The sequence below is a fragment of the Urocitellus parryii genome, unplaced genomic scaffold (assembly GCF_045843805.1).
Source record: "Urocitellus parryii isolate mUroPar1 unplaced genomic scaffold, mUroPar1.hap1 Scaffold_406, whole genome shotgun sequence".
In the NCBI taxonomy this organism is placed as follows: Eukaryota; Metazoa; Chordata; class Mammalia; order Rodentia; family Sciuridae; genus Urocitellus; species Urocitellus parryii.
Genome location: NW_027553638.1, coordinates 105,146 through 166,468, shown reverse-complemented (window position 1 = coordinate 166,468; position 61,323 = coordinate 105,146). Strand labels below are relative to the sequence as shown.

General features: G+C 36.3%; 1 protein-coding gene across 1 annotated transcript; it reads right to left on the bottom strand.

Annotated features, from left to right (window-relative positions):
• Nucleotides 1–824: 824 nt before the first annotated feature.
• LOC144252366 (lysosomal cholesterol signaling protein-like) lies at nucleotides 825–49,111 on the bottom strand. Its single transcript, XM_077794743.1, has 16 exons — nucleotides 49,050–49,111; nucleotides 37,955–38,451; nucleotides 29,766–30,165; nucleotides 27,891–28,056; nucleotides 26,897–27,052; nucleotides 25,051–25,134; nucleotides 24,317–24,434; nucleotides 20,635–20,719; nucleotides 20,451–20,541; nucleotides 19,265–19,475; nucleotides 12,980–13,084; nucleotides 9,964–10,100; nucleotides 7,980–8,075; nucleotides 5,819–5,883; nucleotides 4,074–4,211; nucleotides 825–1,524 (listed from the first exon to the last, which is right to left on the bottom strand). The coding sequence occupies exons 2-16, from the start codon at nucleotides 38,418–38,420 to the stop codon at nucleotides 1,227–1,229; spliced, it is 2,616 nt and encodes an 871-aa protein (XP_077650869.1). The 5' UTR covers nucleotides 38,421–38,451; nucleotides 49,050–49,111; the 3' UTR covers nucleotides 825–1,226.
• Between the last annotated feature and the right edge of the window lie 12,212 nt (nucleotides 49,112–61,323).

Genomic DNA, 61,323 nt, shown 5'->3' with positions numbered 1-61,323 from the left:
ATGTTAAAATGTAATCCCCAGTGGGATAGTACTGGGAGGTGACTAGGTCGTGAGGGTAGAGCCCTCATGAATGGCATCAGTCCCTTTCTCAGGGCTGAAGAGACAAGAGTTTTTCCCTTCTACCATGTGAGGTCACAGCAAAAGGGCACCAGCTGTAAACCAGAAATCAGGCCTTCACCAGACACTGAGCCTGCCCATGTCTTAAATCTTAGACTACACAGCCTCCAGACTTATAAGAAATAAGTTTCTGTTGTTTATAAGCTATCCAGTTTGTGGTGTTTTGTTATAGCTGCCTTAATGGACTAAGATAGCAACATTTAGTAATTTAAAAATTTAAAAAACAGATTTTTTTTTAATACATAGAATTCATAGACTGAATTCTAAAGGTAGTCATAGGGTGCTATGTCTAGAAGTTTTAACTCTTGACTTGGCCTATATATATGGTCCTTTTTATTCACTGCAGGGAGAAAAGTAGTAGGGTTATTATTCTGTACTATGTTGCTTTGTGCAAATAATAAGTGATACATCACATGACAATAATTTTTTAATATTTAAATAAATATGCACAAATTACTATCTGTAGCACAAAAGTTAGAGATTGGATTTTGATGATAATATTTATGGAGGTTTTTATTCCTTTCCTAATGACATAGATTAGTACTTTGGTTATAAGAGCAAGAAGAGACAAGCCTATTTTTAAAAAAAAGGCAGTGATTCTAATTTGTTAATGAGTTTTTTCGAAGAAATGGACGGGGGCTGGGAGGAATAAGAACCTCTTATTAGATTCAGTAAAATTATTTTTTTTAGGAAGTGCCATTAATAAATGTAAAGTTACCATAATTTTATGTCCATTTCACCAGCAGAACATCTGTCAAATTTGGCAATTAAAAGGAATTGTCAACTGGATATTGATTTTGAAGTTATAGCAAACAGTTGCAGGAAGAAATCATTTTATAATGTTGCCACATTAGTATTATTTATAGTAATTATTATATTCACTATCAGAACTTTTCCTTTTGTTTCTTTCTTTTTCCTAGGTCACTTTCCTATGTGTTTTCCATACTAAAACCACAGTGTTAGCACGGGGCGGGGGGAATGCATCTTGTCAGATTTTACAGAAGTGGCAACTAAGGCTCAGAGAGGGTCTAACTTTCCCAAGATCACACAGATAAATACTGGATCTGGGACTAGAATATGATTCCATGGAGGATTCTCTCCTTTATCATTTAGGACTTAGGAGAAAGTGAAGATGGGGGTGAATGCTCAATTTCTTTATAGCTTTCCTGTTGGGGGCTGTCTGCATTAATAGCAGAAGTCTGTTCAGGACTCTTTTGAAGAAATCTGTAAAACAAGTACTCATCCCGAAATTCATATTCATTGGTAATATGTTGGATGACTCCCCCTTGCACCAGTCTGTCTCCATATATCACAGCTTCACCACGGTCAGAGGCAAGGCCAACTTCAATTAGCCAGTTCACCTGGTCACAGCCACAGAAGGTCCCAGCAGAAGTCTTTGCACCACACCTGTATGTCAAAGGAATGATTCACCCATATGTTCTGTAAACCTGGTATCAGCACTGCATGGTAGAGGACAAGCAAGGAAAAAATAGAAGGAAACAAGGGAAGACGGCACGATAGTTAAAAGCATGGCAGGAATGAAACTGTTCTGAATATAAAGGAATTGTTAACTTTCCTGACCCCAGAAAGACTCCTGGAGAAAAATAAAATATGCCAATAATGCTTGTGAAAACAGAAACGCTTCAACAACAAAAAATGGACATAGGTAATGTCTGAATATTAAATATATTATAATTTCTTATATTCTTATTTGTGCTAAGTAATTTTAATTGTCTCAGGAACATTACATATTTTTTGTAAGCTCTTAAGAAGTGACTATTTTTATTAAACTACTCAAATCAAACTTTATTATCGTGCCCACAAGTAGTGTTTCTTTCCATCAGCAACCAAGACAACCTCACTTTTGTGTTTGTCAGGATTTGCTTCATTAAAGAGCAAGGAAAGAATAAGTGAGATCTGTCTTGCTACAAATCTTAAGATTTTTTAAAATGTGCTTTATAAATCTACTTCTTGATCACTTAAATTTTGTCTTCTTAATGCAAATATGAGGTCCTTCAAATGTGTTCAAATAAACAAGGAAAAGAGAAATGAAAAAAAAAACCCAACCAAACCCAATTACATAAATTCTGTACAAATATGCAATAGACAACAAAAATCTGTCCACAAGCATCAGTCAAGCTGTAAAACCTAAAGTGCTTGACAATGAGAAATAGCGAATGAAGACTGAGATGAAATGAGAAACAGGTGACAAGAATTTAAAAACATTTTATCATAAATAAAATATATGTGTATCATATAAGAATTATAAAAAAGGTTAATAAACGAAAATGTTTCTCAAGTATGTAAAAATCACAGTATGTTTTGTTTTGAGGTGCTGGGGATGTCACCCAGGGCCTTCATGCTTGTTAGGCAAGCACTCCACCGCTGAACTACATCCCCAACCCCAGATTACAATATTTTAACTTAGTAATAAGAACTCTTAACTTAATTCTTTGCAACTGCAAACATCATTTTGACAGAAGCCTGAATGTTACAACCCCTGTCTGAGCCTTCTTCCTGTTTGTTGGCTTTTAATTTATAGTCCTAATGCCTTCTGTCCCAGACACCAATTGAATAGTTTCTTGAAGACTGTGATCAGGCAGCTGTAACAAAAGCCCATGGAGATGTACAGAGTGTCAGAGAATGTGATGCTGTACAGGCAGTAGAGCCTGGAAAGGGACAGGGAACAGGCCAGAACACTACCAGCTGGTGCCCATTCAACCATCTGGGACCAAGGCAGCCTGGCAGCCCTGCAAATGGTAAGAGCTACACTTCCCGACAGTTGGCAATCACAACAGGCCAGACAGAGATAACAACAGAGTTTTCTTTTTTAATTTTGAAAAGCAGTTGAAAAACAAGTTGTTGATGCGGATAATATCTTGAAATAATTGTGCTCAGCCCTTTAAGGGTAGAACATTAGCTTTTCTCCATAGTTTACCATTAGGCTAGGCATATCACAGACATTTTGTCACCTAATTCAAACAATATTGAGAGTCGGATTTTTAAAGAAAAGGAAAACTAAGGCTAGAGAATTGAACCTGCCTATTGTCACACAGCCAAGAAACTTCAATTCAGGAGTTGAATTCTAGTATTAACCTACACCCAAATGCTTCCCCTTTCCACCATCTAACCTAGGCTACCTTCTGATTATAATGGCATGTATATTAAATATAGTGGCATAATAGGTGCAAATAAACTCTCCTATATAATTTTCCGTTATACACATGTTACTTTCCTTATGTTTTATTTTTCTTGCATGACAACCAAAAATATTTTCACTACAAATTTGTTTATTCAAAGTTGGTCATTTCCTGCTGCAGTATATTCCATACCTTGAAGATATAATGTCATATACCAAAGGAAGATTAGGACTTGAGGTGAAATATAAGCAGCAGAATTAATTAAGAGGCAGAAATTTTATTATTATTATTATTTGTGGTACCAGAGATTGAATCTGGGGCACTTTACCCCAGAGCTACATCCTTTTTTAAAAAATTTTGAGACAGGGTCTCACTAAGTTAACATGGCTGGCCTTGAATTTGCGATCCTCCTGCCTCAGCCTCCCAAATTGCTGGGCTTACAGGAGTGTGCCACCACTCCTGCCTTCATTTTGTTTTCTTGGCAATATGAAACAATATAATAATATAACACTAGAAAATGGGAATATAAAACCATTTCTGAATCCAATGTATTTCAAAGCTTTGTGAGAGACACTAATGGCCAACATGAAGTGAATGTTAATATTCTACCACATTCGGGTTTGTTTTAAAGTTCTCACATTTTATGTAGAAATCAGAAGTTATATGATATTTTAAAATAGTAAAATCAAAGTAATATGTCTCTTTCATATGCTACTTCTTAAACTAAAAATTGACCCATAACTATTAGCCTATTAAAATCCAAAAATAGTTAATCTAAAATATAATTATTTGGATCTACAATGGCAATTTGCTTACCTTCTTTCCTTGACGATGTTACGGATACAGAGGTCACGGTGATAATGGATAAATTGTTGACAGGTCATTTTTATTTCCTCAGAAACAAGAGAATCTCTGTTTTCTGCTGTTTCTTTATTGTTCCATAGAAATTCAAGTCTGAAAACCAAATTTAAGGAGTTTATTTTTTCTTACTGGAGATTGAACCTGGAACTTTGTGAAAACCTAGGCAAATGCTCTACTGCTGAGTGACATCCTCAGTCCCCCCACCCCCCACCATTTTTTGTGGTCCTGGGGCTTGAACCCAGGGTCTTGTTACATGCAAGGCAAGCACTCTACCAAACTGAGCTATATCCCTAGCCCCTCAGCCCCTTTTTAAGAAATGTTTTTGTCTTGATACAGATTCTCACTAATATGCCCAGGCTGGCCTCAAACTTGAGGCCTCCCAGGAGCTGGGATTATAGATGTGTATTACCATGCCTGACTAAGGAGGCTATTTTTTTTTAAAAAAATATTCACTTTCTTAAAGTTTTTTTTCTAAAACTTTATTTTACTTTTATTTTTATGTAGTGCTGAGGATTGAACCCAGTGCTTCACATGTGCTAGACAAGTGTTCTACCACTGAGCTACAACCCCAGCCGAAGGAGGCTATTTTTAACGAAAGAAAAGCACGGAGAGAGAATCCCTTCTGCTCTATCAAAATGGCTGTTCCAAAGCCAGTCACCAAATTTCCCATCTCATCTACAACACAACTGATTCTGCATTTAGTTTCCTTTTCACAGAAGGCTGGGTGAGTGACCTAATTATTTTATAAATCCTCTAGACATTTTTGGCTCATTTCAGTTTTTACTAAGAAATATTCCTTATACTGTATTTTTGAAACATAAAGATAACTTAGATATCAAATAGTTTACTCAATCATTTTGAAATTTTGGTATCACAGAGGAAAATACTGGGCTCTGGAGTACAGACTGGTTTTGTTTTGGCCAGCTCACACAATTGAACTGTTGAGTAGTTCACATTATGAAGCTGATAACTAAGTTCAATAACTTTCTTACTACGCTTTTCCTTCATGAAATGATTATGACCCTAACAATGAAATCTTAGTGAATAAGATGATGCTGATGCTGATGCTGAAGGAGAAGAAAGAAAGAATAAAAGATACTGTTTTGGGGCACTATTCATAGAGCAGGTAGGATGAATTCTGTTAGCACTTCTAATTTCTACTAATTTTGACTTTAAAAGCAAATGAAGTACAAAGATTTGTCCCTCTGCCTTTTCCTCCCACCTACAAGTTGCAATACTTGTTACTTTTTAAAATTCTTGATCTTAATTCAAAGAAGCCCTTTACTAAGCCAATAAAATAATTTAGAAAGAAAAATTGAGTTTTCTATAAGTTAGTTTGATAGAAGAATCCTGTTGTCAAAGGTGAAAGACAATCAAATATATTCCTTTGGGGGCACCACTTAATACTACCCTTTCTAAAGATATGTTCAAGTTTTATTTAACTTTATGTAGCTAATGGCATAGATCAAAATCAGAGTCCATCAGTTTTTGTTAAAATGCAAATTATATTGCTCCATTTATAATAGTTCTTCCAACATTTTCTCTGCAGTTATTTACAACTATGTGAATCAACAGATAACCCTTGTATGGTGTTTAGTGGTGGTCTAACAGTTTAAAGGTATAAAAATATCAGTATCTTAATATAATGGCTTTGTCATCAAATTTAGGAATATAGAGATTTATTTCAAAACTAAATTTACCTTCTTTTGAAAGGCAGGATGATTAAATGTTTGTCCAATCCAAAGATTCCAAAGGAAATAAATCCCTAGGGAAGAAAACAAAATTATTTTTTCTGAATGCAGCAATAAAATTGTAAGAGCAGGAATTAAGGAAGTCACCAAATTTAGTGCTTGAGGAGGCAAACCTATAGTGTGATTAGAGCAACATTTCAAATGGAGCATACAAAGCAGGTACTCTAAAGTTCAGTACCTGGAACCAGACATGTTTGCTGCCTCTTCCCAATCATTCTGTTCTAATTATGATGGGTGATAAAAACTAGTGCTGAGCAACCATATTCCTATGACTTCTTACTAAAGAAAAATAAAAATATTTAAGAATTATATGTCTTTGTTTTCTTGTTTTGAAAAAAAAATCTCCCACTGTGCTTAGGTATTTATTGTTTTTTTGTTGAAACTTCATAAATTACATAATTAACAAGTGCTGCAATATCCAATAATAATAACTGAACAGAATTTATGTGAAGTGGTACTGGCTAGTGGTTAGGGAAAGGGCTTGAAGGAATTGGAGTAATAAGGCAAACTGGCACCAGATATAAGCCCCAGATCAGGAAATTTAGGACTGCCTGGGAGAAAGAGAGCTCAGCTGCCATTTGTGAAGCATACTGAGGTGCAGGTTGGTGGAAGGTGGGATGGAGAAGGCAATATAACATTATATGAAGGGCCCGATTTTCTTTACCCCAAACTATAAGCAGTCAGAAGGGAATATCTTTCTCCTCCTCTCCAAGAGGAAGACTGGATGAGAGTGAGGTTTGTGTGTCTCTCACTCCCTTGAACTACTTGTGTGGGAGCATTCCTGGCACTAATTCAGTTCATGACAAAGTGCAGTGCAATGAAGCTTTCTCAGCCCCAGGACTAGGAGGGCTAAGCTTGAATTGGCTTTCTGAATGCATAATGCCACAGAAGACTGAGATTTTTCAATCTAGTATTTTATAATTCTTGGATACAAAGTCAGATCTTAATATCACAATGTAAGATATAGTTATCAAGTAGATCTTGGGAAGTTCATATTTGTTGTAATAAGCTGACACAAATAACCGAGGTAATTTGTACCTTTAGATATAACCATTTTGTTCCCACAATAATGGCAAAACAAACTGGAAATACTTCAAGAAATTAATGTTAGGAAAAATCTTGCAGGAGCATTTATTGACAAGTCTTAACTAACTCTTGGCAAATTATTTTACATTTAGTAGGCAACATACTGATTTCAAATACAATATTTTTTCAAACTGATATTCAATCTCTGGATGAGGGATGAGTATTCTCTAATTAAAAAGTAAGGGGCTGAGCTGGGGATGTGGCTCAGTGATAGAGCACTTGACTAGCATATGCAATATCCTGGGTTTGATCCCCAGCACCACCACCCCGACACCCACAGTTAATGAAAAGATCAAATTTTGAAATTTGCACCTAAAAATATTTTCCAATATGTAAAACGTATTGTTAAATATGTATTTTAATAGTGTCATGAACATAGACAATAGTACCTTTTACATCACTTTTTCATGGAATTTTAGTTTTCTATGTTTTAAACTGGGGATGATAACATCTATGTTGCAAGTATTATTGTGATGTTTAAATGAGATAATGAATATAAAATGCTTAGCAATTTTTGGCACACAAATAACTATCAAGGAAAGAAAAGTATTACCCCTGACTAAAGTTTTATTTACACACCACATGATTTTAAAGTAAAGATTTAAGTATCTGTTGTTTAAAATGTAAATGAAATAATATTTGTCCATCTAAGGGGATAAATCCTTTAAAGGAAGGTGAATTATTTTTCTCAAAGTGAGTTTTTAAGATTACAAAAAGTTTAAAAAGAACTTAGGACATCTTGTCCCTGCTTAAATTATGATTCTTTATCTCAAAACCAAAGCAAAAAAATTATTTGGTATTGCTGGTTGAAACACTCAATGTACATTCTGATGACTTTAACCAATATAAGAATTCATCTCTACTAGAAGACAGGCAGCAGCTGTCAGCTGTCATGTATACCAGCAGCTGGCAAACAAACTAAACCCTATTGATTTAGAAGAAAACAACAACATCCGCATACCCTTCTCTGCATTCAACTCATCCAGGAAGACAAAAACCCCTCAAAGTTTCAGTAAATAAGTACCTGGCCAAAGTTAAACACAGCACAGAAAAACTGTAACTCAACGTATAGTCTTCCAGGCTCTTGGTTGAATAGCCACCATAAACAACTGGAAAGATTCTATAAAGAAAAAAAAAGAGTATTTTAAAATGAAGCCTGCTAATCATTTCTCTCCATCCAGAGCACAGTACAATAACTTTTCTACCTAATAATTAGGGGGGGGGGGAGAGACTAAAGGGAAAAACACTGAGAGAATACAGAGGCTTTGTCTTTCAAACAAGAGGTTTCAACTACTTCTTCTGACAGATGTCTTTCAAACAGCATCTATTCTGATCAGATTTGAAGCAAGAAGACATGAGTCATAATACAGAGACTTACATAATATACCAGGACTGCCGACTAGCCTAAGACAGGACTGATTTTAAAATTAGTTCTACAGAATGAAAATAATTATATCACTAAGCAGGAATTCTTGGAAGCATTTCTTTTTTTTTTAATTTTTGTCCTTAAACAGCAGATAAAGTGTAGCTGGCTGATATCATACTATGTAACAAGCATTCTGTGTGAAAAGGGCTCGTAGGTTATATGGCCTATCTCCCACCTCTAGGCAGGTTACACTTAAACTACCTTTAAAAAATTATAATAACTAGCTGGGCCCGGTGGTGCATGCCTATAATCCCAGTGGATCAGGAGGCTGAGACAGGAGATCACAAGTTCAAGACAAGCCTCAGCAACTAAGCTAGACCCTATCTCCAAATAAAATATAAAAGGGTGGAGATGTAGAAATCATATCTGGGTTAAATCCCTCCCCCCAAAATTACAATATTCAATATTGGTGAGAGCACTTTATAAATCTATACTATCGACCCTTTGAAAAACAATTTAGTAGAATACGTCTAAAATCACAGAAATATTTATTCTCTTTGATCCAGGTTTCTCAACTTTGGGAATATATCACTAGAAAATATAATGCATGGAGATGTTTTTTAGAGTATTTTGAAAAGTTAGAAACAATTCATAAAGAAGTGGTTGAGTAAATTATATAGCTCTCTATTGTTTACTAGGGAGCCATTTAAAGTATTAATTTTGGACACTTTGAAAATGCTTGACATAAGTGAAAAACCAGGTTATAAATATATGTATTATTAGAACCATGAAAAATGTGTTAAAAATTCAAAAGCAGGGGCCAGGGGTGGTGCTCAGTGATAGAGCCTGTGCTTAGCATGTGTGATAACCCTGGGTTCAATCTCCAGCACCCCCTTCCCCACAAAAATGTTAGATGTCAGTAATTTTTTTTAGAGAGAGAGAGAGAGAGAGAGAGAGAGAGAGAGAGAGAATTTATATATATACATATATAAATATATATATATATATATATATATATATATATATATATATATATATATATATATTTTTAGTTCCCGGTGGACACAACATCTTTGTTTGTATGTGGTGCTGAGGATTGAACCTGGGCCACACGCATGCCAGGCGAGCGCGCTACCGCTTGAGCCACATCCCCAGCCCCAGATGTCAGTAATTTGATGGGCATTTTTCCTCTTTTCCCTACTGCATGAAGTAGTTAGGTTGATTTCCATAATTAAATCTTATTCTTTCAAGTTAATTTATATGAGAAATATCTTGTGAGTGATAATGTAGGCATTTGTCCACTTCGGTCAGTCAAGCATGTTAGGGATAACTGGCCCTTGGACACATGATGGAGATATCTATCTGATTTTACCAAATTTACGTTCAGAGCACAGAATGAATAAGTAATTCTAATAGAATAGGCTACTGGAACACTTAGGCAACAGAGAAATATGAATGATTCTCCCCTCGCCACCAAAAAAACTAAAAAAACAAAAAACACTTAAACTAGATTAGAATTTAGATAGCCTAGCCACTCTACTCTTGAAAAGTAGCAACTAAGTTTCGGTCCCAGATGCCTAAATAAAACCTTTGCCAGACATTTAAAGAAACAGGTCCCAAACAAAACCAGAGAAACATTTACAGCAAATAGGCCAATAATGAGAAGTAAACACAGCAAGACATGTCGAGTCAGTTGCTGGTCTCCACTCTGCAGATACTGTTCTTCTTCCTGGGCTAATATGCAGCTCTGGGAGTTACAGCGACTCACACAGTGATCATCTATGAAACAGTAAGCACAACAATTTGTAATCAGAGCTTTTTATTTGAATGCATTTTAAATTTATAATGACTTCCTAAGAGAAACAACAAAAAAGCACATTCAGCTAAGAATCAGTATGTAATTTTCGATGAAATCGGGGGAAAGCTCCGTCATGTTGTTTTAGGAGTTTTAGTTGGAGAGTGTTTTTATCTGAAAAAAAACCACTAGTATGTAATATTTCCCTTTTATTCCATTCACCAATGTTTTCTATCTACATAATTTGTTATATAATTATATATTAATATATGTTTTATAATTATACATAAAATTTTAAAAGGCTAAATTAATAACTCATGTTTCACCTGCATTAAATCTTCATAGTAGTCATGAATACACTATTTTGACTAACTGTGAAATAAATTTACAATTAACTCCTGCCTTTTCTGAGTTTAAAATTTGCCTTACAAAAGGCCTTACAAGGTACCAACTAGGTCTATATGCTATGTTTTGTTCACATATGAGACCAAACTCAAATCACAAAACTGACTCTTTTCTGTCCTAAAACAGGGGTGAGGGATCTTTCAAAAGAAACTTGTTTTTCCACTTCAGCTCCACTTTGTATATGGTACTAAAGAAAAAGGAAAAATTTTTACATAATACATGCCTAGTCTAACATACAATCTTATATAAGTTAAAGATTAAAAAACAATTTTATAGCTCTTACCCTAAAAATAAAAATCTATTTCTTAAGGCCACTTTTTGGGAAAGGACACATACAACCACTAAATGTGGTCTAGCATAATAGTTAATGGTAGGGAGAAAGTTTACAGTCTTGCTAAGTAAAAAGAAAGTAGGTCACCAAACTATCTCTGTAGTATGATTCTATTTTAATAATAACTATTTGTATATATCTGCTCTAGTTTGACTCTTGAATGTCCACCAAAGACCCAGTATTAAAGGCTGTCCCTAGTCTGAGGCACTGTTGGGAGGTTGTGAAACATTTAGGAGGTAGGTAAGGCACAGTGGAAGAAAAAATATTGGGACTCCAGCCCCTCCTTTCTTTCTCTCTTTGCTTCATGGCTGCCATGAGATGAGCAGCTTCTTTGCCACATGCTCCCACCACGATGTACTGTGCTGCCTTAGGCCCAAAGCACCTGGGTCACTTGACCATGAATTGAAACCTCCTAAACTATGAGCCAAAATAAACCTTTTTTCCTTATTAAGCTGATTACCTCAGAAATTTTGTCACAGTAATAGAAAGCTAACATAATAACTTATGTGTAGAAAATTTGAGTTATATTTATATATGTGTGTATATATATTATGAAAAAACTGGTTTTAAAATATTATGTACACACATTATTAAAATGCATAAAATAAATCTTATTAGTTTTTCATTTGCCTTTTCCCACATTGTTGCCACATAGCAATCTAAATGTAATATTTATTTTGCCTTTGTGCAACAGCAGGGAATGGGGGACGAATTATATTGTAAAGCTCTAGAAATTCTCATTTGTCTATGGTTTAATTTCCTTTAGGCTTTTTTTAAAATTTCAGGCTTAGGAATGATACTAAATTACATGGTTAGATGATGTCCATATATGATGGCTTTCTTTTAATATGATTTTTACAAAACATGATCAGAAAATTTTGAAAGTCCCTATAGTATAAAAGTTTTCATGAATCAGTATTAGTAATGAAGAAAATGATAGTTAAAGAAAGACTAAGGATAATTTGAGAAGCAGAAAATGACTTTACTATGATATTGGGTAGAGAGAAAAAAATTAAGAAAGCAAACCTTGGGACATAAAGAAACACTACTTTACAAAAGAAGCACATAAATAAAAACTAAGACAATTTAACTGAATTCGAGATTGGATGTCCTATTAGAAAATTTAATGAAGGCTGATAATCTGATATTTCTTTCTATGGAAACCGAAGTTCTGCTACTATTTAAGATTCATTCCTAGCCAACAGATAGCAGACAAATATAAATGCCACCTGAATAACAACTGTTGCCAGTATTACATTTAATGAACATTTACCACGTATACCATACACAATGCTAAGTGATTTGCACCCATAATTTCTTATAATCCTCCCAACATTTATTATATAAAGACATATGCCATGGGCTGGGGTTGTAGCTCAGTGGTAGAGTGCTCGCCTTGCATGTGGAAGACACTGGGTTCGATCCTCAGCACCACATTAAAAATAAAAATAAAGGTACTGGGTCCATCTATAACTAAAAAACTTTTAAAAATGCCTTTTGCAACAATGTAATTGACAGATTCTCCATCACAAAGAGCAAAATCAACTGAAAGTGCACTGCAATTCCAATTCTATATAAATATGTTCAGTTTTAAATAATTTAAAATTCAGAAAAAAGTGACTTAGTCTCTTAGTTTACATGCCAAAAGTTTATTACTTTTAAAGTTGTTTTTCTTATTTTTAAAAGAAGTTATATTTAAAGCACAATATAATTAAGCACTAATTAATTAGTCCTGGTCATAAGGGTTAGTGATAGGGGAAAGTCTCAGCTTCTAAAATAAGAAAAAAAGCCAAAATAATAATAGCTTTTAGGGCAAATTTCTTGGGTTTATCTCTTGAGTTAAATTTATTGGAAAGTGTGTGTGCATGTGTGTGTGTGTGTGCGTGTATGCGTGCATGCATACACGCGTGTGATACTATAAGAACTTTATCTTTTTAAAATAAATGTTTTCTCTGCACGATTATTATTCTATTCACATCTTTTTCCTATTTTATTTGAGAATCTGTTCTCAAATAGTGTTCTGTAGTATTACAGCTGCTGAAGAAATACTATGTAGAGGTTTCATGACACAGAAGGACAAGGGCTCTTCTGTTCCTTATGCCCTTCCTCATATCCCAGGGCACTTACTTTTCTCAAATGAAGGAATCACAGGCCCACTGGTGCTTGTGTTTGCTGCTGGCTCTATTGATGGGTAGCATAATTCACCATTTCCCATGGAGCAAGAGCAGCAACCTATATATAGAAAAATAATGTGAGAGTAGAGCCCAACCACAACAGAAATGGACAAGTTCAAGAAATTCCAAACAAAACCAAACCACCCAAAACCTACTCATGCTGCCTCCATGGAAATATTTTCACATGACAATTATCAAAAGTATTCAAATGTGCTGTACAATATTAACATTTTAAAAAGTGTAGGATGAATGATCATCATCTTTATATATTGTCTTCTTATATGAGAGAAGAAAAAATTTATTCATTGCTGTTTTAATTCTACTGTATTTTGGGAACTAAAAATTCACTTTCCTAAAACACAGCTTTTATTTCATCACTTTTCAAAAATACATACTAGCGTTCTATTGGTAACTGTGGAAAATTCAAACTCAGTCTAAATGGATAGCTGCCTATGACTTGGCCTCTTTTCCTAGCCAGCTACCCATCCTAAGCAACAAAAAGCATTTCCTTCTTTCAGGAAAATTCTTCACACCCTCCACAAGTCCCATCAAGACCTAGGCTGACTCAAAAGACCTAAATATGGCATACTACAGGGACACAGCCACATCAATAATTATAGCAGCACAATTCACAATAGCTAGACTGTGGAGTCAACCTAGATGCCCTTCAATGGATGAATGATAGAAAAAATGTGGCATTTATACACGATGGAATATTACTCAGCACTAAAAAATAACAAGATCATGGCATTTGCAGGAAATAGATGGCAATTAGAGCAGATCATGCTAAGTGAAGTTAGTCAATCCCAAAAAACAAATGCTGAATGTCTTCTCTGATATAAGGGAGGTGACTCAAAATGGGGTAGGGAGGAAGAGCATGAGAAGAAAATTACCTCTAGTTAGGGAAGAGAGGTGGAAGGGAAAGGTAGGGAGAAAGGGAATTGCATATTCATTATACAGAATACAGGTATGATGATGTGAGGGAAAAAAAAAGAATTGTGTCACATTAGATTGGGTAGAGAGAAGGGAGGGGAGGGGAGGGGAAGGGGGGAATGGAAGGACAGCAGAATAAAATAGACATTATTATTGCTGTGGGTATATAAGTGACTGCATGACCAATGTAATTCTACAACCTGTACACTTAGAAAAATGAAATTATATCCCATCTGATTCAATTGTATATGTCAAGATCATTGTACTGTCATGTGTAACTAATTAAAACAAACAAACAAACAAACAATAAAAGACCTAGGCTGATCAAATCTTCTCCTGCTTTCTAAGTTAGGCTTGAAATCACTTCTTTCAAGAATCTGTCTCCTATTAGTTTAGATGATGCAGTAAAAACAATGATATATGTTTTTCTTTCAAATATATACTGCTGAAAATCTCTTGCAGGTTTATAGGCAGGTTGGCTTATAGAAGTCACACTGAGATATCTGTTATAGAGCTGTAATTTTTTCTTCCATATAGTCATAGAACTGTACACTGTGCTCTTTATTTTATTTATTTATTTATTTTTTTATTGGTTGTTCACAACATTACAAAGCTCTTGACATATCATATTTCATACATTATATTGAAGTGGGTTATGAACTCCCAATTTTACCCCAAATGCAGATTGCAGAATCACGTCGGTTACACATCCACAATTTTACATAATGCCCAATTAATAATTGTTGTATCCACTGTGCTCTTTAAAACCTTTCACACTTACATAGACATGGTGCTCCTTGACATGAATTATAATTGAATAATAACTTTAATAATAAACTATTAAAATTTAATATGCTAGAAAAATGAATAATTCCCAAGAATAACCTTTCATTGACAACATGCTTAATTTCTTCAATGATGTTCTTAAAAGTATTTAAAAGTAACAAAACTGCAGTCAAAAATGGCCTTGCTAAATTTAAGATATTGATGCTATCTCAAGGTTAAAATAGAACCAAAGGATAATAGAAAAGAAAATACATTATCTAGTCCATACTTCTTCAGAAACTTGAAGGTTTCAATCAGCTAATTTTCTTTTCAGTGTTAGGGATTGAACTACATCCACAAAACATTTTTTATTTTGAGACAGGGTTTTGGTAAGTTGCTGAGGCTGGCCTTGAACTTGCAATCCTCCTGCTACATCCTGAGTAGCTGGGATTGCACCACCACATCCAGCCAGTCTATCAGATAGACAAATCACTTATAGTCTAGTCTAGTGGGCTATATAAACAACTTAAAAAGCAATTATAAAATAGTGAAATAAGAGGGAAGTATAAACATCACAGAAGGTTTCTTAGATAAGGTATAGCTATCATCTTGCTCTCCATTTATTTATACTATAGGTTCACGTTATTTTCTTGCTGGAGATGATAATAATGGATTTAAAGAAAAGCTATTATACAGTTCATCTGCTATTTTTAAATAATAGGTAAAGATGTAGCAGCAAAAGTCTCTGGGCCTAAAACTCTTAGTTCAGCAATTCCCACAGATGTCTGGCCTTTGGTAGCCAGTTTTAAAACACTTGTGGAAAAGAAAGACACAGCCAGCTGTAGGTGGGATGGTCTTCAAGCTCTGTCAGAAAACAATCAATATATGGGTTTGTAGGATACCTGAAAGATTCTTCAAGAAAGTAAAGTAGGAAAGGAAGTTGTGCATGATCAGAACAGTACTCTAGGCCCATGGAAGTCAGCTTTTAAATATTCAATCCTTGAACTTCAGCTTTCAAAAGGAAAGTGGTCAAGAAACTTGAATGAAATTCTGATATAATCATGAATTACCTAAGAAAGAAATTAGTGAGCTTGGGTTTAAAGGCCATGAAGTATAAAAGAATAATAGAAAAGAATATAATAGAAAAGAGGTATAATATATATAAAATATATATTATATATTTAAAAGGAGGTATAATATAATATAATATAATAGAAAAGAGGTGTAATAAAATGAATGCCATTTTGGGGAAAAGCATGGAAAGCTCAGTAGTGGAGAGAGGGGAAAGCTGAAGAGGAGAGGGGGCAGAACTGGGCCAGAGCAGGGCATGTCTGGATTGTGGAAGATCTTGAGCACCATGTTCAGGAGTGTGAACCTTGTCCAACTGCAGGGTCCTCCTAGACCTGCATCAGGAGTCTATGTGACCAGAGCTCTGTGAGGAAGGTTTTGCCAATTCATATAAAACAGATTGGAGCAGGGAGTGATGGGAGACAGGCAGCCCAGTTTGGAAGGAATTACAAGAATCTAGCAGAGAGACTGGAGGCCACAGTGGGGAATAAAGGTCAGGTGTAGATGAAGGACCCTGCGGAGGGAGAACTGCCTGTTCTGAAAGGCTAAAATACCTGAGAAGGAAAGAGAAGATGTGCCTGGAAGGCCTGAAGGATGATCACACATTCACTAAAACCAAATTTCTGGAAGTTATACTCAGGTCCTCCATTAGCTCTCACCAGTCCAGTTGATTGCAAGTCCATCAGTACAGCTTCTGAGTCTGACCTATCCGGTCCATCCCACACCTACCACCCTCTGCCCTGTATCTGGCCTAGCCTATTGCAAAAACTACTAATAGGACCCTTTACATGTAGGACAAAACCTTCATATTTTCCGATGACACAGAATGCCCTCTGTATCTGCTTACTTTTCCAACTTTTTTTGATCTCTTCCCCATATGTACCCTGAGTTCAAGCTTTACTGAATTTCTTACAGTTATCTAAGAAGAAAAATTGTTATCTCATATTTCATTACCTTTGCAGAAGTTGTGGAACATTATGAATTGTGATAAATAAACCATAAAATAACTCTGGGGAGTAGAGCCAAGGGCAAGGGAGGGGAAGAGTTTAGCTTCTCTTTTAATTGTCTTTGAATTCCTTTTTAATTGTATTTGAATTATAATTGTAATTGTATTTGAATTCCTTACTGTATGAATGTCTTTTTTTTTTTTTTGTACTGGGGATTTAACTAGGGACAATTTATCACTGATCTATATCCTAGCCATTTTTATTTTGAGACAGGGTCTCACTAAGTTGTTTAGGGGCTCTCTAGTTTGCTGAGGCTAGTCTTGAACCTTGATGTCTTCCTTTTATAATGAAATGTTATAATAAGCGGGGTGCAATGGTGCATACCTGAAATCTCAGGGACTCTGAAGGTGAGGCAGGAGGATTGCGAGTTTGAGGCTAGCTTCAGCAAATTGGTGAGACTCTGACTCAAAATAAAAAGTAAAAAGGGCTGGTGATATAGTTCAGTGGTAAAGCCCTCCTGGGTTCAATACCTAGTACCAAAAATAACAATAACAGTAATAATCATAATAAAAAATGTTATCAGTACCTAGTCCTATACCTCCAGAGTCTTGGGGTCCCTACACCTGCATGTGGGTGCCCTTGGGATTATTGGCATTCAGGGATGTAGCCACAGTGTTTTCCAACAGGAGAAATGCAAGTGCCTGAACCCCGCTCAGAGGGTTTTGTACAGGGGTGCGATATTGGAGAACTATAGGAAACTGTTTTTCCTGGATAAGGATGTCTTGTCTTCAGAAAACAGGATCTGCCCTGTATCTTTGTGTTTTTTCTTGTGTGCCTCTTGGGAGGCTCTTCATCAAGCCATATTAATTCAAAATGCAAAAGTTTCATATTATTGGATATTTTGATAATTTTGTTGAGTTACTCTCTTTGTTTCAATACAATTGAGTTGATTTGCCATAGTTTGTCATATAAAATATCTGGAGTACACTTAAAATTCTGTAAAAAAATTAATAAATGTTATAATAATAGCTATTACTTACTCATACTTACTATGTGCTGGACTTTATACATGTTCACTCATTTTATACAGTAACATTCTTTTTCTTTCTTTCTTTTTTTTTTTATATTGGGGATTGAACGCAGAGGCATTTAACCACTGTGCCACTTCCCTAGCCCTTTTTTACATTTTATTTAGACACAGGGTCTCACTGAGTTGCTTAGGGCCTTCCTAAGTTGCTGAGGCCGGCTTTGAACTCGGGATCCTCCTGCCTCAGACTCCCAAGCCGCTAGGATTATAGGTTGCCACTGTACCTGGCTCCAATCACATTCTTACAGGTAGGTGTTACTAGATAAAGAAAGTGAAACACTGGGAAATTGCCCAAGATCAGACAGTAGTAAATCATGAAGTCAGGCTTTGAACATAGGCAATATGGCTCCAGGGTAAGTTTTTAATCACTCTTTTATTTACTTCCAGTTTGGAACGGGTGAGGAAGGAAGAAAGGAAATGTAAAATGGCGAGATTTGTGGGCAGCATTTTAAATGCAACATTCCTAGCACTAACACAGTTCATGACAAAGTGCTGTGCAATGAAACTTTCTCATTTCTTCCTTTTGAAGATGAATAAATTATCTTCTATCTCTGTTGTCACTCTTTCTTCTTATACTTTACTCATCTTTCTACTCCACAAGCTATCTAAACAAAATATTGTAAACCATCATTTATTCTTCTGAACACAATGTCCGTTATCTGTGAACTTTCCACACGCATCAGTGCATCCAAAATGCATACACTATTGTTGACTTCCCTTCATGAATTGAAACAAATCCTGTAACAATTGTTGACTCTTACTAACACATATACTAGTTAGGATCATATTTTTACTTATACCAAGAATGGGCAAACATCTTCCATAAAGGGTTAGATAATATTTTAGGCTTTACAAGCCAGTCTCTGATGCAATGACTCAACTCTGCTATTACAGCATGAAAGCAGCCATTGACAATGCGTAAATCAATAAGCATGGCTGTTTTAATAAAATTACAGACATGAAATTTAGGTTTCATATAATTTCCAGTAGTCACAAAATATTTATTAATTTTTCTTCAACCTTTTAAAAGTGTAAAAATCATTTTTATATGGTGGGTGTGATTTGGTCTGGGCTCTAGTTTGCAGATGCCTAATTTCCACTATCAACCCAGCCTCTTAGTAGGCCTCCTTTAGCTCACTTTGTTGATAAAATGTTGTTAAATTAACATATATATGTGTGTAGATTTCTAGGAAGAATATTCCTTTCCATTGTGACTTTTTTCTAAACTTTCTAAGCTCTCAGGTCTCAGGAAGTCCTACATTTTTAACAAAAGATTGTTCTCACAAACATACTTTCAGAAATAATTTGTAAACTCTTCCGATTATTGACTGTGATTCAGGTTCTTAATTTGGCAAATACCTATGATTTTCAGAATAGTTCAGGGATCCTCTCTTAAGCAAAATAATTAGGATGTATGCTATAAAGGCACGTAACATACTTGTTTCTGGTACTGAACTTGTAAAAAGTTCTGGTTCATTTGTTGGTGCTGGACTCTCATCAAAAGCAGTGTTTCCAGGCTCCACTGCTTTGTGGCTCTGAGACTGACTGAAACATTCATAGTGTCCTGCTTGGGTGGTGCGGTTCATGCACATGAGTGATATACCAGCTATTAGAATGCTGCAGAACAGGGTGACTGCTGTGGTGATCATCTGACGATGTTAAAAAAAAAAAAAGACATTAGGCCACTTTTATAATCCCATCTGATAATCTTAGCAGAATGCATTAAGAGCATTTTTTGATGGAAAATACATCTGCACAGTTGTAAATACTCTAGAACAGTGGTTCTTAAGAATGGGTAACAGCATATAAGGAATGTACTTGAAGAGAAATCAGAGTCTGTTTATAATCATGTAAGTGTTCTAGATGCTTTGTTGTACAGCAGCTGATTAACATAGCCACTGGTTTCTTTTACAAGTAATTGGAATAATTTGTTATAACTTTAATTTTGAATTTTTGCTTATGTAGTTCAAGTATACTTCAGTTGAGAAATTTTATGATAATGATAGTAAAAATGAATAAGTACAGCTAATACTTATGAGCAGTAACTATATGCCAGCACTAGTCAAAGTTCTTTACATGTATATCTTATTTATTCTCATAAAAACTCAAATTCAAAATTACAGAACAGGAAAAAAAAGGATAACAAATGAAAATCTTCAGGGAGGTTTTTAAAAACACATTCTTGGGGCCTTCCTGAAGAATTCAGCAGGCTCATAAGCCTCCTATTCTATAGCTGTTCAAGTACACTTTTTCCCAGACACATTGTTTTCTGAAATTTATATTTTTGATAGGATTAAGAATCAAGAGTTTGACATTTACTATAACTACTAGCTTGTTAAATGGCTTTAAATTAATCACTCTTTTCTCCAGTAAAGAAAACATAATTCATAAGAGTTTTTAAGAAGAATCAATTAAGCTCAAGCATTCTTCAGCTAAATACAGACTTAGCATGCAAAACGTTCATCATATTTGAGGTGTGACAAGGTGATATAGGATCACCAGTATAAACTGCAATAAATTAGAATAGATTTTTAAAGTTAATTTCAATGTAAGTATAATTAGGTACATTAACAAGCTAAAATGAGATGTTCTCAAGAACAGAACTGCTAATAAACTCTTCCCACCTGCTCTTTTCCATAAAAGAAGGCTGAGTCAATGCTATCTCCATTGTGTTTTCCAGTTATCAAAAGAACACCAACAAGGAGAGCAGGAATTCTATAATAACAAGGGTAATTGAGAGAGAAAGAGAGAATGAATAGTAACTGTGCATATGGAAACATGTAAGCAAACAAAAAACTACCAACTTACCCCCAGCCAGATATTATGATGATTCCGACAGGAATTTGTACACTTTCTCGTTTTTTCAAAAGAAACAAAGAAATTGCTAGAAGGCCTAAGAACAAGAAATAAAGATAGAAAGAGAGATCATTATTCTTGATGTTTCCCTAATTTAAAAATTATTTGAGGGCTGGGGATGTGGCTCAGTGACAGAACACTTGCACATGTGAGGTACCAGGTTCAATCCTCAGCACCACATAAAAATAAATAAATAAAATAAAAGTGCAGTGTCCATCTACAGCTAAAAATGAATAATAAAAATCATTTGAATTCTCTCCTGTATCATTTCTTTACTCAAATCTTGTTTTATCCAGTAGGATTTTTTTCCCCAAAAGCCCTGATCATTTTATTCTTTGGATGTATATGATTGCATTCTAAATATGATTGAAAGAAAATTAGCTGTACAGAAAACATACTCTGTCAGTGGTAAGAACTATAAGCAATTCTTATACAAGTTATGCTTCACATTAAGTGTGCTGATGGAGCTTAATACAAACATGGTGTGACCTTAATACAAACACGGATGTTTTCAAGTTTTTAGACTTTCCTTATACCTTATACCCAATCATTTATACAAGTTACATCTTGCTTAATAAATTCTACAGAGCTATAAGAATCTTAGGACTTTAGGGCTAGAAGAGACCTCTGTTTCAAATTAACACCTTCATTTTTTAGACATGGAAACAAAGGTTTGCCCAAGTCAGACAGCCAGCAGAGGGCAGAGCCAGTCTAGAAACTAAGCCTTTTGACATAAGGTAAATTCTTCAATTCCCTGTTTCTCAAACTCAGATCTGTAGGTCTCCCTGGGGTTGCTATCATATATGCTTCAGGATCTGAGGGAAAAAAATCAGTTAGAAATTTTAAGTCCTGGGATGGGATTGTAGCTCAGTGGTTAAGCACTTGCCTCACATGTGTGGGGCACTGGGTTCAATCCTCAGCACCATATAAAAATAAATAAAATAAAGGTATTGCGTCTATAACTTAAAAAAAAAGAAATTTTAAGTCTTTTGGCTTATTTTCAGTGATAATCATCTGTATGCCATCCTTATAATCAAGTATAGTCTCATGACTTCAGAGCTTGTATTTGGTTTTATATTAAGTTTGTAACAAGTTAGCTGGGTGTAATGGCATACACCTGTAATCCCAGCAGCTTTGGAGGCTGAGGCAGGAGGATCACAAGTTCAATACTAGCCTTAGCAACTTAGTAAGGCCCTGACTGAGACTCTGTCTGGAAATTTAAAAAAATAATAATTTATAAAAGGGCTAGAGATGTGGCTCAGTGGTTAAGTGCCCCAGAGTTCAATCCCTGGTTAGTACCTCTCACCCCTCCGCCTTCCCAAAAAGTTTGCAACAACTGAAAGCCAAATGATATCACAATATCCAGTCCAAATGAAGGTTCTGAGGTAATTTGAGGAAAGAAAAGTAGTAAGATAACCAGGTCATGACCTAATAAATTCAAGCCAAATTAAAATACCAGGGAACTGAGTTCCATTTTACATTACAAGTTATTAATTACATTAGTAACACAAGTTCCTTTGTTATGTTATTTAATGTGTTAATAAAGATTACTGGGTTTGTAGTTTTGCTTGACTCTAATCTATGAATTTGCTGTGCTTTTATAGTTGTATACAAAGAATTCATACCTAGATTTGAAATTATACAGATTAAATAACACTGCTAGAATGAATATTTATCCACCTAAAGGTCTTTGAGAATTTTTTTTTCTTACCACTACTCCCTCATCAATATATCTATATACTCTCTAGTTTTAGGTTTTCAAAGTGCCAAGGAAACAAGTAATTCATCATCGAATGGTGCTGTGTTACTATGTAAGAGCACTCCTTAAGATTCTGTTTTTCGTTTCTGCCTTATGAAAGGAAGCATACACAATAAGGCAGAATATAGTCCTGCTTCTCACTGAGGGAGCTGTGAGATCCCCTGCCTGAAATCAGTTGAACTCTTTGGGCCTGTTTTCCTAATTTGCAAAATGAAGGGTTTAAACTAAAGCAGCAGGAAGATGGAGATTTTTTGACTAGCTATGCATTTAATGAGCATTTGAAAAATTGTAATTAGCATATGAAATCTGAGATTTCATTGACATAAAGCTCAATTGATTGAACTAAAAAAATAAGTTGACTTTAAGAAGAAAAAAATGTGGTATGTAGACAGGGCAAAAATTGTGAGAATGGTATGCAAATGAATAAAATTGAAAATAACGGAACAGTAGATTTAAAAATATACTTTGGGGGGGTTGGGGTTATGGCTCAGCAGTAGAGTGCTCGCCTAGTACATGTGAGGTGCTGGGTTCGATCCTTAGCACCACATAAAATAAAGGTATTGTGTCCAACTACAACTAAAAAAATATATAGTAAAATATACACTTTGGGTTCTAAAATTCTCTAATATCATAATAATCTGAAGGTTAAAGGGCATCTCTTCAGGGTCAGGGAATTCAGAATAATTTCTTGGGATAAATTTTAACATGCATACTTGAAGAAGGTTTCAGAGAGAATTGGGAATTTTTTAACATATTGATTTATTTGCTATTCTTATTCTCATCCTAAATTTTACCTAAATAAACCTAGGTATTAGAGATCAGGTTGATGCTTCTATATTTGCAAGTATAGTCGATAGGCTCTTTTAATTTGACATTTCATGAAAACTCATGCAAGGTGTACTTCTCTCTAAGAAGTACAAACTATCTTCTGTTTGTACTGAATTTTTCATTCTACAATTCCTCACCTCATTGTTGCTTCACTTCAAAAGACTGTTAACTTGGATGGGACCTGCTTTTGATCCTGAAGGCATGAAACCAAAGGTCTGTCCTTGGAAGCCTCTTTCTGACACTTTCTTCTTAACCATTATGCAATTTCCTTTTATGTACAATTTTACAGGTTCAAATTTGTGGTAATAACACAAAATAGCCAGACAGAACTTTTAATACACAACCAAAATGCTGGCATCCAAATAAATGTTATACTTAAGAATAGCAATGTGCTTAAACACTTTAAATACCCTTCTGGAGCCAGTTGAGATGAGAAACAGTCTTATTGACTCATATTTCCACATTCTTTTATTCTCCTACTTTTCTTGTTCTTCTATTTAATAATTAATATAGGTCCATTTATTGAGCACTTAGCACCCAGCAGACATAAATATCCATACTTTTGTTTCATCCTCAAAATAATTGTAAAATACTATAACCCAGATTTACAGGTGAAGAAACTAAGACTCCAAAAGGCAATTAATTTGCATAAATCAGAGCCACAATTTTGCAGGTCAATGGGATTCTAGTAATAAGCTCTGAGATACACACACCTCTGTTCTTTCTCTACTTTCTCCACCTGCCTTCAGCACCTGCCCCTTGGTGTCTCCAAAGGGGAGCTGTGCTGATAGTGGCCTAGATACAGCCAAAGACTCCAAGAAAAAGGGCCATGCTATTGGAAAAGGCTCTGAGCCCAGGGAGAAATAGAGTACATTAGGAAACAGAAACCAGCTTTGTAGACTGCTCATATTAGTGGGCATATCTGCTTGAATGAACGCCCTGATCCTGTGCTACCAGACTTCAAGTAGATCACTAGAAGCTGAGGCCTTTTAAACATGGGGGAAGGGGAAGCACACCTCAATATCCATCCATTCATGATCAACTTACCTGTCCACAGGTAGGTGCTATACAGGGAGCTGTACAATAGAACAAACACCAAAATTTGTCCAACAAAATTTTTTTCTTTAACGAAATTCCATATCATCATTCCAGCACAGACAATAGACTAAAGAAAGAATTATTAAAAGACTTTGTAAATAGCTAAGCAAATCGTACAATTCAACATTATTATAGAAAATAGCTATTGAATCAACTATATTTGTATAAGTTTTATTCACAGCAAATATAATTATTCATTGTAAATTATTTCTGACCAATTATCAACTAGTTATATGAAAAATTCAACCTTTGTAATAAAAACTTCTGTATATAGAGCCTTTAACAATGTACATGTTTAACTGAAACTGATAATGAATATATTCTAAATACTAACCTTAAATTTAGTAATGATTTATATAGAAAATGCTAAATTTCTTTCCATTATGATTTGTGACATGCAAAGATCTAACTAGAAAAATAAGACTGTGAGAGTTCAGATTTTAATGATTCAATTGATTCTATTAATAACTCAAAGTTATTATCAAATGCTATTATTAGCCTCAACTGAAAGTTCAAGGCCTATTGCAATATTTAATATATTAGGCATAAACTAATTATGATCAAATTTAATTGATCATATTTAATAGTATTTATGACTTTATAACTGGAAAAACCTAACATTAATTTTCTCAGGAGCAGTAGAATAGCCCTGAAAAATTCTAAATATCTATAGATATACTAACCTGAGCAATGAGTAAATTGGTTGTAAGTATATGAGGAAGCTGCTTATATTTTTTACTCAAGAGAAGAATAGCCAGAGACCAGATCTTGAAGACAAAAGTTTCAAAAGTTATTCATGTTTCTAAATATTTAAAATTACTTATTAAATAACATATTGATTAACTCTTTTTTGGTGGCATTGGGGCTCAAACCCAGGGCCTCATGCAAAGTAGGCAAGTATTACACTGAGCTACATCACCAGCCCTGGGATGATTATCTTTAAAGAATCCTCTTATCAAGGCACAGTGGCGCATACCTGTGATCCCAGCAACTAGTTATATGAGGCTGAGGCAGGAGGATTGCATGTTCAAAGCCAGCCTCAGCAATTTTTCGAGGCCCTAAGCAACTTAGTGAGACCCTGTCTCAAAACAAAAAAGGGCTGGGGATGTAAGTCACTGGTAGTGCCCCTGGATTCAAGCCCTGGTACAAAACAAACAAACAAACAAAAACTTCTTTATCTTAGTTCAGAAAGAAATTCCAATGTTATTTTCTTTACCTAGTACCAAATAGAGTATTAAGGTAAATAACTACATCAAAAATAAAATGAAAAGCATGGGAATCTCCCATAGTAATTAACCATCTTAAAATTACGTGATCTTTAAAAACTAATGCTTTGACTAGAGCCATGTTCTAACTATGCCTATCTTCCATGGCTGAGAGGGGACACTGGGTCACAGCCAATTATTTGGGAAAGAAGTTTTAGTGGAGATGTAATAATAATAATAATAATAATAATAATAATAATAATAATAACAATAATATAAGATCCTAAGTTTTCCCTTTTTTATTTCTACCACACTGGCTGATAAGGTAGCTAAATTCAAAATTCTAAGCTGTCTTTCTTTAAACAGACTATCTATACTGAGAATTATCATCTTGCATTTTTCATATTTAAAAGGATTAGGTTTCTTTTCTTTGTTGTTCTGGGGATTGACCCAGAGCCTTATACATGCTAACTACATGCTCTACCACTGGGCTATGCCCTGAGTCCCAGGTCTGGGTTTCTATTCTATCCACATAGTGGCCAAGTAAGTAGGCTAGTCAATTTCCTTCTTTCTCCCATCATTGCCAATAGATTTTATATCACCATTCTCTTCTCAGTGGGCATAGATTTTACAATATGTGACATGTCAAATTTATTAAAAACTATGTTAGCCATACATTTATTTGTTGCCAATATACATATTCATCCCCACCCCACCCCCTTTATCATTGAAAATATTGCTTGAATTTAAGAGGCAAGTTGATCTACAAGATATTGTAGTTGTCAAATGCTTAATTATTTAAGTTGAACTAGATATATCCAATTTGAATAGTAATCTAAATTGTCACTAACATAAAATCGGCAATTGAACAGGGCCCCAAAGATCTCTTCTGACCTCATGATTCTACAACAGCTAGTATTTATATGGTAAGTCGTCATTCACAGCATGTTTATCACATTTATTATCTCATTTATTCCTTAAACAACCCATGGAGATATGTGAAATTATTATCTTTCTTTTATAGCTGAGAAAACTAAAGCTTAGAGAGATTAAGTTAACTTTCCAGGGATACACAGCTAATTTGTGATAGGGCCAGGAGTCAAATCCAGGTCTGACTAAATCTCACACCTTGTCTACTCTTACAACTCTCCCAAATGAAAAGACAAAACTCATTTAATTGAAAGGTTGATATTCCATTTTATGGGCAGGCTTTAACTTTATTTTATTTCCTAAGAAACTAATTTTTAAATCTTTTTTCTATTACTAAGCTATTTTCAAACTTGTTCTATGGTTTCCATTCAATTTTACACTGAAACATACTTACCAAGGAGACCAGGCTGATAATACTTATATCGAAACTAACATTCTGGATGGCATATGCCAATGGCTTAGGGTCCATAGTGGGAAAGGTCAATAACCAGGCAGAAACATACATAATTGGAGCTGACACAAATGTGCTTATTACCATCCCTGAGGTTATCTGTAAAAAAATAGATCAAATTGAGGAGTCATGATCTCATTCAATTACTTTAAACTTTAAATACCCACAACACACTAAAGGTTTCTGAAATAAAAATAAATCAGTAAAAAGATATTATAGAATCCAGCATATTGTCTAATAACATATTTTACCTTTCTGAAAGTCTTTAAAAGAAACCATAGGTAAGTTCCCTTGGTCCCTCTTCTAACCTAGGTTAAATCAATATTTGTATCACAAGTACTAGAAATTCCATTGTTATTTTTAGGTTCTAAAAGTGATCCTTTTAATGATATAATTAAACTCATGAATAGTTTCCTTACATACTATTTCATAAAATATAGGACAAAAAAAGCAATTTGCAAAGAGAAAAATAACCACACATACATTCTTCAGATTATATAGTAGAATTGACCTTCAATAAATAATTCAGTTCTTTCATATTTCAAAATCTTTGATGCTGTAGACACAATACTCTTAGACACTGATAATTTGATGTTAATTAATTTTAGATATTTACTGCTATAGGTTATGTGGTATTTTGTATCTGGTGATAAATTATCATGAATATAATATATTTTTTTCCTCAGAATTTCCAAAGCTACCCTTCTTTAAATAACTTTCAGGCTTAAGTATAAGTATGGAAACAGAATACTTGAAACTAAAAAAGAATAGTAAGAAAGCAAGGATGACTAAAGACCCTGGATTAAATAACTATTGTTACATAATGTTACACAATACCTCCTTATTTACAATGAGGTAGCTTAGAGATATCAAATTATCATAGAAAGAATGTTGCTTTCTGGATTTCAATCAAACTTAGAAAGTAGTATATACATACAATCTCTACTTCCATGTTGAACTGTGTAGCAAAGATAGCCACTCCTGGTGCTACAGGGAAGACACCATACAAAAATGCATAATTTGATAAACTTGTGTGATTCACTACACTGTCACCCTTGTCCAAGGGTTCCACCATTTCTCTGCACAGAAGTGGCAGCACCAAGCTGAAGAAAGAAGAAATGCATAATTTACTTGGTATCAAGGTATGCTTATCCCTCAATAGTAGATTGCGCTAGTGAACTGGCATTAGGTTATTTTTCTGTTCTTTCCCAGAGTTGTATCTATTTGCATATATTCTATGTATGCCTACTTATGAACATTTTATTGAAAGAATTAAGAATTCATATTGGAACCATTTCAAGAGTTACAACATTCTGTAAATACTTCAAACATTGGGATGAGGGGAAAACATTATTTCTATACCAAAAAAATATTAGTAAAACTTGCAATTATAGCTGCTATCTTCCTTACTCTATTGGTTCACTGAAATATTAGAAGAAAAAAACCTGATCATTTTGGGGAAGAACTTCTTTTAAGAAAATAACTAAATAAACAAAATATTAAGAAAATAACTAAATTACTTTTTGGAAAATAACCTGAATTCTATTAAATGATTGGGAGTTTAAATGGTAATAACACTGCTTGATTAAATTCTAAAACCAGTAGAAAAAATACGTATCTTACAATTAATTCTTTGTGTGTGTGTGTGTGTGTGTGTGTGTGTGTATGTGTGTATTATGTACATTCAGCAAAAGGAACTCAAACAACTGAAGTAGAGCAGAAAAATTAATGAAACACAGATCTGGTGAAGAATAAATTATTAAACAAATTCTTTTAAGATTTCATTGAAGAGCATAAAACCAGTGACTAAAATAATTGGGTTCTCCTTTAAGAAAACAGCAAGACCGAGGTTGATAACATTGTTATAGCAGCACCCAGAGAGAAGCTCCAGGATGAAATAAAGAACTACTCATTTAATTTTTTAATTGAAAAAAATACATATACTTAATAAGAATTTAACTAGAAAAAATTTAATTGGACTAGTTAAATTCTACTTTTAAGTTGAAGTTGATAATACTGTTATCATTAGAACAATATTTATTACTGTGACAATTTTATTTAATACTTTGTTTCTGAGGAGCATAACAGCAGTGTAAATGATTTTCAGAACTTTACTTTGCAAATATAAATACATATCTTATTGCACCACTTTCATGAACTTAACTGCCTATACAAGAGCTGAGTCCCATAGTTAAGTATGCCTCAAGTACTCTGAGTTAATATTGTAGTCAAATTATGTCACCTGCACCATGAAGTGTGACTCCATGGCTAATGATACACATAAATTGAAAACTAAGAAGCTAAGAAGAACTTTTTGACAGGTTAGGATCAGATATCCAATAATATTCATCAACATCTCTATTTAGAAAGTTCATTCAAACTCAGAATTACAGAATATTTTCCCAAATTCATGAAAAAAATTTGTTAAAAATTATTGTTCTTACATAACTAGGATGCCTCTTCCTTTAGGATTTTAATAGATTCAGAAATCCTGCAAAATTTCTTGAAAAATAAGATCTAACTAGGACATTAAGAGACAATTAACAAACTATATAAAAGCAGGATAAAAAAGCTAAAGGGAAACAGTTATTAATATCTGACAGTAAAATGCAAAGAATAGCCTACATGGAATAAGGAAATGAAAGACCATTTTTCAAAATGCACCAATATTCCATTCTCCTTTAAATCACAACTATTCTATAAGGAAGGATTAATAGTCAAAGGAAAAAAATAATTTCAGACACATCCTAATGAATTGGTTAAACAAGGTTTTTACAAAGTATAATTCCCAAGTTAAATAAGTGAAACTTACAGTTTAGCTGTGATGAGAAGAATTAGTACAACAAATGCTGACTTCTTCAGTCTCCTTATTTTTCCTACCATTGTAAGACCAAGATAAAATAGGGCTGCTCCAGAAAAAGAATTTGCAAGTCCATCAAGAAAATTTTTCATATATACAGGCACCTTTTTATCAAGAATAAAATTGAAGGCAATGCCAATGAAGACCATAAATACTATTGGGTTCTGTAATACACACAGGAATCCAAGTCCCACAATTTTTACTTTGTTTTGAGAAGCATTTTGAGAATCTTTCCACTTCTGGATTTCACAGAAGATAAACCCAATTGGGTTTAACATCATAAGAGATATTGGTGCCACCAAATAAATGTACTGAAGATATTCTGGGTATGTAGTTTGATATAAAGCTTCAACTGCAAAACAAGAATATTGATCTTAAAATGATTACCATAGAAATATATAAACATGCAAATAACATTTTCTGTTTAATTTTAGCATATTGCAAAGTTATCTAAAGAGTTCCAAATGACCTCATTATCCTATTTTTTGAAAAGTCAATTTTAGTAATAAAAAAATTATTATACTAAATGCAATCTAGTTTACAAAATGATAACCTAAATTTTTTTTAATATTTATTTTTTAGTTGTAGTTGGACACAATACCTTTATTTTATTTATTTATTTTCATGTGGTTATGAGGATCAAACCTAGGGCCTCGCAGATGCTAGGCAAGTGCTCTACCGCTGAGCTACAACCCCAGCCCCCTAAAATTATTTTTAGTAAAACATAATTAATTTTTACTATCTAGGATCTAAGATTAGTCTTCAAAAACAAACATAAAAAAGGCAGAACTGTAAAAGTTTTAAAAGAAACAATAAAAATAAAAATCTAGTATCAAACTAAATGTTTAAGTAGTAATAGCAACAAAGTGATTGACTGTATCCCTGGAGAGAGCAGCTTCATTGGAGTCATGAGGCATAAGTCAGATTTCAGAGGACTGAGGAAGGTGTAGAGAAAAGGAACTAAAAATGAGCACTGAAGTAATGGAGTCCACACTGTATAGGAAAAGAAGTAAAGATGGGAGGTGACTGACTGAAAGTAGAGAGGTCAGGGACTGGAGGCCCTTATGAAGCTCGAGAATTAAGTGCAGTTGGAAGTATAGGATTCAGAATAGGTCAGATAGTGAGTTGAGTTTAATATTTTCCAGATCACTAGGTCCAGAAAGTGGCCACGGGAGTTGTTCACTGACAAGGAGTAAAGTTATCATTAGAGATGAGGAGGCCAAGGGATCTAGAGGGCGGAGAATTTGATGGGAAGTTCACAAGGATGCTAAAGTCAAACAAGAGAACAGCAGGACTTAGGACAAAGAAGATGACAGCAAGCAGGACAGTAAAGTCTTCAATGAATGAGGGGAGATGGCTAGAATGAAGTCAGAAGATGAAAGCAATGAGGATGAACAGACTGGACAGATAGCATGAACTTCAAAATAGTTGTCAACAACAGAGTAGGGAGCAATGGATTAGCAGTGGTTCACAGCAGCTAGCCAGGTGAGGATGCCAGTCTCACCTACCTCTGGCTCAGGTGGTATGTAGGCTATGGGGTAATGAGTATCCTCCATTTGAGAGGGAATGAAAGGCAATGAATACTGAAAACCTGTGAAGACACTAAGCAAGTAGGGACAGAAAGTTGGATCTAACAAACGTTTGTGGAGTTACATAAATGTACGTTTGATAAATACACATTCAACTATACCTTCTTGGGAAAACAAAATCTTTTTTTCTCATATAGCATGTTCTCAAGTACAAACTAATTATTTCACCTTTTGTTCATTAAAGAACAATAAGGCTCAAGAAAAAGTCTGGCTATGTTAGAGTTATAGGAAATAGAATAAGACAAAGTATGTGTGCTGTGTATTATAGGTAATTTTAAGGAATTTTCCCAAGGGTTTGAGTATCCATGATGACTTTAGAATCTGATACTATATAAGATGTGTTTCCTTGGAGGGAGTTAAGTGGATTGGATCTGACTTCTAACAGTTTCCTGGAGGAGTTAAGGGTTGGTGGCCTGGTCTGGGATTATTAGGGCAATTTAGAGTCATGGAATAAATAACTTGGTCTGTGGGCACATTTTTGGCAGTAGGTCCCAAATAGAAAAACTGATACAGAATTGAAATTGAAAAAGATAAAACGTGGACAGCCAGTCGCCAAGGAGAGACTCAATCTTGTGGAAAAATGTAAAGATTAGGTTTCTCTGTTTATATTAAGATAAAGTGACACAGGCAGGAAAACATAGTTGTTTACTTACTCGGGATACATAAGTTCAGTTAATATCATGTGCATGACCCGTTAAAGTTATGTAACTAGATTATATAACCTTTAGAAGTTCACCTTGCTCTCATTAGCCAAAATCTTCTTTGTATAAAATTCACCCCCACCCCGCATTTTTCAGCAAAGAACATAGGAAGTTCTATTATATCTCCAAAATGAAGAAGTTAAAAGATATTTGATTATACAAAGTTTCATAATTTTCACTGAATTCTAAATTATGCTAGCTTTATAACTCTTAGTGGTTTTCTTTCATGATTCATAAGGTTCATTTTACTTCTAATTAAACATTCTATCGCTAAGAGAAAGATACCTGCTCACCACTCAGTTTTTAACTTGAGTGGATATTTTGGAAATGTCTTGTTTTAAATCTGAGTATAAGAATTTTCCCTAAGCAGGCACACTACAATGCAAAGGTGTTTCCTCTAACAACTTACAGTTGTATGATCTACTCAAAGCCACTTATATTAATGACCTTTTTCTGAAATTTACTTTCCTGGTACATTAGTAGTCCTCATCACATAATAGATTCTGATTGTTTTAGGAGCTCAATGCAACTTTGAGCAACCAGTTTTATTACCTAAGGCTGCCCAATCATCAAACAGTGTTTTTGCTTTCCTCAGGTTCAGTAACCTGAGGTCAACAACAAGAAGGGTGAGTATGTGGTAGGATGAGATATTCTGAAAGAAAAGAGAGACTATATTCACATGACTTTTATTTCAGAAGAATATTATTATGATTGTTCTTTATTGTTAGTTATTATAGTTAATCTCTTACTGTGCCTAATTTATAAATTTAATTTTCTTTTAGGTAGGTATGTGTGTATAGGATTAAAACATTGGTACCCTCAGTTTCAGGCATCCACTAGGGGTCCTGGAACATATTCCTGGCAGATTAGAGGAACCACCGTGTTTACTTTCTTCTTTGGCAGGATCTTCTTTATTTTCTCTGCTTGATTCTTACTACTGTTACTAGTTAGAAGTCTCAAAATTAGACTACCTAATGTATTACTAAAATACATTATTTTGGATTTTTTCAATTACTCCCTTCATCAATTTTATTTACTGTTAACAAATCATAACTGTCAAAAGTCAACATTATCCCACGGTTCTCACTGTCCACAAGAAGAACTATAGGGTTGGGATTGTGGCTCAGCGGTAGAGAACTTGCCTAGTACAGACGGGACCCGGGTTTGATCCTCAGCACCACATAAAAAATAAAGGCATTGTGTCCATCTACACCTAAAAAATAAATGTTAAAAAAAACAACAACTATAAAGCCTTTTTTTTGTGGTGCTGGGGATTGAACCCAGGGCCTTGTGCATGCGAGGCAAGCACTCTACCAACTGAGCCATATGTGTAATATGAAATGAATTGTATTCTGCCACCATGTATAACAAATTAGAATAAATAATTAAAGAACAAAACAAAACAAAACAAAAAAACCTCTTTTGACATAAACAGCCCAGTTGCCACAACTGAATTTGGAATTCACCTACCTCAGCCTCCTTAGTCACTGGGGTTACATACAACTGCACCCAGCACCCTCTTTTTCCTTTCTTAGTCCTGAGTCTTGGCTGCTATTTAAAGCCAGTCTCTCATGCTACTTCTTCCACCAAGTCTTCAGTTTACATCAATAATCTCTCCACTGGAATGCTATGGTATTTTGTTCCATATTAGTACCACCTTGGCAAATTCTAAGTTCCTTAAAGGCATCATTTTATGACCCACAGTCCCCAGCACAGTGCTGAACAAATCTGAAAATACTTGCTGAATGGGATTAACTTCCCATCAATGAATGCTAAAGTTTTCAGACTAGCAAAAATGTATTTTGTAACACACAATAATTTTTTATCTAATCAACATCAATTAATCCATTTCTTTTTAGATCAGTTTTTCATGTTTTTTGCTTTTGTGTGTGTTGGGAGGAGTTCTGCAGATTGAACCCAGGGGCATTCTACCACTGACCTACATTCCCCAGCCTGTTTTTGAGAGAGGGTCTCATTAAGTTATTGAGGCTAGCCTCAACTTGCAAACCTCCTTAGACTCACACGTAACTGGTGTTATGAACATGTGCCAATGTGCCCAGCTGTTTTTGCTTTTAGAAAATCTATTTTTTAATTGACAAATAAAAATTAAACATAATTATTTGTACATGTTGTTTGTATACATTGGGGAATGGCTAAATGGAGCTAATCACATACTTATCATTTTTGTTATAAAAACACTTATAATCTACTCTTAGCAATTTTAAAAAATATAAGACATTAACTGTAGTCACCATGTTTTACAATGCATCTCTTGAACTTATTCCTCCAAACTGAAATCCTATAAGTATTTTTTAACACTATGAATATTTACAAGCTAGTTACAATTGGGGTTTTTAAGCTCAGCTGAACAAGTGTTCAAAGGCAAAAGAAGTATAGTCTAGTGGGGGAGCAAAAATTGTAATTAGATGCTTATTAAATTACTAGAAGAATAGGGTTCAACATGGGAATTTTAGTCTATGTCAGCCATTCACTTGCATAATTATTTAACATTATATCTTTATCTATAAATTGGCATTGCTTTTCTGTTATCAATCTGAAGATGGTTTCTAAATCTGAAAAGAAATTACATATGAACATGGAAACCTACAGTAACTAAAATTAGATTTATAATCATTATATCAACTATTAAGTTCTAATTAATTAATGCTTATAAATAAGGCTCGTGGAGGGAGGGAGGAATCCCATTATGAGGACTTATTATATAGCTTTGAAGAACTAAGAGATAAAATTAGCCACCTACTGTGGCTCCTATTTTGATTCCTGCAGGGTTTCAATCTCTAGCAAATAACACAAAGACTCTGACAAGATCATTCTATTATATAATGGCATATAGTTAAATGCTTCATTTCCTTTCTGTTTACAGCTCAAGCACTAGGGCATAATTATGATTAGTCAGGGTACTTATGCTATCAGCATTGTTTGAAGAATAAATTATAGGACTTAACTATGCCCTATTAGTATCTTTTAATGACAGAGGCAGGGAACCATTCTGATTTGCTGAAATCAACATTTCACCTTGGTAGATTCTTGGTTTCTTCTACACTTGGATTTTTAAAGTACTTTTGAAAATAATTGTTATAAACAACAGTGGGCTTTTTAAAAAGTCTGTCATAATGCACTATTCTGTCACTTGAGTAAAAAAGAAAAATCACTTTAATGTAATTTTATAGACCATTATAAATGTCATGGTATTCAAAAAAGCAAATGTGACTACCCTTTTTCTTTATTCATTAACTTATCTGCCTTTTCCTTGCTAGCATTTTTCAAGTCACCTATAAATTGGACAGATATGGAATAAATGTCTTAAAAAGGACATCTTTTTAGAACTCCCAATTGATGCTCCTCTGTGAACAAGAGAGTGGGAATTCTTGGGAGAGGCTACAGAACAAACAGAAAGGTCTTCTCTCTGGAGAGGCTTCTCTGTTCACCCTGTACAAGGCCAAAAGGCAGATGGACACAGGCAGAAATAATAAACAACCTCACCCAGGAGCAGATATATGTCTATATAGTTCAGTATCACATTTTCCAATCTGAAGGCATATGAGAAAGTTGTCTATGTTATTGGGTTTTAGTAAAATTATAGACTACAACCTAATGTTACAAGAGTTCTTATTATTTGGGAGTAAAAAAAATAAAATAAAATACAAAAATTGCAACCCAAAATTGGCATACACATCAAAGAAATTTGGGCAAGCACATGCCCAACATGATTTTACAAGATTCACTAAAACAACATGGGACACAAGAAGAGCAGGATGAGAATGGCTGGTTATATTCTTTATTTAGATATTCTGCCTTGATAAAAAATTTGATTAATTCATCTAATAGATCTTTTTTTCATTACTGCTCATTTCATGGAAAATTTAGGAATACTATAGGGACAAAGAATTTTGATTCTTTCTGAAAATAATGTATAACAAGGGCTGGTTGGGTGTTCTGAGATAAACTTGGCATGTTATATAACTATGTGGCATAAGAGAATGCCCAGGACTTAGAATCAGAAAACTTAGGTTTGGATCTCAGTCACCTGTTAGCTGTGTGACCTGGAATAAAACAATCTCTGTAAGCTTATCTCCTTATTTGAAAATGAGGATAATAGTATCTGCCCTATTCAAATGAGATAAGTGTAAGAAAGTACTCTGTAAACTACAAAGTTACAAATGTTAGTTTTGTTTAGTTATGGGTTTACTAATCTATGAGATTATATGAAACTAATATACTTCTAATTGATGTCAAAGTAAGATAAGCAATATTCATTAAATATATAAACCATGGTACTGAGCCACTTCTGAATTTCTTATATCATAAATATATTGACTAATCTGTTATTAGTTCTAAGGAAATGGTCAAACACATTAACTCCTCGATCTTCTATTTCCAAAAATCTTTTCCTTTAAAATTCAATAACCTTAAAGGAACACCTATTTAGTTTGTTACTATTTATAGCTCAGTTACCTAAGATTCTAGTTTTCCATCTACTAAGGCTCCTGCTTTACTCATGATTTGATTTCTTTGGTATTTTTAAATTTTGGGTAAGTGAGATGGAGAAAGGTCAAAGGTGGAAAAAGGTATGAAGTATAGTTCACTAGAGTCTCTTTGGTACCAGTGGTGAAATAAATTGGGGGTGGGAAGAGAGGATGAAATGAATAGATAAGAAACTTAAAAGTTAATGGTAGAGGGGCTGGGATCATGGCTCAGCGGTAGAGCGCTTGCCTAACATGGGTGGGACCCAGGTTCGATCCTCAGCACTACATAAAAATAAAGGTATTGTGTCCATCTACACCCATAAAAATAAATTTTTTTAAAAAAGCTAATGGTAGATTTCAGTTGTATACTTTAAAATTCCAATCACATTTCTTCTCAGAAGATGTCATCAAATAAACCTTAACTGACCACCTTGTCTCAAATGGCATCTTCTCATTCCTGTGCCTCTACACTACTTATTTGTTTACAGGGGTATTCTTAGCAGCAGGCACAGTCACTGGTATATAACAGTGCTTTACGAGTGAATGAATGACTATATCCATACAAGTCATGTCTGCACATTGCGATTCATGATCAAAATACACATAACTTTAATTTTAAAATATAAAAAAGAAGCTAGTAGGTGTACTTTTTCTTGGTGACCGAGTGTTCTGAAAAATAGAGTACGTTTCCTTCCAAGATACCCCAACATCTCAATTTGGTTTATTTATTGTTTTTCAGGAAAACATACACATATAGAAACATAAAATTAGGCTGCTTAAAGAGATGGAAAGATAAAAATACCCTTACCATTTCTGTTCTTAAATAATAATTTAACTTCAATGAAAATACTCTGAAATTTTGAAAAAAATAAAAGCTTCAAAACAATTTTTAAAGTAAAACCAAACATATATATATAGTAAGAAAAATAAAGAAGGGAAAAATATCACTCTTAATGAGCATAAATTTCTAATGCTAATACTTAGTAACGACTATTTTTATATAAATGTAAGTTTTCTTTACATGATTTAAATCAGAATTTGAGCCCTTCTGGGAAATTATATTTCTTTCATATGTGATTTTTAAGAAGAAATAGAATACTACTAGAAAGAATATTTACAAAGGTTATGAGGATATGACCATTTATTTTAGGTAGGTGTTTAAAGGATCCTTAAACTCCTATGTTGAGGGAAAATTACAATCCATCCTAATTTATGATATACTTAAGATAAAAATATGAAAGATTTCTTAAATTCAAGAATAAGAATCTATTACTAACAAATGTTTAGATTTAAACCTTATATTTGTTACCTCCTTAAACACCTGAATTTTTTAAAAATTGAAAAAAAAACAACAAAGAACTTACCTATAGGGTATCCCAATGCAAAGTCATTACTTTGTGTAGCAAAAATAGGGAAGAGTCCAGCTTTGCTAAATCGACTATCAGGACTGGCAACCAGTAAGGTTAATACACATACAATGAAAAACACAGAAGCTTTGCCAATTAAGATACTGTATAAGAATGCCCAATCTACATTGGAAAAGTTAAGTACAACCATGTTTTTGAATAATAAAGCCGGAAGTGCAAATCTGGAGACAAAATTTCCCAGTCCTTTAGCCTGTGTTGATGTTATGACATTGGCCCTTCCTGCTATGTAGCCACAAAGGACTATGCCAAAGCATTCTAGTAAGGCTGGAAAAAGCCTTGTTATTGACATTGAAGGTGAATCATTAGTGGAATTGAATCCATGTGTTACTGTGGTAGATGAAGTCTCAGATACATTGATGGCAATGGTTGAGTTCTCTGTAGGCAAATTAGAAAAGGAATCCATTTTCTCTCACTCTCCAACTCTGGTCAGATCTCTGAAAAGAAAAGAAAATTCAGTGTAACAATATGAAGAATTCTAGGTGAAAGGAAATACTGCAAATTTAGAATTATTTACTTATTAAACGGTTAAATAATTATACATACTTCCTTCAACGATCACCAAGGAAAAATACAATGGAAATAAAGTGGAGGTGGGGAGGATACTAACATTAACATTTTTAGTCTCTAAGGTAGATCAGCTCAAACATTTGTATTGCTACTCTACATTCCTATCCAACATATGTTAAATAAGATGCACAAATATTACAGCTGCAGTGAAACCCTGAGGCTCTTCTCTCCAGTGATCCACAACTGAGGTATCTAGTATTTAAGAGATGGGATCCACAGAGTCTCTGTTGTTGTCCACTTGCATCCAGATTCTCTGGAAATTTCAGAAATTATCAGGGGATGACCAAGGAGTCATTCTGAGTCCCTTCCAGAGTGTGATCATAATTGAGTATAAGGAAAAAGAATACAGTATAGCATCACTTATCAACTTTGAACCAATAATTTTAACTTTTCTATGCCTCACTTAATCTGTGAAATGGCAATAACAGTCTATACCTCACAAAAACGTGAGCCTATTCAAGTAAAGTCCTTATGATCACATCTGGTGAATTAAACAAAGCTAAATATAACTTTAGATTGAATATGAGAGCATGAAAGACAAAATTATGAAAAAATGATGGCATTCCATCAACCTACACATACTGACTGGCCCAAAAGTTCCTTTGTACCACAGCGACTTTGCACATGCAAAACCACTCTAAAACATTCCCTACCTACCTGTCTACCACTCTGTACATAATTAACACCTACCGATCCTCCTAAACCATATAATTAATTAGCCAAGTCAAGTCTCTTTCAAATGGAATGATTATCCTTACCTTTAACCACTTTTTTCTCATTTTGTAATTATACTATATATTAGAGTGACATAGAACTTATGTCTGTCTCCCTCACCAGACATTAAGTGTAACAGAAGAAAGAACTAAGCATGTCTTTGTTCACTGCTGTGTCCCTAACATCTAGCATAGTATCTGGCACACAAGAAACACTGAAAAAAAAGTTCTTGTTTAATGAATCACTAAAACAGTATCTTGTACTTAAATAAGCTCCCTAACCTTTCATGGATCAATGTTCTCTTTCAGGTATTCTCTAGTTTGTGGAATTTTTTTTTTTTATTGTTGGTCGTTCAAAACATTACATAGTTCTTAATACATCATATTTCACAGTTTGATTCAAGTGGGTTATGAACTCCCAATTTTACCCCGTATACAGATTGCTGTATCACATCAGTTACCCTTCCATTGATTGACATATTGCCTTTCTAATGTCTGATGTATTCTGCTGTCTGTCCTATTCTCTCCTATCCCCCCTCCCCTCCCCTTTTCTCTCTCTACCCCTTCTACTGTAAATCATTTCTTCCATTTGTATTATCTTGTCTTACCCCTCCTTTCCTCTTATATGTCATTTTGTATAACCCTGAGGATCACCTTCCATTTCCATGCGATTTCCCTTCTCACTTCCTTTCCCTCCCACCTCTCAACCCTGTAAATGTACATCTTCTTCTCAAGCTCTTCGTCCCTACCCTGTCCTTATTTCCTCCCCTTATATCAAAGGAGTCATTTGGTATTTGTTTTTTAAAGATTGACTAGCTTCACTTATCATAATCTGCTCTAATGCCATCCATTTCCCTCCAAATTCTATGATTTTGTCATTTTCTAATGCAGAGTAATACTCCATTGTGTATAAATGCCACATTTTTTATCCATTCATCTATTGAAGGGCATCTAGGCTGATTCCACAATCTTGCTATCGTGAATTGTGCTGCTATGAACATCGATGTAGCAGTGTCCCTGTAACATGCTCTTATTAGGTCTTTAGGGAACAGACCGAGAAGGGGAATAGCTGGGTCAAATGGTGGTTCCATTCCCAGCTTTCCAAGAAATCTCCATACTGCTTTCCAAATTGGCTGCACCAATTTGCAGTCCCACCTACAATGAACAAGAGTACCCTTTTCCCCGCATGCTCTCCAGCACTTATTGTTGTTTGACTTCCTAATGGCTGCCAATCTTACTGGGGTGAGATGGTATCTTAGGGTGGTTTTGATTTGCATTTCTCTGACTGCTAGCGATGGTGAGCATTTTTTCATGTACTTATTGATTGATTGTATGTCCTCCTCTGAGAAGTGTCTGTTCAGGTCCTTGGCCCATTTATTGACTGGGTTATTTGTTATCTTATTGTCTAATTTTTTGAGTTCTTTGTATATTCTGGTTATTAGGGCTCTATCTGAAGTGTGTGGAGTAAAGATTTGTTCCCAGGATGTAGGCTCCCTGTTTATCTCTCTTATTGTTTCTTTTGCTGAGAAAAAACTTTTTAGTTTGAGTAAGTCCCATTTGTTGATTCTAGTTGTTAACTCTTGCGCTATGGGTGTCCTATTGAGGAATTTGGAGCCCAATCCCACAGAATGAAGATCATAACCAACATTTTTTTCTATCAGATGCCATGTCTCTGATTTAATATCAAGCTCCTTGATCCATTTTGAGTTAACTTTTGTGCATGGCGAGAGATAGGGATTCAGATTCATTTTGGTGCAAATGGATTTCCAGTTTTCCCAACAACATTTGTTGAAGATGCTATCCTTCCTCCATTGCATGCTTTTAGCCCCTTTATCAAATATAAGATAGTTGTAGTTTTGTGGATTGGTTACTGTGTCCTCTATTCTGTACCATTGGTCCACCCGCCTGTTTTGGTACCAGTACCATGCTGTTTTCGTTACTATTGCTCTGTAGTATAGTTTGAAGTCTGGTATCGCTATACCGCCTGATTCACACTTCCTGCTTAGTATTGTTTTTGCTATTCTGGGTCTTTTATTATTCCATATGAATTTCATGATTCTTTTATCTATTTCTACAAGAAATGCAGCTGGGATTTTGATTGGCATTGCATTGAACTTATAGAGAACTTTTGGTAATATCGCCATTTTGATGATGTTGGATCTGCCTATCCATGAGCAGGGTATATTTTTCCATCTTCTAAGGTCTTCTTCTATATCTTTCTTTAGGGTTCTGTAATTTTCATTGTATAAATCTTTCACCTCTTTTGTTAGGTTGATTCCCAAGTATTTTATTTTTTTGGGGGATATTGTGAATGGAGTAGTTGTCCTCATTTCCGTTTCAGAGGATTTGTCGCTGATATACAGGAATGCCTTTGATTTATGCGTGTTGATCTTATATCCTGCCACTTTGCTGAATTCATTTATTAGCTCTAATAGCTTCTCTGTAGACCCTTTTGGGTCTGCTAGGTATAGAATCATATCATCTGCAAATAGTGATAATTTAAGTTCTTCTTTTCCAATTTTTATCCCTTTAATTTCTTTCGTCTGTCTAATTGCTCTGGCCAGTGTTTCGAGGACTATGTTGAACAGAAGTGGCGAGAGAGGGCATCCCTGTCTTGTACCAGATCTTAGAGGGAATGCCTTCAATTTTTCTCCATTCAGAATGATGCTGGCCTGTGGCTTATCATATATTGCTTTTACAATGTTGAGGTATGATCCTGTTATCCCTAATTTTTCTAGAGTTTTGAACATAAAGGGATGCTGTACTTTGTCGAATGCTTTTTCTGCATCTATCGAGACTATCATATGGTTCTTATTTTTAAGTCTATTGATGTGGTGAATAACATTTATTGATTTCCGTATATTGAACCAGCCTTGCATCCCAGGGATGAATCCTACTTGATCATGGTGTATAATTTTTTTGATATGTATTTGAATCCGATTCGCCAGAATTTTATTAAGGATTTTTGCGTCAAGGTTCATTAGAGATATTGGTCTGTAGTTTTCTTTCTTTGAAGTGTCTTTGTCTGGTTTCGGAATCAGGGTGATGTTGGCCTCGTAGAATGAATTTGGAAGTTCTCCCTCTTTTTCTATTTCCTGAAATAGCTTGAAAAGTATTGGTGTTAGTTCCTCTTTAAAGGTTTTGTAAAACTCTGCTGTATACCCATCCAGTCCTGGGCTTTTCTTAGTTGGTAGTCTTTTGATGGTTTCTTCTATTTCTTCTATTGTTATTGGTCTGTTTAGGTTGTCTATATCCTCCTGGTTCAATCTGGGCAGATCGTAAGACTTAAGGAATTTATCTATGCCTTCACTATCTTCTATTTTATTGGAGTATAAGGCTTCAAAATAGTCTCTGATTATCTTCTGTATTTCTGAAGTGTCTGTTGTGATATTGCCTTTTTCATCCCGTATGCTAGTAATCTGGGTTCTCTCTCTTCTTCTCTTCGTTAGCATGGCTAAGGGTCTGTCAATTTTATTTATTTTTTCAAAGAACCAGCTTTTAGTTTTGTCAATTTTTTCAATTGTTTCTTTTGTTTCAATTTCATTAATTTCAGCTCTGATTTTGATTATTTCTTGCCTTCTACTTCTTTTGCTGTTGTTTTGCTCCTCTTTTTCTAGGATTTTGAGATGAAGTATGAGATCATTTATTTGTTGGTTTTTTCTTTTTTGAGGAATGAACTCCAACCAATGAATTTTCCTCTTAGGACTGCTTTCAATGTGTCCCATAGATTCCGATATGTTGTGTCCGTGTTTTCATTTAACTCTAGGAATTTTTTAATTTCCTCCTTGATGTCTTCAATAACCCATAGGTCACTCAGCAACCTGTTGTTCATTCTCCAAGTGATGCTTGATTTTTCCTTTCTTCTTTTATCATTGATTTTCAGTTTCATTCCATTATGATCAGATAAGATGCATGGTATTATCTCTACCCCTTTATATTGTCTAAGAGTTGCCCTGTGACATAATATATGGTCTATTTTTGAGAAGGTTCCATGTGCTGCTGAAAAAAAAGTGTAACTACTTGATGTTGGGTGGTATAGTCTATATATGTCAATTAAGTCTAGGTTGTTAATTGTGTTGTTGAGTTCTATAGTTTCCTTGTTTAACTTTTGTTTGGAAGATCTGTCCAGTGGTGAGAGAGGTGTGTTGAAGTCTCCCATGATGATTGTATGGTGGTCTATTAGACTCTTGAACTTGAGAAGAGTTTGCTTGATGAACACCGCTGCACCATTATTTGGGGCGTATATATTTATGATTGTTATGTCTTGTTGGTTTATGGTTCCCTTGAACAGTATGAAGTGTCCTTCTTTATCCCTTTTGATTAGCTTTGGCTTGAAATCTATTTTATTAGATATGAGTATGGACATGCCTGCTTGTTTCCGCTGTCCATATGAGTGGTATGATTTTTCCCAACCTTTCACCTTCAGTCTATGGATATCTTTTCCTATCAGATGCGTCTCCTATAGACAGCATATTGTTGGGTCTTGTTTTGTGATCCATTCTACTAGCCTGTGTCTCTTAATTGGTGAGTTTAAGCCATTGACATTTAGGGTTATTATTGAGATATGGTTTGTACTTCTATCCATATTTGTTTGTTGATGTTACTAAACCTGATTTGTTATCCTCTTTGACTACTTTTCCCCCTTTACTGTCCTACCTCCCATTGTTGGTTTTCAATGTTATTTTCCATTTCCTCTTCCTGCAATGTTTTGCCAAGGATTTTTTGAAGAGATGGTTTTCTAGCTGCGAATTCTTTTAACTTTTGTTTATCGTGGAAGGTTTTAATTTCATCTTCTAACCTGAAGCTTAATTTTGCCGGATACACGATTCTTGGTTGGAACCCATTTTCTTTCAGTGTTTGAAATATGTTATTCCAGGATCTTCTAGCTTTCAGAGTCTGTGTTGAGAGATCAGCTGTTATCCTAATTAGTTTACCCCTAAATGTAATCTGCTTCCTTTCCCTTGTAGCTTTTAAAATTCTTTCCTTATTCTGTATGTTGGACATCTTCACTATAATGTGTCTAGGTGTGGATCTCTTATGGTTTTGTACATTCGGCATCCTGTAGGCTTCTAGGATTTGGGATTCTGTCTCATTCTTCAAGTCTGGGAAGTTTTCTCGTATTATTTCATTGAATAGGCTGTGTATTCCTCTGGTATGGAGCTCTGTGCCTTCCTGTATCCCAATGACTCTTAAATTTGGTCTTTTGATATTGTCCCATATTTCTTGGATGTTCTGTTCATGGTTTCTTAGCAGACTTGCTGAGCTGTCTATGTTCTTTTCCAGTTGAAATACTTTGTCTTCATTGTCTGATGTTCTCTCTTCTAAGTGATCTACTCTGCTGGTAGTATTCTCAATTGAGTTTTTAAGTTGGTTTATTTTTTCCTGCATTTCTAGTATTTCTATTTGTTTATTTTTTATTTCCTCTATCTCCCTGTGAAGTTGATCTTTTACTTCCTGGATTTGTTTGTCAATATGATCTTTCATTGACTGATTTTGCTGTCTCATGTCTTCCTTGAGACTCCAGATCATCTGAAGCATATATATCCTGAACTCTTTATCTGACATTCCATCTGTTGCAGCTATTACCTCTTCTAAAGTTGAGTTGACCTGCATTGCTTGTGGTCCCTTCTTTCCTTGTCTTTTCATACTGCTGGCGTTTCTTTCTGCTTGGTGCAACTGATGTGTTTTTGAAATTTACCCCCTATTTATTTACGTTGCTCTTGTATAGTTGGGAAGCCTCCCTTGCTGGGCTGGTAGTAGCTGTGCTCCTCCTCTAATTATGGTGGTCTGTCTACCTCGCTGATCGGTCGCAGGTCTGCCCCCCCCCCTCGGGCCCGGGAGGCGGCTTTACTTTACCCCCACTCCAATTGTGGTAACGTAACTACCACACCCTGGGGTCGTTTGTCCAGATCTGGATGTGGGTGGCGACTCTGGTGGGTCCCTACTCCAATTGGTGTGACACATCTACCACGCTGGCAGACCTCTAGGCCGGTGGGTCGTAGTTCTGCACAGCCCCCACTCCCAATGGGGGGTATCTGACTACCTCTCCAGCGATTCGCTGAGCCCCCTCCGGACTCGGGCGGCAACCCTGCTGCGCCCCCACTCCGACCAGTGTGACGCGACTGCCTGGGTGTTACGTGTCCACCACGCTGGCAAGCTACCTGGCCTGACTTGCCATTGGGCGGCAGGTCTGCCTGCCTGCACTACTTGCTCAGATGGCAGGTCTGCACAGCCCCTACTCCAAATGAGGTTACTTGACTACCGCGCCGCGAAGTCGCTGGTCCTATTCTAGGCGTGGGCAGCAACTCTCTTCAGCCCCAGCTGCGTTTGGGGTGCCATGATACCACGCCGGCGGGTCACTTGTTCTACTCTGGGCACAGGTGGAAGTTCCACTCTGCCCCCACCGCTCCCAGCAGGACCCTGATTGAGAAGCAGTCACCGCCGGTTCCCTAGCCTTGGGCCAACGCAGCTTAGGTAGCCGGAACCCCGCCTCTCCGATCCCGATACACTCTCCGCTGGGAGCTGGCTCCAGCTAGCCGCGCGGGTTCCCCAGCCCCAGGCCAAAACTGTTCCGGGAGTCAGAACTCAGTCGGCCCAAGCTCAGCGCACACTCCACTTGGAGCTGGCCTCCGCAGGCCGACCCCGCAGTTTCCTCAGACCTGGGCTCGGTTAGTCCCGGAAACCAGCCTCTAGCTGCTCAGTGCCTGGCGCACGCCTTGCCTGGCACGAGCCCCTAGTAGTATTCTCCACAAGATCCCCAGTCCCGAGCCTGAGCAAGAACTCTGTCTGCTAGACGCAGGCAAATACCAGCCTTATGTCACCTGTTCCGTGGTTGAATGGGCTGCGATCAGTAGAACATGGAGTTGATTACATCATCTCTCCGAAATGGCGGCTGCTGTCCTCCTTTGTGGTCTGACCACCGGTATCTGGAACCAAGCTGGACCGCTTCTCTCCTCTGTCTAAAAGCCGGAACTCAGCACTAGGGGCTGCCAATGTACCACTGGCGGTGGCCCCCGGAATCCGTATCGCTGCTCCGCCGCTCCGGCCCCCTGCCGCCACGGACTTCAGCCGCGGGGCGAACGCCTGTCAGGCTATGCGGCCCTCCGTGCGGAGAAATAGAGCTCTCACAGCCGAACTTCACCCGGTGGAAATCTGTCAACTAGATTCTGGAGCACCTCAATTTCACTTGAAATTCCCAGCAAGATATCCTTTAGCCGTTTCACATCGACTTTCTCCCGATTAGTTACGCAGCTCACTGCGGTGATGCCTTCCCTTCGCCGCCATCTTGAGTCCCCCCCTGGAATTTTTTTCTGAATAATAAAATATTCTAATTTTTTTTCACTATAGCAACATGCCCTAGAACACAAAATGTGCTCTAAAATGTTCTAAAGATGTTCATAAAATGTTAAAGAACACAAATATGTTGTAAAACTTTATGAAGATGTTCCAAAAATGCTCAACAAAGAACAAATTCTGTATGTTAATATGACAAAAAATTATCAGACTCTCCTCTTGCTGCCAGGGACACAATGAAGAAGAGGTTTGGATGACTCAAGTTAAACAGCTTTTATTAGTAATTTTATTAGTAATTTGAAGTTAATTGATAATTATTGCCAATTTCTAAGTAATTATTCTGGGTTTACCATCTAAAGTGGCCTTATATAAGGCAGAAAGTAAAACGGCTCATGCTTCCTGAAATTTATAATACCCTGCATGGTTAAGTTATCAAATATCCTTAGCACATTAAAAGACTCACATGGCAGGCCAGAGATCACCAGGTGATATATGGGGATGTGTTAAGAGAGTTTTCTCTATCCTATCCTTGTATAAACCAAACCACTTTAAAATCTTACATTCAATCTGGATTAGGACAAGTATTTTTCTACCAGGATTAGACAGGAGTGGTTCAATATAAACAAACCTGACAACACTCACGTACTTGAAGTTTACCAAATGAGCATCAAATTATATCCTGGGAAAGTTATTCATTGGTACAAATACCCATACTTGAAGCAGCTGGTAAACAAAGATGTTAAACATTTGGAGCCATTAAGAAACGTGGACTTGGAAAGGCAGTTGTAAAGAAGGTGATAAACTATTCCAGTCTTCTGATGTTTTTCAAAAGTTCTCTTTGTTTGGAGCATTAATAAGTCATACTGCTCCACAACCTCTTATTTGGACCACAAAAACATCAATGTAGTCCAATATTTTTTGAAAACAATTGTAACTAACAGTAGTTCAGTGAAAAGAATCTAACAGATTCTGGACCATAACAGTTACCAACACCTTGGGTCAGTGACTCTACCTCCCAGAATTTCAGTTTCCTCAACTGTAAAATGACAGTAAAAACCCTCTCAGAGGGATATTGGGTAGATGGGCTATTTTATGCACAGCTTATCACAAAGTAGGCCTTTAAGAAATGGTAGCAATTGCTATTAGAAGCTATAGTCCTAATAAGAATGGTAACAAAGTTAATAAAATGTATTCCTGGTTCTCCAAACATACTAGGTATTAAAGATCCTACAACTAAACTAGAGGATAGCATATGTCATGAAGTTATCAGCTTCTGTTTTATAATCAAATTAAGGGAGGTTGAATTTAATTTAGTTTGATCTTAAATAGCTGCTAACAGTAAAGGGAGCTCTTCATTTTTCTCTCTGATGGTCAAAAAATTGTAGCAATGTCCAGAGTTAACTTTCAATTAATTGAAAATTAAAAGAAAAAACTTTGAAAAGTAACTTCTTCCTTCCTATGAGGTTTCTTTTAATGTTTTCCAGTATTATAAAAGCAACACCTGCTGAGGGAAAAGTCAAAACAATCAAAAGGATTTAAAAGTTTTATCCATCCTAATCTTTTTTTTTTCTTTTAGAGGTGCTAGGGATTGAACCTAGGATTGCTCCACCACTGAGTTACATCCCAGTCCTTTTTATTTCTTATTTTGAGACAGGGTTTCTCTAAATCGCTGGCCTTAAACTTGTAATCTTCCTGCCTCAGCCTGTCGTGTAGCAGGGAGATTACAGGCTTGTGCCACCACTCCTGGCTCATCTTAAATCTATTTTAAACGTGAAGAAAATATGTTTCCAAAAGCATATTTTAAAAATGAACAGAAACCATAGCAAGGGAAGTTTTTAAAAATTACACCCAGTCTTTTCATCTATAAAAATAAGGCTTGTTACAGAACAAACAAGTTGACCTGTCACAGTACAAGACGGTTCACCGGACCAGGTACTGGAGAAATTATGTATACAAACTGCGTCTGGCTCCTTCATATTTGACTTAGAAAACTTCTGCAAACCACATAAATTGCAAATAATTATTAAGTGAAAACGGTGTGTGTTAACATCAAAGATAAAGCTGTAAACTCTTAGGCTATTTCTCAAACATGGACATCCTTTATCCCATGGGAAAAGCCCAATACAGTGAGAAACTACTAAAGAATTCTACAATACGAACAGTCATACCATTCATCCACTCCCACCTACTTGCTGGGGACCAAATATCCTCCCTAGGGAACCCATGGTGTGGAGCGCTGAGCATTTCCATCTTCCTTTATCTTCAGGGACAGACTTTAGCCCTTCCAGATAAGGAGTGCGGAGAGTCCCTAACTAAATACTGTCCAGAGGGCAGTTGCCACCCAACGCCTGGGAAAGCAGTGGAAATGGAAAAGGCAAACGGGTAAGAAAAAGGTGGTCGCTCAACTTTGCAGGGCATGGAAGTCACAAGGTCATGGTTAACTAAAATGCTCTAGGTACCTGAGCAGATGCTTTCAGGAGGGCAGATACTGTGGCCACCCGCGGGATAAAAGGAAGAGTCGGAGAATGACAGGGTGGATACACGTGCAGTGAGGAGCTGTCCACACTGGGAATGGTTGTTCTGCCACGGGAGGGAACAAGCCGCCCTTCCTGCGCAAGCCTTCCCAGGTGGTCCCACTCGGGCCAAAGGCAGGCGCTGAGAGGCAGAGGCGAGCAGACGCAGGCAGCTGGCCGCGGGGCCCGATTGCAGAGGGAGGGCCGGGCGCCGTCCACCAGCCCAGCCCCGAAGGGCGGGGGCGGGAGCATCGGGTGCCCGCTAGGCAGAGTCAGGGCTAGGCGGGTCCGCGCCCAGGGGCCCTAGCTCACCTGCTGCGTCTGCAGCCCTGCGGCCGCGAGAAGGGAGTCGGTGCTTGCCGAGGGCCAAGCAGCGAGGAAATCACCGTCATCTCCCGCCCCAAGCCCTCCTCGGCAGAGTGCGGCCGCACGTTTCGAGAAAGTGAGGTGGGGTAAGCCACTGTGGCCGGGTCGGCCCCTCCCGGTGCCGGCTTTTGGCCCCGCCCCCGTCCCGCCTTCAGCCCCCGCCCCGGCCTCCAGCTTCGAGCAACCTGGCGCGCGCCTCGCCTGCAGGCCCGCCCCAGCCTCCAGTCGCACAGCCCCCGCCCCTTCCTCAGGCCCGCCCCGGGTCCCTAGACTAACCGCACAGCCCGCCCCCGCTTCAGGCCCCGCCCCAGTCTCCAGCTTCATTCAGGGCCACACCGCCCCCGCGCTAGGCCCCGCCCGGCCACCACAGTCTGCAGCCGCGCGACTTCCGGCCCGGCCCCTAGAAGATGGCGGTCGCCGCGGGGGATTTCCAGGGGTTGCTGGTCTCTCCTCTGGTCGACTGCGGAGCTGTCTCGTCTTTCTGGCTAACGTCAGTCTCGTGTATTGAGATCTGCTAGTTCCCCTCTTGGTTAGTGTAGTCTTTGCATAGCACAGAACATAAAAGCAAGGACTGAGACTCCGATCAGTGTCGAATCCTGCCTCCCATCTTTCCTAAGGAAGTGTGACCTTGACCTTCGAAATCAGATTAAAGTGTAAAGCTTTAGCATTGTGTTTGATTTTAGAATAAGGGCCTTATTAGTAACTGCTTGTATTTCTAATTTGGGGGAAACATAAAGGCAGTATTCCCTCAATATACTGAGAAGAATCTGCCTGTATCGGAGGCTAACCTCTGAGCCTGAAGTCAAGGTCCTCAGATACAGTGTGCCATTTTGAAAACTGAAGAAGCCCAGTACTTGGCTAATGCCATGAGAATCAAAATTATTTCATTTTTTAAAAGATTTATAACCTGATCCCACTTAATATCTCCACAGCATTTTTTTTTAAATCTTTGCATTTTTAAAAACTGTTCTGTCTGGCAACTTAAGGACATTCTTGTCATCCTGTCATCTCTGCAGTTTCAGTGTAAAGATATAAAACTCTGTGGCTTCCGAGAAATGACTCAGTAAGTTGATCATAGGTTAAAGTGTATGAAACTTCGAGAAAATGAACATTATTGAAACTATAGAAAAGGCATGCATCCTGCTCCTACTTTCTTACACTTCTTTGTTCGTTGTGTTTTTCATTTTAACATCCTTTTATGTTTCCCTTGAACCTGGCTACTTAAAATAAAAAAATCTTCTTAATACCACAGTTATCTCTATTTAGAAAGTTTGGAGATTAATTCAATTAAATAAATACTTACTAAGCTTTGAATATTAGGGGACTACTAAGAAGATAGGCCTAGAAAGTTAGCATCAACCTGTAGGAGGTTCCTTAGATTAGCCTTAGAATTTGAATTTCATTCTTTGACCACAGTGAAACCATCAAATTTTTCCCCCACAGAAACATGATCACACTACTTTTGGATGTGTGATCTGGAAGCTTTCCCAGGATTAGTTGAAAGACTGAAGGCAAGAAAAGCAGTAGGGTGATTTGGGGAAAACCCAAGACATAAGGAAATGAAGGCCTACTCTAGGATGATGGCAGTGAAAAGAATGGAATTGGCTTAAGAAATATTCTAAAATGAGAACTGATGTGACTAATAGGGCTAACAAAGAAGAAGGCGTTAATTAAACTATGTATTTCCTCATGTATTGCAATGAAGAGAAGATATTGGTGTAGTGAGCTTTTAATATCTCTTCCAGTTTTAAAATCCATTGTTTTCTGTAATTCTTTTATCTGAAGATGAAAGGAAGAAATATTCCTAAAACAGTTACAAGGAGGGTGAATTTGGTTTTAGACCTAAAATCTAAAACTTTGGGAAGCAATCTTGTGTCGTCTTTTTTCTTGACGAAGTTATTTGCTCCATCTGAGGCCTTATGGGATTAGAACACCCAACTGACTAGGGGTGAGAATTAGAATGAAAGACCTCACTGTCTTGTGAGCTAACTACTTATGAAGGCATTGGTGTATGTGCATAAACATTTCTGGTAGATACCCAGAGAGAAAAAAGAGAAGCTCAAGAGATAGAATAGCACTAAAGGTGTGGTTTGAAGAGACATCTGTGTGGACTGATTGAGTTTTCCAAGAATATCTTGTGGAGGGAAACTGTAGGAACAAAGTGAAGAAAAAGATGACAGACTTCAGTGAAAAGTCATGTTTATGTAAGCAATTAGTGGTGAAAGCCATAAGAAAATCATTTGATTTCATTATCAAATCTACTAATCATTCTGTGTAATGCAGATCTCTATTAATTATAATGTTAACTGAGTGAGGAAAAGCTCAAAGTTATGCAGACCAATGAATAGGAACTATAAATTTATCTTAACTTCCACTACTTACAAATAAGTTATTTGTAGCCATTGAACCCGTTGCCTTCAACTCCAGCTGATTGAGAGGAGAAATAAAACAAGTGTTTTGACTCAATGATAAGTGTCATGTAGGTATATGTTGAGACAATGTGATGTGCATATAGATTCCTGATAAAATTTTGCTTTTTCCAAAATGAAGTAGTTCTGATTTTTCTCTGATTTTTAAAGTGTAAATAACCATTATAAAATATTCAGATAATACAGAATGGAATGAAGGAAGTGAAATCATACCTATAAATAACCTGTTAATATTATAAATGATATTATATCACTTTCTGTGCACATGCAGCTTATTTAAGGAAAATGGGATTATAATACATATGAGATTTTAGTACCTTTTTCCTTTAATAATATTAACATTTTAACCCATAGATATTTTCAGCATTTCTAATGAAATGGTGAAAATTAAGTATTACCTAATGAAAAAAAAATTAAATATACTTTTAGTTGTAGTTGGACACAATATCTTTATTTTATTTATTTATTTTTATGTGATGCTGAGGATGGAATCCAGCGCCTTGCACATGCTAGTTGAGTGCTCTACTGCTGAGCCATAACCCCAGCCCTACCTAATGAAAATTTGAGGATGATCTTCCATGAAAAAGTGGCAATTAAGTGTAATTGAAGAATAGAAATGTAAAAGAATGTCTTAAAATGTGTTGTTTGAATATATCTAATATGATGTAAGTTTCTTTTAAAACAGCTTCTTGTGTGTTTGTGTGTTTTTAACTTTTTATTGGACTATTATATTTACACAAATTAGTGGAACTCATTGTTATTTATTTGTACATGTACACAATGTAACAGTTTACTTTTGGTCAATTTCATCCTGAAATATTTAGTTTCTGGAAAACTCTCCTCCTCCTTACAACAGTACCATTTTTCTCTAGGTATCTATATGTTCCCAGAGAAGTTGACATCCTTCCACCTTAAGTGGTAATGTAACCTTGCCTATCCAATCAGTACATGGCATGCTTTTGAACTTAGTGATTTAAGTCAGAGTGGGCATTTACCCTAATGTACTTCAACATAATGACTCTTAAGACTTTTGCAGAAAATATTGATGTTCTTTTTTGCTGGACAAGAGGAAGATGCTGACAGCCTTCTTGGGACCGTGAAAGAAATCATCCTCAAAATGATGCAGATACCAAGTTTGGCACAACAGAGAGAAGGAAGTAATAGGGAACTTGATGACATACTATACATGTGAAGTAGCCTCACAAGTTTACCTGGGGATCTTTCGTTTGTGTGAACCAGTCATTTTTTATTTTCATTATTTAAACAAGTTTGAGTTGAATTTTCTGTTACCTGAAATCAATTCATGGAAAAAATTCTAAAAGAAAATACCTATAGTAATTATCTCTGTATGACAAGAGTACATATGATTTTTTTTCTGTGTAGAAAAGTTCTCAAAATTTCTATCAAAAATGTGTATTAATTTTATCAGGAAAAAGTCTGAAGTAAGTCATAAAGGATATATTTTGGTTATATGGAAATGTTAAACAATACTTAATAAAAATTCTTCTAAATCACTACCAAGTACTAAAACAGGTAGGTAAACTAAATTCACCCATAAAACAGAACAATTTAAGAGCACTGATACAGTGAAGTGCATAAACTTATATTATACAAAGGCTTTGTGTTTGTTAATTTTTGTACCCTTAGCACTTAGACTAGTGCTTTCTCTGACATATGATAGACATTCAGAAATGTTTTTGAATGATTGAATAAAACTGATTTCCACTAGATATCTAGGAAGTTGAAGTGTACTTCTATTTAGTGGGAGCTATTTGATATAAGCAGTGGAGATATAGCTCTTTTACAATAAGTGGATTTCTTATTTTTTCCTAGCTTTCACTTGTGCTTTTTGTTTATAGCCTTATTTAAATATTCTTCCAAATTTCTGACTTCTTTTTGTTATTATAAATGCTTTAATTTAATAATTTGGTTTCTCATCTGTCAGGGTAACACCCTGAAAATTTTCTTTTAACTTAATATTTGTAATAATATGTGTGTTTGAAGAAATGCCTACTAGTTTTTTCTTTCCTTTCAATTTTATTACTGAAATATTCTCACAAAAGCAATGAAAGAAAGTGGAGCCTAACCATCTCACCTCATTATTATTATTATTATTATTTGCACTGTGGATTAATCTTAGGGGCACTCAACCATTGAGCCATATCCCCAACCCTATTTTTGTATTTTATTTAGAGACAGGGTTTCACTGAGTTGCTTAGCACCTCACTGTTGCTGAAGCTGGCTTTGAACTTGTGATCCTCCTGTCTCAGCCTCCCAAGCTGCTGGGATTACAGGTGTGTGCCACTGTTCCTGGCCTTTTATGTTTTTGATGTTGTTTTGTATTACTGGCCATTGAATCCAGGAACACTACCACTGAGCTACATCCCAGCCCTTTTAATTTTTATTTCAAGACAGGGTCTCACTTAATTGTTGATGCAGGCTTTGAATTTGTAACCCTCCTGCCTCAGCCTCTGGAGTAGCTGGGATTATGGGAATGTGCCACTGCTTCTGACTTTGATCTTTTTATCGACTTAGGTAATGTTTGAATATGGGTAAATAGGCAGAGGCTTTTAACTGGGCCAGCACTTAAGACATTAAGAAGAGAAACAAAACAGAATTATGTGATGAAATTATAAGCTAATTCAGTTACTTAGATAAGACAAAGAGTAGAAACTATTCAATAGAAGCATGGTAAGTTTGGGGGCTCAGCCAGTCTCTTTCAAGACTTAGTTTCTTAATACCACATTTTTTTTAAGGTCAGAGATCTGAAATAGGAAATGAAAGACAAAAAATACACTTGTTTCTTCTAGCTTGTTCATGAAAAAGTGGGCTCACTGACAAATTTAATAAGCATTCTTTAGTGAAGTGACCTTGTAACTGCAGAGCATTTTCTAATGTGAATAGTGTCTAAAATGAAATATTGCTGGATGTGATGGTGCAGGCCTGTAATCCCAGCCCCTTGGGAGGCTGAAATAAGAGGATTGCAAAATCAAAACCAGTCCCAGCAACTTAATGAGGCCCTAGGCAACTTAGTAACCCTGTCTCAAAAAATAAGAAGGGCGAGGTGTAGTTCAGTAGTAAAGCAACTCTGGGTTCAATCCCTAGCGCCAAAAAAAGAAAAAGAAAAAAAAAAAAACGAAATACTTAAAATAACCAATTTTGTACATTAGAAAGAGGAAGTGGAAAAAACCTCAGATTTTAACGTTGATTTGGAATAAGTAGGCTTTTAGCCACTTCTAGTTAGAATATGTGTAGAGCTAGTGAATGAATAGTTAGCTAAGAGGGAGAGAAAAGAAAGCTCTCACATGCGCAGTCCAACAATTAAGCCCAGTACGTCAGAAACATTCTTTTTGTAGAGTATATATTTCAAGGGTTCCAGTCTTCTTCCCTCCTTGAAGGGGCAGGTCCTCTATCTGTTGATTTCCATAGTATTCTAAGTGCCTATAACAGTGCTTGTCACATAGTAGGCACTTGTTGACTTCCTAACTCTTGGAATACAAGCCAAAAAAGGTTTGTGAAGTTTTCTGTATTTAGAGAATCACTTAAAAAACGGAAACACCTGCTCTTTCTTGGCCTGTTTCTTTCACTTTTGGTAAAAGTAACTGATGGAAAAGAAGAATCAGAACTCAATTATCTGTGTGGCAACAGAGGAACCAGATCAGTAGTTGAAACAGAATAAATGTTGAGGAATCATCATTGGTTGTAATATAGACTAAATATGATAAAGTGTTTCTATAATTAATTGTACAAATATTTAAATGTCTCTATAAGTCCAAAGGTTATGTATATTTCCTTTACTCTCTTATGCATGCTTTCCCTAACCCTTTCCAAAACATTGAAACTAGAAAGAAAATTTACAGCTTCTGAGCTGCAAGAAAATTACCCAGACCTTGTCACAAAGAGGCCTAGTCACTAGTTTGGCAGTCATTATTGTTGGAGAATAAAGTGGATAAAAGTGAGTTTCTCATGCAGTGTTAATTGAGGTTTCTGTACTATATAGCTAGTAGTAGCCTGGTTAACTATATCCTCAAGTCTGGCTTATTATTAGTCCTAAAGGCCTATCCCAGACCCTCCCACATAGGTTTATTATATGCATTCATTATGGAGATGATATTTATGGTGATGTTAAAATTTGGTTAAATTCCTAGAAAACACTTTAAAAAATTCATTTCATATGTTGCCTCAATAACTGATCAACAATTTTCCTTTTTTTTTTAACCCACCTAGGTCTAGTATAAAAAGTTGAAGCCCAAGGCTGGGGCTAAGGCTCAATGATAGAGCCCTGGGTTCAATCCTCAACAGGAAAAAAAAAATCACACCCAATATTTACCATAGTGAATTGATTTGTTTGTTTTAGTGACAAAATTAGATCATCCCTGAGGGCAATAGGAACATTTTAAGAAATCTTTGAACTACATACAAAGACCCCAATAAAATTGAGAAGACCCTCTCTGAATCTCTTCTCAACCATTGGAATTTCACCCATCCAGCTGCAAGTGTTAAAAATTGGAGAATTATGTTTGTCCAAAATCCTTTCCTTACTATGGAAGGTGGTAAGCAGGGAACGAGTGTGACCTCTGTTACGTGGAAGTTAGCTTGTATACGAAGGTTGGAGAAGAGAAAGCCTTCATTTCAAATGATGTAGAACATTAGTGAACATAACTGCAAAGTAAGTGAAGAAGGGAAATTTGTCTCCCAGATCTTGGAAATAAGAGCAGTGTTGCAACAATCCACTGAGGATAGGTGACCAATGGAAAACTCCTGTAAAGAGACAGCAGGGACAGGGATTATATTATATGAGGAATGTTTCCCGAAACAACAGGGGGTTAGAGTTTAGACCTTTCCTCCCAACAGAACGATAGCTGTTCTGTTCTTTTTTCTTCAGGCCTCAGTCTTAATGTGCTTCCAGGCACTCTATCATTCTTGTACTTTCTCAGCATTTTCTCATCTTTTTAGTGATCTCATCTTGTTATTACATGCTAGTGATTTGGTGCTACCAGGCTACTGCTTGTTCTACACATTATTTGTTCAGTATGACTTGCATGTGTGGCTACTGGACAAGAGCCTCGGGAGGCCAAAATGGGAAGAACATGGAAGAACATGGGGTGAAGATCAGTCATAAAGATTGAGGATTTAAGCAATATTCTTAATCACAGTCAGGAATCCAAAGGTCTGTCACAACAGTTTTCAACTAGAATCATCTGGGGAAAACGTGTTTGTGTGTGTGTGTGTGTGTGTATTACTGGTTGAACCCAGGGTCTCACGCTTGCTAGGCAGGTGCTAAGTGTACCACTTGGCTACTTCCTCGGCCCTTTCTATTTTTAACAGGGTATACTAAGTTGCCCAAGCTATTCTCAAACTTACAATCCTCCTGCTTCAGCCTCTTTGGGGGAATATAATGTTTAAAAATATAGATGCCAGAACCCCACGCAGACTTTCTAAATCAATATCACTGCAGTTGGGTCCATGGTCTGTATTTTATTTTTTCATATTCTCAGATGTTTCTAATATAAATTCTTGGTCAAGAGCTACTCATCTAGGTAACAAACTGAAAAGTAGAAATAAATCTTAAAAGCAAGTAGTATTTGTATGAGAGGAGCACAGAAAGTTTTACTAGAGTCTTAGTACTCTCTGGGGATAAATGTATTCTCATTATAGGAAAAAAGTCACATTGAATCTGGCATCTTCCTTCAGAAAACCATTTCGGTAACTTTTTCCATTTGTTTGGTTTGTCCTTTGTGGAGAAGAGCAAAACAAAGCACAACAAACCACTCTCTTTATGTCTTGTGGATATATACCACATCTTCACTATAGTGCCATTTTTCAAATCCCAGACACAAAGTTCACATCAAGGGAGAACTAGTTTTCTGTCAATACGTTGAGCATATTATGAATCATGTAACAGAATATCAGTGCAGTCATTTCACCATCTCTTAAAACTAAAGTTTTTGAGAAACAATCAAAATTCCTCCCATTTTTCCTGAGTTTCTATTTATAAAATATAGCTTTTAAATAATCTTTTCTTTAATATTTGTGCATGTGGCATCTTATTTAAAAATTTTTTCCCTGCATCAAGGATGTGGGGGAAAAGGCACACTCATATACTGCTGATGGGACTACAAATTGGTACAGCCAAAATGAAAGCAGTATGGAGAATCCTTGGAAAACTGGGAATGGAACTTCTATTTGACCCAGCAATCCCACTCCTCACTCTATACCCAAAGGACTTAAAAACAGCATACTAAATGTTTATAGCAGCATAATTCACAATAGCTAAACTGTGAAACCAACCTAGATGCCCTTCAGTAGATGAATAGATAAAGAAAATGTGGTATATATACACAATAGACTATTACTCAGCAATAAAAGAGAGTAAAATCATGGCATTTGCAGGTAAATGGATGGAGTTGGGGAATATAATGCTAAGTGAAGTTAGCCAATCCCAAAAAACCAAATGCTGAATGTTTTCTCTGATATAAGGAAGCTAATTCATAGTGGGGTTGGGAGGGGGAGCATGTGAGGATTAGATGAACTCTAGATAGGGCAAAGGGAGGGGAGGGTAAGGAAGGGGGCATGGGGCTAGAAAAGATGGTGGGATGTGATAGACATCATAACCCCAAGTACGTGTATGAAGACACGAATGATATGAATATACTTTGTATACAACCAGATATGAGAAGTTGTGCTCTATATGTGTAATATGAATTGTAATGCAGTCTGCTGTCATATATAACAAATTAGAATAAAAAAATTCCTCCCTGCATCAAGGTGATAATGATATTCACCTACATTTTCTTCTAAGAGTTAAATGACTTTTAAAATTGTTATTCTTGGTACCATCTTTCAAATTTCCATTTGTTATTAGAACCCCACTCTACATACACTCAAAAATGCAGAAAGTTCCTGCCCAACACAGAGAAAAATGCTTTTGTAGTTTCTGCTATAATCTAGATAAAAAACCCTTAATGTAAAATGAAATAAAATTAGAATGTACAAAGAGATGTAAACATCTATAAAATGTATTCAGAGAAGATAGCACAGTGGGATTAGCTAATGGAAATATAAATTTTTCCATACTGAAGAGATAAGGCCTATAGCACACGTGGCCTAAGGGCTAGTTATCACTCCCACTGTAGGTAGGCATATCACATGTTTGTTTAATGTCTAACTGGGATATGCTTATCATATAGTAATATCTGTCAAGGCCTTGAAGATGCCCTTGAGCAAAAGTCACTTCACAGCTCCATGTGAGGTCAAATTAAAAAAACCGATCATTTCAAAGAAAGCAATATTTGAACAATTTCTAGAAGATGTTCCCACAGATGATTAGGAAGAGTTGTTTTCCTGCTTTGATACTCACACCCACCATTTCCCTAGAGTCCTTGACTCAACTTTGGAATTGATTGTTGATTTCCAGCTCCTGCTCTTGCACTGCGTTGTGAATATTTATCCCCTACTGTCTTCTACATGCTCCCAGGATTGCCTTAGGTACCCAGTTGCTTACTTGTGTACTGTCCTGTGTCCCATCAGAATCAGAGGGCCTCCATGCAGAATCCTCCATACTCTCTCAAGATGAGCATAAGCTTTCTCAACCGTAACTGGCCAGCTGTTACCTTCTGAAACTATGGTTTATATTAGCATAACCAAATCTTGATGATACTTTCCACTTACTCATAGGATAAGATTGAAAATCATCCTAGCAAAGGCGGCATCTCCATGGACATGGAATTATCTGTTTTCAAAGCTGTAACTTGTATGAGGCTGCAATGGGCTAAGTAGCCACACCCTTTGTGGAAAGACCTGTTTTCCTCTTAGCAAGTAACTCCAATATTTGGGTGGGCCCAAGGGAAGATTCCTCTCCTCCCAGGCAGCAGCGTTCCCCACTGTTCACCAGAACAAGTATCACTGCTGTTACTGAAACTCTGAGCAGGTTAGGGTGGGTCTCTGGGTGTGAGGGTGAATGAGGGGGTTGAACCGGCTGCCTTGGCTGGCTAGGTGATGGCACTTTTCTTTCTCACTACTCTGTGTACTCTCCCCCCCACTCCGCCCCGCACCCCGCAAGTCAGCTTCCTCAGTAAAAAGGCATGGACTGACACTGTCACATTTCTACTACTTCCATGTTCAATACCCCTTAACAGCCCAGGAATATGAGGCTCTGATATCTTAGACCCCCACCCCTCAAATCATTGGCTGTCATCTATGCTGTGCTATGACCTCCAGTGGTTAGCATTCTACATGGAGGCAATTTTGTGCCTCTCAGTGTGTATAGATCTCATCTGTCACCAGAGTTCTTGCAGTAGCAGAGCCCTGGCCATCACAGAAGCCTCATAAGCTTAGCTACAATTCATGAATTGTAGGTCTGGAATTCTCTTCTGCTTTCTTCAAAGTCTTAGGTGGGCTATTGCCACTCTCAGTGTTCCTTCTCTGTCCCTATCAACCTCCCCGGCATCCCTAAGGGATAGCTTCTTTGCAAGCCCCATGAGACATTCCAGTCATTTACAGTTTGCATTTCTGTACTGGGTATTCAGACTAGATCAATGAGGAGTGGCACCTTCACACCATGGGGACAGCCTCAGTAGCTTTATGTATCTTGTGCTAGAGCCAACATGTGCCTGTGACCCAGGTAAATTGTTCTTCTGCCTCCCCAGAAAATACCCCAATTCTAGCAGAAAGGTTTTCACTGAGGCTCCCTACATGATCTTCCTCCTAAGAGGAACTTGGTGTTAGGTTCTGTGTACTCTTCAGAACCACTGAATACACTATCTGGGAAAACATGCATATTATGCATATTTGTTTTCAATTGTTGATATAATAAATTATAATGAACTTAATGACTTAAAACCATACACAGTTATTATTTTGCAGTTCTGCAGGTCAGAAGTCCAAAATCTGTTCCACTGGGTTAAAGTCAAGGCATCAGCAGAGCCAGTTTCTTCAGGAGGCTCTAAAGAAAAATTATTTCCTAGGTTCTAGAGGCTACTCCCATTGCTTGGCTTGTGACCCACTTCCTGCACTCTCAAAACCAGCAATGTTGCCTCCCCATGACCTTTCTTCCATGATCTCATTTCCCTGTGACTACAATCTAGAAAAGTTTTCTGCTTTTAACGATTATATGATTAGGTCCACCTGGAAAATTCAGAATAATCTCTCCATCTCAAGGTCCTTAATTTGATCAGGAATTTTCTTTGAGTACTTTTTTCCAAGTCCCTTTTGTTGTGTAATGTAACAGATTCTGAAGATAAGAACATGGACATCTTTGGAGTGCTATGATTTAGCCTACCACATATATTTTCGTAAGAATACAACAAGCCAGATTACTCACAAATTCCATCCTGTAAAAGGATAATTTTCCCTCGTGCACGTATTCCTGAGCAGATTATAAACCCTGTTTTTGTCCTCTACTATTTAGCTTTGTACCCTGCATA

Coding starts and splice junctions, on each gene's coding strand:
- LOC144252366 (XM_077794743.1), bottom strand. CDS start 38,420: ATGGATTCCTTTTCTAATTTGCCTACAGAGAACTCAACCATTGCCATC. Junction 20,542..20,634: donor ATCATAATATCTGGCTGGGG/GTAAGTTGGTAG, acceptor TTGTTATTATAG/AATTCCTGCTCTCCTTGTTG. Junction 8,076..9,963: donor TCATTATTGGCCTATTTGCT/GTAAATGTTTCT, acceptor TTTTCTTTATAG/AATCTTTCCAGTTGTTTATG.